This window comes from Bactrocera neohumeralis, chromosome 3 (assembly GCF_024586455.1).
Source record: "Bactrocera neohumeralis isolate Rockhampton chromosome 3, APGP_CSIRO_Bneo_wtdbg2-racon-allhic-juicebox.fasta_v2, whole genome shotgun sequence".
Taxonomy (NCBI): Eukaryota; Metazoa; Arthropoda; class Insecta; order Diptera; family Tephritidae; genus Bactrocera; species Bactrocera neohumeralis.
This window is the reverse complement of record NC_065920.1, coordinates 30746478-30818566: the sequence shown is the minus strand read 5'-3', so window position 1 is coordinate 30818566 and position 72089 is coordinate 30746478. Positions and strand designations below refer to the sequence as shown.

Here is a 72089-nt window from a genome sequence, read left to right as displayed (position 1 = left end):
CTACGTCTGAGATGGTCCATCCATTGAGTTAAGTCTTTGATGACTCGTTCGAGCATTTCGACTGCCGAATGACACGCGTGATGTTTGATCCAAAGCCTATGTCGAAGCGAAATTGTCTACGTGGACTTTAGACTTTACATATTCTCTCGTGAAAAAGTCGAACGGTGTGATATCACACGATCTGGTGTCTAATCGACCGGTCCAAAACGTGAAATTATCTTTCTCACCGAAGTGTTCTTTCAATAAATCCATTGATTGATGCGATGTGTGGGAAGTGGCGCTGTTTTGTTGAAACCAAATGTCGCCGAAATCATGAGCTTGAATTCCAGACCGGTAATCCCACCGGCCTACAAACTACACCAAACCGGTGTTTTTCTGTATGAAATGGCACCACTTTAATCTTTACAGGTTGTTTTTCCGATCGAGCCAGAACGGGCCTCAACGCTGAACAAAATTTGGCTCAAAATCGTCGCATTTTCATGGCACTTTTCAAGAGGCCATATAGAAAAGCGATATCGCTTGAGCTGCTTCAGTTCTTGCACAAGCTGTATTTTGCATGCTTTCAATTTAAGATTTCGAAGTAAAATGCGCCAAGCCGTTCCATACGTCCTTCCGAATTGATGCAAACGGCGCCGAATCAACTCTCCACGGTCTTCGTGTACACTCTCAGCTACGGCTGCTATATTTTCTTCACTGCGTGCTGGACGTGATCTATTCGGTGGAATACTATCCAATAATGAATACTGTGTCTCAAGTTTTAGCGAATAGCACGCTCAGTAGGCCGATTATGTTGCATAACTATTTTTATGATGAAATGCCAAACAATAGTGAACAAGAATAACATGACAGCTCGACACGACTACATCTATTTGGATCCGATAGCGGCGGTTCTGACAACTGATTACCTTCTTTGATAGTAAGGAACATGTGCAAAATTTTTGATCGCTATGTCAAATCTTAATATCTTTAAAACTGAGGAATTAGTTTGAGTATACAGATAGACGGAAAGATGAATATGGCCAAATCGACTCAGCTCATCATGCTGATTATTTAAATTTTATGTATTTAATAAGGCCATCAACACTTCCTTCTGGATATTACAAACTTTGTCGCAAACTTAATACAGGGTATATCAGCGTATAAATAGATATCAAAATTCAAATTTTCAAGTGCAGGAACAAGAACCCAAAGCGTGTCGCCCGATTCCGAGCGAGTCTTGTCGTATTCAAAAGTTGGGCGACAAAAGCGTCCTCATGTGAACCTTCACCCAATAAATGTATTCATACATTATAGATACATAAATGCAAACACGACTGTGTGCTTTTACTGGCATCTGTATATACGCTAAGGCAAGCTCGTCGAACATACATACCTAAGTATATTATGAATTCTAGTACATTGATTGCAATCTTCTATACATATAAAATACTTCTGAAGGTATGCATCCATGCATGTGCGAATGTGTGCCTGTGAAAGTCTGCATTGCACTGGCAGTGCACTTTATGCAAAGATCTTCTTTATGTGAGTAGATATTCAAACACACAATTGAAATATATAAAAGTATACATACATACTATCAGACATACATATATTCACATTTGGACCAGTTCTACCAAATTGATTCTTTATGCAAAATACGTATTCTATCTGGACTTATTTTAAATACAATACAATATCGATGTTTTAAACCTATTATGTAGCATGTTAATAATTTTCCAATTTTTTTGAGGCTATTAAAAATATAGTGATGCAATTCCTTAATTCGAATCATGAATAAGTTATTTTCATAATACTGTAAAACAATTGTGCGCGCTAAAACTCCAAACCTGTCATAAAGCTAGACTTCACAAAAAAATAGTATCCCATTTTTGAAAGTGTCTGAGAACTCAACCGGTACCAGCCTTAAGAAGGAAGTCGAAGGAACTTTGAAGCAAAACATTTGCATGTTTTCTTGTTGTTGTATATTTTCAATATCCGTAATTTTAAAAATAACTCGCTGAATTTAAACGCATATTTCGAATATTTTTTAAGTTCTTCTCAGGTTTCCGACTTCTTCAATCAACTCAATTAGTTTAAAATGCGTTTTTCGAATCCCGACCGATCTCTTCGAATTTGGTGTGTGTCTTTCGTCTGACATTCTTATGTAACAGTGCGAAAATGCGCAAAATTGGACTACAACCACCACAATTAAAAACTTCATTTGCTTATGTCGCCTTCCAGTATAAGAAGAAGTATATTGAGTTAATGTGGAAAGCGTCAACCAGAGGAGCGAAATTCATTATTCATTTTAGGAATATGAGGCTTAGACCAAGATCGAAACCAATTCCACTCTAATTCTGCTATTTTAAGAAAACTTATCCATTTAGTTTCAGTAAAATATTACGTATGTTGACCAACCTGAACTGTTTAAATAGAGGTGAAAAGACGGACTTCGCTATATAGGGTATATTGGGGAAGAGAAATGTACGAACTGATTGCATTACTTTTAAAATTCTACGAGTATATTCGAGAATATATGTTGAACCAGGTTTATGTATAAATAATACTCATTGACTGACATATTCGCTATAGAACACGTTAGAAAAAGTAAAATCATTATAAGTAGAAAAGGGGAGTTGGGTAGTATTGACTCGATTTTATCTATTTTTGCCTATACTATATATAATAACCATGCCAAAGACTAATAAAATGTCCCTGTATTTCATCAAGGTACATCACATAAACATAACACACAACATATAAAGTAAATGGTCAAGTTTTTGCCCACTTTTATCCAGTTTAGGTACAAAGATACACTGTTATGAGTTAAGCACGCTCCTTCAATTTTATTAAGATAACTATTAAATTGTTATAAACTCACTCGGAAGTTCGAAAATCTTTATAAAATATATATGGGGCTAAAGGAAGTATGGAATCGATTCAACTAATGGCACTGGTGCTCGACTATTCGGTAACACTTTTGATACGATGGGATAATTTTTGGTCATAAGGTGGGATACTTTATTAAGGCATTGTTCCCTCACAGTTTTATCTCGCTATAGTAATTTTTCTGGATTTGTAAAATGGAAAGCGCTTGTTTTTTAATCGTCTTATATGCGAAGTAGGCTTGGTTGTAGTAAAATTTTGCCCATTTTCGCACTTTAATATAAGAATGTCATGTATCGCATTTGGTTGAAATCGGACAAGCAGATCCCGAGATATGTGATTTTAGCATTGTTCAATTTTTACCTCTTCTCTTATAAAGCCCTCTCATACTATCTCTGGGGCAAAATTGAACAAAGTAGTTTATAACAAAACTATTATATGGGGAGTCGACGGGGTTATCATCCGTTTTCATCCATTTTTATAGAGTGGATAGGAGTGCCCCATTACCCGGTTATGTTTTCAGACTTAGTTATAAATGGTGGTTTTCGAAATGAAATAAAAGGCATATATTTTAATGTAATGATCAAAAACTTAATGACAAAGTTATAGGTTTACCAATATGTTTCAATAATTACCTCGGGCAGGTGACCGCCGATCCAATTTTCGATCACTTTTTGTAATAATCGGAGTCATGCGTCGGCAACAATGCGCCGAATGCTATCTTCCAAGGCGTCAATCGTCTCGGGCTTATTTGCCACGCTCCACGACGCGAGCTTATCGCATACCAAAAGTTTTCTTCAATAACTGATCATAAAGGTCCCAACACTGAATGTGCCTTTCACTTCAATTCTTCGATGAGTTGGATTTTGTAAGCCCGCAAGTCATAAACTTTCCATAAAGTGGACAGCTCTAATGTTTGCGCGCGATGGCGGAGAGACGTCTTCAACCTTCTCACGATCGATCCATGGTTGGTCGAACAAATTAATAATAAATTTGCACGATTAACAAAGGTTCGGAGAAAGTCTGCTCATTATTGAATGACAAACCAAATTGAGTCCGGAAAAAGTATTGCCTCATAGAAACCCACCGTCTAAAAAAAAGACACCCGTTACATAAATATATGTGCATAGTTCTTATGAGAAATACATATGTGAAGGCTGTTATATATACATGGATGTGTATATGTTAATTTGAGTTCATAAGTAACTGTAATATATATTTCTTATATAGATATGTACATATATGCAACCTGTTGTAATTAATGCCGATAAGTCCTATTAATTACATGTTGTTTTTTTTCGAGATAACAGGTTTAAAATAACAGTAAAATATAACAAAATGTGCGAAAAAATGCTTTTACTGTTGACATACTCGACACTATCGCAAATCGTTCGGCGTTGTGAAAATAGCATCAAAACACAATAAACACATTTCTCTTCCACGCAAAGTGACTTAATCAATGCGTTCAGATGTCATGGACACGAAGCACTATCGAAATGACAAATGCGCCTGACATTTTTCCACCCGCGCGGATGTGCAATCAATTGATTTGATAACGGATTTGATATGTGTTCCGTTGCAGCATTTGTTTCAATACAATTGTGGCGTCGCTGTTGATGAAAGTTGATTTTGTCTATGAATCCCGTTATATATACATATATATGTCAAGGTAGATAAACTCATGTGCAAATATATAAATAGCATAAGCGGTGCATTTGTAACGGCTGTTGTTGTATGCGGTTAGGGTGACACATTGCGCTGACAGAGTGATTGCTCCATGTGACAGTTGCACAACGCAAACCGACCGACCTGCATGCCAAATCAAATGCAATTGTGTTTAGTGGGGTTAAAAAACTAAAGTTTTTGCGACTAAAATTTCAAATTTTAATTCGCGTTTAATAGCGCCTGTGATGCTTTAATATAGTGATCCTAATCTGAATGTTCACCATCATTATAAAGAAGCAGCACTAGTTGTCGAGGGTTGTTTTGAACCAAATTTCAGGGCTAGGATAAGCTATCAAGAGCACCTCTAGGATGCCAAGTTTTATCTCGACGACTGTAGTAACACTAATTGCTTGGAACATTTCAACAATTTTCGATTAAAGTCAACTAGTTTATAATTTATGTCTGAACCTCATACTGGCTGGAGCACCTTTTCTTCCAGTAGGTTGTACAACAGCATATTAAAGTATACCACATGCTATTTTTCAAGCTTCTGCCATTTAAAAAAATCTTCTAAAGAATATGCATCTTCTATTTACCTGCGTAGAAATAACATACGCGGTTATAGCCGAGTTAACAACAGCACGCCAGTTGTTTCTTCTTTTTGTAATGTAGCACCAATTGGAGATTCCAAGCAGGTCTTTCCAACGGAGTAGTCTTTCCTCTTCATCTTTTTTTTCCGGGTACTGCGGATACTGCGTCGAATACTTTCGGAGTTGGAGTGTTTTCATCCATTGGGACGATATGACCAAGCCAGCGTAGCCGCTGTCTTTCAATTCGCTCAACTATGTCAATGTCGTCGGATATCTCATACAGCTCATTTTTCCATCAAATGCCTCTGCACCAAATAGCAGGACGGGAATAATGAGAGACTTTTAGAGTTTTGGTTCGTTGAGAGAGAACTTTACTTCTCATTTGCCTACTCAGTCAGAATAACCATCCTTTCTGCATAGGATTTCGAGGGTGACGTTGTACTGCTAATGCTGGTTCCAAGATAAAAAAAATTATCTTTGACTCCGAAGTTATGACAGGAAATATTTCGTCTTGCCCTCGTTTACCACCAGACCTATTTGCTTCGCTTTCTTATCCAGTCTGGAGAAAGCAGAACTAAAGATGTGGTTGTTAAGGCCAATAATGTACATTTTTATAGCAGATGGTACCTTCTCTGTTTAGTTCTGCAACTGGAATTATTTTCTCCAATAGTAGATTGAGGAAGTCACACGATAGGGAGTCGCCTTGTCTGAAACCTGCTTTGGTATCGAACGGCTCGGAGAGTTCCTACCCGATTCTGACGGAGCTTTTGGTGTTGTTCAACGTCAGTTTACACAGCCGTATTAGTTTTGCGGCTATACCAAATTCAGACATCGCGGCATAAAGGCAGCTCCTTTTCGTGCTGTCAAAAGCAGCTTCGAAATCGGCGGAAAGGTGGTGTGCGTCGATTCTCTTTTCACGGGTCTTTTCAAAGATTTGGCGCATTGTGTATATCGGGTCAGTTGTTGATTTTCTAGGTCTAAAGCCACCCTGATAAGGTGCAATCAGTTTGTTGACGGTGGGCTTTAATCTTTCACACAATACGCTCGATAGAACCTTATATGCCATGTTGAGGAGACTTATCCCACGGTAGTTGGCACAGATCGTGGAGTCTCCCTTTTTGTGGATTGCGCAGAGCACAATTAAGTTCCAATCGTCGGGCGTGCTTTCGTCGTTTGAATAGCTCTGTCGGCAATCTATCAGCCCCCGCCGCTTTGTTGTTCTTTCGACGGGTAATTGTTATTCGGACTTCTTCATGGTCGGGCAATGAAACGTCTGCTCTATCGTCATCGATTGAGGAATCAGGTTCGCCATCTCCTGATTTTATACCTTCACTGCCATTTAGCGGGCAAGAGATATGTTCCCTTCATAATTTTAGTATGTTCCGCTCATCGGCTACTAGATCACCTCTGCGGGTTGTACAAGAGTATGCTCTGGTCTTGAAATCTTCTGTTAGTCGCCGCCTCTTATCCGAGGCTGTTGATAAGTTTTCATTGGGAGTGGTTTTTAAGTAGTATTCCCAAACACAGCGCACAAGGGTTTCGCCTTCTCCCTTTAGCTCGCCTTCAAACAGATGTTCTTTAGCTGCGCAAAGGGTACTTGATCTAATACCGAAAGTCGTGAACTGCTAGAGCCAAATATAAAAAAATCGTGAAGAAGCTGCTTATTGAATAAATAAAGAATGATAAAAATCAAAAAACTTTAATTGAGCAGAAATAATTTGAGCTTATTGTAATTCTCGTTTAAAATAAGAAGTACTCTTTAAAAATATCGGATATAAATATTCGCGTCACTTAGGTTGACCTGACAGTATCCATAATGGTCAATCTGTTTGTGAAAGGTGTGTGGTAGTGGCTATAGGTATCCAGCCACAGTTTAGCTATCATACTCAATCCCTTTAATGTTGACCTCCCCAAATATTGACAACTACAGCAAACTTACAAAGAAATACGATTTACGGATATATACCTGAACAGGACGACGATACCAGAGAACAATTCTACGAACGCTTGGAAGAAGTTCTCGGCGACTTCAACGCCAAGATGGGCAAAGAAGGCAAAAATTGAAAAAGTTAAGGGCTTTGTATATTTCGGAACGTGCAATAATCTAACCCTGGAGATCAAATGCAGAATAACTCTTGCTTACTCGGAACATTCGAGAGAATTATTCTTCGCAAGATCTTTGGCACGAACTGTATGAGCTATATGGCGACATGGATATATGTAGTTAAGCGCATAAAAATTCAACAAATGCGCTGGTTAGGCCATGCCGTTAGCAAGGAATATGATACACCAGCAATAGGAAAGGAAGCAAACCACGCACCCAATGGAAGGATCAAGTGCAAGCGACCTGTCTGCACTTGTCATGTAAAACTGGTCTGAACTCGCATAGAGACAGCTGGCGAAGTTTCGTGTTCTCGCCCAGATCGACCCTCGGTTGTAGTGTCAAAGAAGGTGAAGAAAAAATTTATTGAGGTAGGTTAAACAAAAGCAAATTATAACGAAGTTTCTGAAAAAAAAAATGTATATAAGATATATTTTTTCAAACCTAACTATAAAATAACAGTGGTTCTACAAATCATTTTCTAAAATGTATAAGAATATAAGTGTAAATGTTTATATACCTATTTCGGCAAGCAGAGCTATAATCGGGAAAATTTTTATTTAAATTTACAATTTAATATTAACGCTGTCTGCATTTACTTGCATTATTTCCGACTCATGAAACTGCATAAATATGCATGTGGAGATGCATAAAAACATATATTTATATGTACATATATAGTAAAACAACAACATACAAAAAGTAATAAGTGTGAAAAGCTTAAAGTGTAAAGGAGTAAACGAAACGAAGCGAAAGAAAAGTGGAAGAATTGCTGCCACACAATTTGCTTCCGGAAAAAATACATGAAACACAGGATACAAGCAGCAAATTCTAGTGTCATGCAGATGATATGGCACATACGGGCGCAATTTACGTTTTATGGTAAGTGCGACTTTCCACTTGCCACAGATCATACTCGTTCTTGGTGCAAGCTTCAACCCATTTATCTTTGCATTTGCATAAATGAGTTTTTATGAAAGTAAGCAAATAAATAGCAAAAGATGTCTTCAAAGGAAAATATTTGTTCAGGCATCCCTGTATATTTTCTTCCTCGTTCTTGTAATAGCTGAGAAAAGATTTAGCGATATAATTAAGGTGCTGATAATAACACTTTCATCTACTAATGGGTTGTATTTTATTTTTTCTACTTTTTCTTTTCGCTGACAAAATCCATACAAACTAATGTGTGGATTCATCAACTAAAGTATCACTTAGATATATATATTACGAATCTCCTACCCTTCCTAATGAGTGTTTCAAACTTTATTCTTCTTTTTCTTCCTTTTCGCTGTTTGGCGCCAAGTGTAGCCAGGTCCTTCTTCACCTGGTCGATCAAACTCTGCTTTCCCCGGCGGGCACTGCGTCGAATACTTTCAGAGTTGGAGGGTTTTCATCCATTGGGATGACATGACCTAGCCACCGTAGCCGCTGTCTCTCAGTTCGAAGTGGCACCTGCTGGCAAGAGTTATTCTGCGTTGGATTTGAATCTGACATTGTTTTTGATGTTACTGCAGCTTCCAAGATAGACGAAATCAATCTACAACTTCGAAGTTATGATTGTCAACAATGACGTCGGAGCCTAGTCGCGAGTCAACGACTCTTTGTGTGATGACACGTGATATTTCATCTTGCTCTCGTTAATTATCAGACGCTTTTGCTTCGCTTCCTTATTCAATCTGGAAATCAATGATATTAATATACACGGCGTACGCCAGCGGCAGTACACTCCTGCAGAATATTGCATTATTACAGCTTGAATTATTTTCTCCAGGAGTAGATTGAAGTAGTCGCACGATAGGGCGCCTTGTCTGAAACCACGTTTGGTATCGAATGGTTCGGAGAGGTCCTTCTCGATCCTGACGGAGCTTTTGGTATTGCTCAACGTCAGATTACATAACCCTATTAGTTTTTCGGGATACCAAATTCAGACATAGGGGCATAAAGGCGGCTCCTTTTCGTGCTGTCAAAAGCAGTTTCAAAATGACGTAGAGGGGGTGTGCGTTGATCCTCTTTTCACGGATCTTTTCCAAGATTTGTTCACTGTCACTTGTTGATGTTGAGGGGGCCCACGGTAGTTGCCGCATATTGTGAAATCTCTCCATTTTTGTGGATTGGGTGGAGCACACTAAAATTGCAATCATCATGCGTGCTTTCGTCTAATCATGTTCTACAAAGAGCTCGGCCGACATTTTTATTATTTTTCAGAAGGGTAATTGATATTTTAACTTCTTCATGGTCGGACAATGGAACGTTCGCTTTATCGTCATCAATTGGGGAATCGAGTTCACCATCTCCTGATGTTATTCTTTCTGCCATTCAGCAGGCTGGAGATGTCTTCCCTCCAAAATTGAAGTAAGCTCTGGGCATTAGTCACTAGGTTGTATTGTGGACGATTGTAACTTTGCAAGGTAGGCTGTCTGAAATTAGCGACCGTTGTGACAAAGATATCTCATTTGCCTACCCTGGCGTTAAAGTTACGATTACGAGGGCATCAACCAGCTAGGCAGCGGAATCTTCCCAATTATGGGAACAGACATTCCAGGTGCATGCCCTTAAGTCTGAATGCTTAATACGTTTGTGACGTCGGCAAAAGGGGTGGTTTTCATCCGATGCTGTTTTGATCTTCATTGGGTGTGGTTTTTTACGTGTCGAGGCCTAAACCCAGCACGCAACCCTGCATGAACCAACAACTCAGAAAACAAATCATTGTAACTGGCGACTACTGAAAACAAAAAGCGGTTATTCAATAATTATTTCCACAATGCTATAAATTTGTAATAATATTATAATTGAGATTTGTGCAGTTTTTGTTTGCTCATGCAGCGTTCACCTAGAACTCAAAGCTTGCTGATTTAGATTTGAAGCCCAAAAGTCCAGTAGTAAATCATTAGAAGCAAACGGAGCTCCTAACTATACATTCCCGTTCCGCTAATCTTGAGACTGAAGTACATGCCCTAGCAAATTCATCAGCCTCTCTGCTTGGAAGATGCTGCATTGGTCAGGAAGCCAAAACCTGAAGTGGATAAAATGTTACCGACTTTCACCAACTTTCACCGCAAGTTTTGATTCATCCATAAAAAAGCTCACCCTCTCCCAGTTCTGCCTTGAAAGTATGTGAGCAGACATATAACAGTACATGTACTTACTAGACTCAGTGAACTGGTAATCCAAGTATTTTGGTATGAAAAGTGTTGGAGAATTCCAGAGTTCCCGGGCTCCCAGTCGACTAAATAACGAGATGCTCTGAGTCTGATGCGGCGGATATAAATTTTAATACAATTTGAATGACAAATCCGTTTAGGATTAAACTTAGACTATAGCACCTTAAATGTCACTTAACTTGCTTCTAGCCAAGGTTTCAGGATTTGTGCGATTCGAAATTCTGTAACGCTTATCGAAGGAAAATTTTTAATATTGCTTATTAAATATATTAGTTTAACTCTGGAAAATAGTGTCACCTCACATCTCCAGTTGAATATATAAATTTAAAATGTTTTCCCGGAAAATATTACAGAAATTGAAAATTTTTGCATTCTTACTAGTGGTCAATATACAATTTACTTGTCAAATAATTTTTGCTAAATGCAGTTTTCCGCAATTCTTTTAATTCACTCGCCTCTACTGTTACATTAGTTAATGGTAGTGTATTCGAGTTGTTTGGCGTGTTTGTTACACATCAATGCACTTCATTTATCTTATTCATTTCCCACTCCAATATGCTCAAAATACCCTGTGGTGGGTGCACCTTTAGTCTTCAATTCAATCGAATGCAATCCATTTCAATAACATTATTCACTCTGCTAAAAAGAGATTTTGATAGATTTCATTTTCGCACAATATATGCGAGTATTTTTTAGACCAGCTCTCCGCCTTGCTTCCATCAGTGCGTTCGACTACATAAATTGGATAGAATTTTCAGGTTCAACGCAAAAAATGTCCATTTTCAATAAGAGTGTTGCCAATGTTTATTTATTTAGTTTAGTTCAGTTTTGCCGAGGAATTGAATGTATTTATGCGAGTTGCCTCACCGATACACACAAACACTGCCATATAATCGGAGCAAATAGAAAAAATTCACAAGCGTTGTTGCCTGCCATCAGCGAATTTTCCACTGACAAAGAGCAAAGATAACTGTAATGTTTTGCCAAACTCTCGTATATACTATATGGAAGTACTACGATACCCTCGACTTTGTAGCGACAAGTATCTATGTATGTACATACTTATGTTGAAAGGGCGGCTGCAAAGTGAAGTATAGTAAATAAATATACATAAATAAATATTTGTTAAAAAACCAAATAGTACAGTCGGAGTGTAATATTTTTATTACATTCATCTGTAGCATTGAGCAGATGTGCTTTTGCGTGCATTTTCTATGAGGCATACAGTACGTTTGAATTTTGCCAACCATTTCCGAATACACCAATGTCTGTATATTTGCTTGTTCACAATCTTAACATATGATTTCGGCTACAAATTGATGAAAAACATAACGGTCGGAATTGTTGAGGGAAAAAGACAATTTGATATTATTTTATTATGGATGTTGAGTAGATTGTGATTCCTTGTGAGGCTAGTGTGTTTTGTAGCGCTTATAAAAGTTCAATCATATTTTGAATTTTTGATTTATTTCAGTACCAAATAACTCTGAAATGCCTTACTTCCCAATCACTGTTCGCTAAAGGTCTATAAAGGAAAATAAATTATACATGTAGCAGGAGGATTTGTTGACTTAATTTTGAATTAAAAGGCAAAGGTTCAAAGTTGAGATAACCCCCACTCTCTCTCCTGTGTAGATTACTACAGATATTTGCAATTATATAAAAATATGACAGCTATTCCAATAAGCAATAAATAGGTAACAGTGTAGAAAAGCTTGGATTTACAACCATTCGGAAATATTCGGTGGTTTTACAAATGGATATTCTTTGGTTAAAAAATACTTGGTGTAAGACTCGATAAAAAAATGATCAAAATGGCCCTCATAGGGCTTTCCACACGTTATACAATGTCCAAGCATTGAAATCAAACTTTTTGTTGTTTTCAGTCAAAAAACATTATTTGTCATATTGGTATATATTTCGTAATTTAAAATCTTGGTTTAATATGAAAATATTTATTAATTTATTTTGAATAACCAAATTTTTCTGAAAGCATGTGTTATAAGAAAAGAGCTGAAAGATCTGCTTTCGCAAGATTGCGAATTTAAGTTCGTTCATATTTTGAATTGGTAATAAAAATACTCACTCAGCCTCGGTCGTACTTTTTTGTTGTAGGTCTACAAATGTTGTATCTTTTCGTAATATGAATGTTTAAATTGACTTGGTTACTATTTCTTTTGATACAAACAGTTTTCGCATTGAAGTTACCAAACCTTTTACCCTTTTCGTTCCTAAATTAACGGAAAAAGAAACATCCAACATCGTATCTATAATAGCCAACAAATGTGGTTGGAAATTCAGGCAAAAATTGACACAAAATTATGCACAAATATTATATTATATAATATAAGGCATCACTACAATCTCCGAACATATTTTTCAGATCAGACCATTATATCTTACAGTTGCCATTCAAACCAAAAATCATAATAAAGACTTTTTTTTAAGAATAAAGGGCAAATGCTACACAAAGCGCACTTGCTTCGATGCAGTTATATATCCGAACTTAGTGCTTATCAATAGTTATGCCATTTTATAGGTTTTCGAATAAATATCTTTGTGGGCGAGGCAGAGTGGTCCTAAAATTTTTTTACCAAGGAACACGTGTACCAAGTTTCATTAACACTATACACCCTGTCAAGGAAGTATCGGGAATTCTTTATAATAAATGGTGCAGAAATTATATACCATGTTGCTCTTCCGATAGTTCTCGATTACATAAATAAAGATCTTCGGAAATTTCGGTTAAGCTATTTGCATTACGATTTATGAAAAATCATGTTTAAATACTTGACTCATGCACTACTTATTTCATCGGATTATTCCTTAACGGGTATAAACAGAAAAATGTGAGATTCAAAAGTATACACCAAAAATAGATCTTGTATCCGATGTTTATCAACCCTCTAGACAAGTTAGATTACATCGCTGGATGTTATTCAGACATGGAAACCAGAACCTCGTAAGCGTTTTGAGCTAACCACAAAATTATTAAGGAAGTTAATGTCAATCCCACCCATTTCATTGGGTTCACCAACCGTTTTACCGCGATATTTCAATATCGGCCTGTGAAAAGCCGAGTAATATAGAAAGAAGTCAGAAAATGTTTTCACCTCGTCTTCTTGCCGACAAAATATTAAATTACATCGCCTGTGAACCCATTGGACAGTCTTCAGTTAGAACACTTACAATTGTGGCGAGATTGAATTTGCTAATTCAAAAATAGCTCAGTTTTATTTGGATTTATAGCTAATATATTTCTATCTGCTCATAGCCTTGGGTGATCTCCCCTTTACTATAGCAAATACATCTACTTGGGCTGCGGCAATCACCCAGAAGCCTCACCCTGCCAATTCCATCCAAAGGCCTTTCAACACTATGATCTATTGTGAAGGGGAAAGGACGCAACCTTTAGGGGTGCCTCTATTTACTTTCCGAAGTGCCCGTGCACTTCACCACTCCGCCACAACCGCTCTATACCAAAGAATTGCTTAGGATTAGTTCCAACTTCAAACTTAACGAGTTCCAATATCACCCTCCGTCGTTATTAAAAATCCTCTCGATACGAGGATGTAATCCACAATATATCCTATACTATATAAGTGTTTCCTCCGGCCATGAGACTACTAAATGAAAAGAAGTGTCGACCGACCTGACTTTGCTGTAGACTTGCTGAGCACTTAACAGTCACTTCCTTGGAATTCAACCCTTAATATACAGGTTGATGAGTCTCGGTTTCTTCAAATATGTACTTCAAAAATAGCATCAGTCTATTTATTATAAAATGTGAAATAATCAATCAGTTGCTCGAATAATTAGTGTCTACGTGTTCATATACACTAATGATTATATACATATGCATACTGTATGTACTGCTAAATCAGTTATTCAGCTTTAAACTCAAGCAACTGCACAATTGACCATGTAATTGACTTCTGACAAGAATTACAACAATAAGACATCTTTCGTATTTGCAAATTACTAATCATCTAACCTAAAATATGGGAATAAATGCATAAAATTAACAAAAGCAAAATGTAACTGCAAATCCACTCCGCATAACTAACGCTTAGATAATTAAGTCAACTCAATTAGACTCTACACAATAACTCCAACATCAATTTGCCATATTTAACAACTTACATACGAAAACTTCAGATTTATTATCTGCTTTTTTTAAGTAAATACGCAAAAACGGCTGGTAGTAAGTGCTTTGCATAAACCTACTTTAAATAGGAAGCTAATTTTTGGTAAAAATCTTTAAGTGAAACCTCATTTGGCACTTTCTTTCTAAAATAAATTCAGGCCAATATACACACCCTTACTAAGAAAGAATTAAATTAATCATAAGAAACATTACTCACTGTGACAGATTCACATTTTATAATATTTGTGTCAACATTCAAGGTCATAATATTCTTAATTTAATATTCTATGGTTATGAGATTTAATGTGAAATGAAATAAAAATGTCTCTCATTATTTAAATTGTCACAATTGACGGAGCGTGACATGAGAAATACTTAGTGATGTTTTGTGATCTCGCGCAATTTAGTATTTGCTTTATGTATGTATACACAACTACATATTAACAAAAAGTAGAAATTTTTACACATTCTTTACGGATTTCCTTTTAGTTAACAGACAGGAGAAATTTATTGTATTTAATTCGCTGAACTGTGTCAATGTCATCGTATAACTCGTACAGCTCATCGTTCCATCGAATGCAATATTCACCGTAGCCATTGCGCGAAATACCATAAATTTTCTGCAGGACCTTTCTCTCGAAAACTCGTAACGTCGATTCATCAGAGTTTGTTATCGTCCATGCCTCTGCACCGTATAGCAGGACGGGTATGATGAGTGACTTGTAGAGTTTGGTCTATGTTCGACGAGAGAGAGTTATTCTGCATTGGATTTGACGTTGTTAGTGTTAATGCTGGTTTCAAGATAGACGAAATTATCTACGACTTCAAAGGTATGACTGTCATCAGTGACGTGGAAGCCAAGCCGCGAGTGCGATGACTGTTTGTTTGATGACAGGAGATATTTCGCCTTGCCCTCGTTCATTACCAGTCCCATTTGCTTCGCTTCTTTGTCCAACCTGGAGAAAGCTGAACTGTGATGTCATCTGCGTACGCCAGCATCTGTACACTCTTACACAATATTGTACCTGCTCGATTAAGCTTTGGGATAGGAGTCGCCTTGTCCGAAACCTCCTTTGGTATCGAACGGCTCGGAGAGGTCCTTCCCGATCGTGACAGAGCTTTTGATAATACTCAACGTTTGTTTTCCCAGCCGTATTAGTTTTGCGGGGATACCAAATTCCGGCATCCCCGCATAAAGGCAGCACCTTTTCGTGCTGTCAAAAGCAGCTTTGAAATCGACGAACAGGTGGTGTCTGTCGTTCCTCTTTCACGGGTCTTTTCCAAGATTTGGTGGTGAATATTTTTCCGGCCTCAAGCCACAGTAATAGGATCCAAGCAGTGTGTTGACGGTGGACTTTAATCTTTCACACAATACGCTCGATGGAACCTTATATGCGGTATTGAGGAAGCTTAACCCGTGGTAGTTGACGCAGATTGTGGGGTCTCTCTTTTTGTGGATTGGGCAGAGCACACTTAAATTCCAATCGTCGGACATGCTTTCGTCCGACCACATTCTGAAACTGATGCGTCCTCATTATCAGTTCTTCGTCGCCATATTTGAATAGCTTGGCCGGCAATCCATTGACCACCGCCGCTTTTTTGTTCTTCAGAGAATTGCCACCATCTGCGATTCAGCAGGTTGGATAAGTGTTCTCTACATAATTTTATTATGCTCTGAGCATCAGTCACTAGATCACCTCTGGGAGTTTAACAAGAGTATGCTCATGCCTGGAAACCTTGTGATAGTTGCCGCATCTTTTCGTAGAATTTTCGAGCATTACTCCTGTCGGCCAGGCTGTCAAGCTCTTCGTACTCACGCGAAGAACTAATTCTACTAATAATAGGAGTCATAGTTATGTAAGTAGAAAGTAATATTAATGCCATTTCGTCAATATGAAATTGAAAGTGTTTGTCCTTGGAAAAGTGTTAAAGTTAGCAAAAGCGTGTAGTGTAATATAAACATATAATCTGAACTATTTATAATTTATTCTGTATTTAGACAGTAAATATTTTACGGATTCTTTCTCCTCTCTAAATTGTATCTGCAATCTATTGAATATTGTTTGAAAAATATATACTATATTATAACTTGCTCTTATGTATGATAACTGCTATTAACCGGGTATAATCTAATATAGATCTTCAGGTTTGCCTACAAATTAAAATAAATACATAAACTTCTTCGAAAGGAAGGCGGTGGTATTGAAAACCCATTTTAGACAATAAAATTTAAAATCTCATAATTTACAATAAAGATTGAATAAATGTTGAAAAATAATTCCACAGACTCCTTTCTGCCAATTACTCCTCAATATTAACGAGATAAAAGTCTCCCAGCGTGGCTCAGTGTACTAGATCACACAAAACTGTCGTTTAGCAGCACGCCAGCCATAAACCGACCCCAAAATCTACACAATTCAGACACTCCCTGCAACATAAATTTCCATTTGAAGGCCAAAGCTCGTAAAATTGACCACCCATGGTGATACACAAAAAGAATTTAGCCAGCGGCTGCAAGAATTCAAAAGACAAAACAAACATAAAATAACTTCAAATATGTTGCACGCTCATTGCAAGCAAGTTGAAGGTGAATGTGTGTGTATGAAATGCGTCATTGAGGAAGGCAGGTCAATTTTATTGCATTTCGAGTTAATAAAAGCAAATAATACGATGGTAATAAGTAATCGAGAAATAACTAAGGCAAATGTGAGCATCGCCCAGAAACGCATACACAGGCAAATGCAAGACAGAGCCTCTCTCTGCCCCTAAATGTGGTATTGGTCTATGGGCTTACTTTGCTTAGCCTTTAGTAGTATTGTTGGCAATATTTTTTCGCCATTCAAAGCGCTTAAAGTGATGTGAATTATGTGTTGAAAGTTGTCAACCGCCTAAATGTATGCCACACCACATAGGCACAAACGCAAGTCAACTCAAACAGATACTTTTATGCCCTTTAGGTTAAGCGATTTATTTATTTTCGCCACATTCATTGCGCGTTTTTACTAATGGTCGTAAATATGCATAGACCTTGGGGTGAATGGGGTGAAAGTGAAAGCGATATCAAATGGGTTGCCAAAGCTTCTACGAAAAAATCAATAAATAAATCCCGTTGAAATCCCTTGCAGTTAAAATTAGATGTGTACCAGATATTAATTATGCAAATGTCTGAGTCGCACTCAAGTTAAGGTAGAGAGCTTGAATAAGGATCTCCTTTGAGGCGCTAAATACCGAACCAGACTTCAAATAATTAATGTTGGTAAATACCACATATAAATGGTAATCGATTTCGACGTTCTCTAGTATTTTAAAGAAAAAACAGGAAAACTTCAAAGTTAACGGGAGCTGTTGAATCCAATTTTCGATGACTCGTTCGAGCATTTCGACTGATAACTGGCGGATGACACGCGTTATGTTTTGCTCAAAGGTCTGAATCCTAGGTGGATTGTCTGCGTAGCCTAACGGTGATATTGTTGGCCAATCGATCGGCCCAAAAAAGTGAAATTATCTGTTCATCGAAGTGTTCTCTCAAAAAACCCATTGATTGTTGCGATGTGTAAGAAGGGGAATCGTCTTGTTGAAATCAAATGTCGCCGAGATCACGAGCTTCAATTTCAGGCATCAAATGGTCGGTTATAATGGCGGGATAATGGTCGCCATTGACGATTACGTATGATTCCACCGATTCCACAAACTACAGCAAACCGCTGTTTTTTCCGAATGAAATGGCAGCTCTTGTATCTCTTCACATGGCTTTTTGTCCCAAATGCAGCAATTTTGCTTGTTTACATACCCATTGAGCCAGAAATAGGAATCATCGCTGAACAAAATTTTCTTGAAAACGTCGGATCTTCTTGGAACTTTTCAAGAGTCCATAAAGCAAAATGTTTTGTACTCTTTTAATTTTATATCTTTACGTAAAATGCGCCAAGTCGTTCCATATGTTAGTCCCACTTGCTGGAAATGGCGCCGAATCGACTATCCACGGTCTTCGTGTACACTCTCAGCTACGGCTGCTACATTTTTGTGGACATCTTGGCACGACTCAGGCGTGATCTTTCAAAAAGGGCTATTGAAAAAAGTGTCTCTACTTGGATCAGCCGTTATAACACCAAACATAACATTTTCATCCTTAGTGCAGCTTTTTCATAATTTGAAAATTAAAGTATGGATATGGCGATCAATAAGCATGAGAAATACAATGTGCTATTATCCAATAAACAGTCATGTGGCGATTCTTTTGTTCATATTAACATCAGCTCTCTCCATAACCAAATTAAGCTTCTAAAATGTTCAACTGATAGTAGAGGAAGCTTCTCTTTCCTATTATTGATAGGTTAAGTGAGGAAAGAATTAGACTACTGTTGTACTGCTGTAGACTTGGCTTACGTCGATTTGGTGATTGTAAAAGCGCCAGCAAAAGTTAACACCACAATGTGGCAGTATCTTAAACTAAAGAATGTTTTTGAACTGTGAATCCATAATCCATATTTTGTCAAATAAAAGGGAAATATTTCTCATTGCTGTGAATTTAAGCCGATGATAGTATTTTCATAAATCCCATGAGAAGATTTTTCTAGAGTAAGCGTACGAATACTAGGTAAAACATCATCATTTGCAGTCAACACACATGTCCTGTAAGCAACTAGACACGAAGACAGCTATTACACTGAGCGCTCCTATTAGTCGCACCCAAAATAAGCGGCATTCCAAAATACTTAATAAGCTCCCGTTTCTTCCTAATACCTGTTTCTTAATCCTATAGATTTGCACTTAAATGTTGACCCTGTTGCCTTTCCTTCCAGAGACGAGTGGTAAGGCCGCGAGGTGTCCACGCACGCAGGGATAAGCAACTATACGCATAGGTCCAAACTAGATAATCGAGTGGGAGATAGCGACTTTTCGCTGAACTTGATACTAAAAACGCAATCTAACAACCAGACCATTGTAATGTCTTCCAGCGGAGATCATAACAATTAAAGAAAACCTTTTTGTTCGGACAAGGAGTGTGCTCAAAACAAGCAATATATACAGACAGCGAAGCGGCCTTGAAAGCATTAAAGTTTGTTATGGTTTCTTCAAAAATAGTGAAATCCAGCATTTTCTTTCACGACTAAATAACCTGTAATAGGTTCCAGGACTTTGTGGTATTCCTAGTAACTGTGAAGCAGATAGCCAGAAAAAGCACATCTTTATAATTAGACCGCAGAAATGTTTCTGGCTACTTGCGATTTTATCCGAGAGGTTTCAGAAAGGCGCGTTGTCAGACAACCACTCTACCTAAGAGGTCAATATCCACGCACTAAGCCTTAATAAAATGCTTTTTCTTCGTCAAAATAAATTCTCATGACGTCGTATATTTCTTTTCTTCTGCCTATTCATTCTTCATTAAATTGACGTCTTTTGTTTTAGTTGGCAACTTTGTTTCAGATTTATTTATTTTTCTATTTCTTTATCTGCATATAGATATATATAACTATCATTATCGATATGTACAAGTGAGTACATTGGCCTTCGATTGGATTTTTATTGTCAACGATTACAAGCAAATGAATGACAAAAACAAAAGTTATGGATTATCGCCGTTGGCCTTTCTTTTATACTTGCCCATGCTCGACCGCCATTAAATACATATTTACTGCTAGTACCATTGTTGTTGTGCGCTGCTTAGGCTTTGTTGTTTGGTGACGATTTTCATGCGTTAAAATATTTATGAATACACATTAATATTTCCGGAAACATTTATGGTATATCTTTCAATGTGAGTGAGTGTGACTTCGCTTTGGTGGCAAAGACTTTCTCACAATTTACTGATATGATATGACCCATCTAGAGAATTGATTTTTAGAAGAATACATACATATATAGCCTCATTTATCAATTTAAGCTTATTCCTACGTTTATTCCACTTTTCGCCTTAACAAATAGCAGAGGAAGTGTCTCTTTGATACAAAATGGTTTTTCGTTTGGAAATTTTAAATTATGCATGACAAATAATAATGTTCAACAGAGGGGTGTCATCTTACTAGTTAAGAAATTTGCGGAAGGGAATTACCCCTTGGGTGGTGTAATTCAATATATCCGTTTTAAGTATTACAAATGCATTTTACTTGTTTTTGATACAAAACAGTTATTTGTTTATGTACTTCTTTTTTTATGAGGAAATTTGTAGCATAAACATTTATAAGCAGGCAAACGAAGAATTTATTAAGACTGCGCTCAGACGAGGACTCTTTTTGTCGCTCATTATCTGCAAATTCATACGAGAGACTCAAGTGAATTTTCGGCATTTTTATACTCTTGCAGCCTGTTACCACAGAGCATAAAAGTTTTGTTCATCTAACGGTTGTACGTATCACCTAAAACTAAGAAAGTTAGATATAGGGTTATTTATATGACTGTCTGTCTGTCCGTCCGTCCGCCTGTTCCTGAGTGAAAATTGAGATATCTTAATGAAACTTGGTATGCGGGTTTCTTAGTACAACAAAAACCTACGAGTTCATATATGGGAGTAATCGAACCACTTTCACGCCCACAAAATGCCATAAACCGAAAACGTATAAAGTGCCATAACTAAGCAGTTTATTAAAATATAAAACTGTAATTCCGCACAGGGGATCGCATATACGTAGAAAACTGCATTTAGGACAAAACTATTGTGTTTGCTAAGTTACATTTTATTTACATTAGTTAGATCGTAAATGTGCCACGAAAGTGTTTGAACAACCCGGACAATTTTTGTTATATGTGTGGAGAATTAACTTTTACATCTAAGCGTCGAAATTTCACATCACTAATTGAACAGTGCTATTTAGACTATTTTGGTTTTCCTGTGAGGAATCAAGACAAATACACATAAATGTTGTGTAACGTGTGTTGAGGCTACCTATTTATTGACCCAGTACACGTTGGGCCAAATATTCACAAGAACAACTTAGACATTTGTCATTAGAATATGCTGTAACAAAAATTGTCCAAATCGGAACAAAAACTGTTCAAGCTCCAAGGATCATCAAAGTATGATTGAAGAAATCTTTTCCTCTGTATCTGTATCTGTATAAAAATTAGTTGAATCAGGACAATATTTTTGTTTTATACTCAAACAATGAAAATGAGAGAGCCAATCTTTGTGCCAAACACAAAATAATGTCCTTTTTTTTTGTAACAGACCAAAAGTTTACTTTTTGCAATTAATTATCTTTAATGTATAAAGTGTTATTCCCTAGCTAATTCCCTTACATGTGGAAGTAATTACACTGGTAAACACTGTTTTTGGCACATGAACTTTGTTATGATTTTTATTTATGTTGGTGTACCCTCATTAAAAATATATAACAGTTTTGTTTCCATCCAGTTTTCTTTTGACAGCCACATATTCATTACTGACCTCATATACGTTTCTTTGTTTACATAACTGCATTTAGTCGACTGTGTAACTATTGTGTTTGCTAAGTTAAATATGCCACGAAAGTGTTTGAACAACCCGGACAATTTTTGTTATGTGTGTGGAGAATTAACTTTTAGCGTCGAAATTTCACATCACTAATTGAACAGTGCCAGGAAATAGTCAAATATATTTTGGTTTTCCTGTGAAAACAAATCTGGGTTCCACATAAATGTTGTGTAACTGGAAATGTTTTGTGAATGTTGTTCAAAAAAAGGTATTACTAGGTAAACACATATCCAGTATCCAAACTTGTCTTCGGAAGAACCCATCCTACAAAACTGATTTAATAAATGAACTTATGAGAAATCAAACTCAGCGAGGCGAAAATACATTTGTAGCCCACAAATGCTGAAGACTCGCATCAGGAAAAACTGAAATGTTTTGTGAATGTTGTTCAAAATTTTCTAGGTAACCATAAAGCGGAAAATTACAAAGATATCATTTAAATTTGGATGCTGTTAGTGACGAATAAGGTGAGAGGTTCCATCAAGACATTTCCTTAATGGAGAAGCGTTGTCAAGGGAAATGGAGTCCAGCAATGCTAGCAGACTATTGTTGGAGACTTAAAAGGGACCTACCGTAAGCCAAATATTCAAGAAAATCATAAGTATCTATTAGCTATTAGGAAATAATTCTGTAAGTGTGGCTAAATTTTGTACTTTTTACGAAAATATATGTTTTGATGTCACAAAAAAACATGATGTGAACATTTTTTTTCATTGATATATTATTATTTGGTGGCCCTAGTATATTCAAAATTTGATATAAATTTTCATGTGACAAAAAAAATTACAAATTTGTTGACCAGTGTTATTTTGATTGTAAAATTATTTTGACTATTACTTAATAGGACTAATAGATATTAAAAACATTTTAACCCCTTAAATATCTTAATTCACATGGGCATATGTTTTTTCGTGTTTTAATATCGCCCAGACTTGTTAATAACGCCAAGATCTGTTTATCTTCACTATAACTTAAAATACAAAAGGGTTGAATATACATATATTCATATAGTACAATTTTTATACATACTTGTACTATAAGTACCACTCCACAGGACTCTGTTATGCTCTCTCTTTGAATCTTCTTTGAAGCGGCAATAAAAGCGCAAGCATAATTTCAACACGTTTTTTCACAGATTCACACCGCTATATTTTATAAAAAAAAATAAATTCTTTTCATTTACATTACCTGCATTATTTAAAATATAGATTCCCACTCACAACCACTCGGGCATTAGCACTTCTGCTGCAATTGGTTGGCAAACACTCCCGACCACTAACAGCATGTTGGCCGTAACACTTAACCCACTTTGCTCTTCCAATGCATCGATCGATGGTTTTTGCATTTGCACCCATTCAATTAGCATGAGCTGGTTTTTTTATGATATTCAAACCTTTTTTCGCGTTGCTTCTTCATAAATGTTGCATACTAAACCGCAACATTGTCCTTTACTGGTCGCCAACAATAAAAACCATTTTATTATGTTCAATTCTCTTTTTTAGTTTATACAATGCTGCTCTGGTACTAGTAAAGTTCAATACCTCCTAGTTATCCGATTAACACATTTTTTTATAAAAACAATATGTATGATATATTATAATTGGATTTTACTTATATATTCAACTTGTTTTCACCATTATCACTATTAATCTGGTAATTGATACGACAAAAATTGAATGTTTCAACTCATTTATGAAATTGGATTTTATAAAATATTTTATGCACCATACAGCACCATGGGAATTATGAGTGACTTATAGAGTTTGGTTTTTGTTCGTAGAGAGAGGACTTTACTTTTCAACTGCCTACTCAGTCCGAAATAGCAGGATGACGAGAAAAGTTGAAATCCGGTTGACTGTCTGTCTGTCCATCCATTCGTAGTACAAGCTGTAACTTGAGTAAGAATTGAAATATTTTGATGAAACTTGGTATGTTGGTTCCTTAATACGAAAAAATTCGAGTTCGTAGATGAGCGTAATCGGATCACTGCCACGCCCACAAATCGCCATTAACCGATAACCTATAAAGTGCCATAACTAAGCACTAAATAAAGATATAAATAAATAAATTGGTACAGAGGATCGAAGTAGCAAGTGGCACCTACGGGCAAAAAAAAGAGGCGTGGCCCGCACTCTAACAAGTTTTATGCAAATATCTCCTAAACCACTTAAGCTACAACAACAAAATTTGTTGACTACAAATCCTATAAAAATGTCTACATACGGCGTGAAAAATAATGAAATCGGGGTATAACCACGCTCACTTCCCATATAACGGCACCGTTGAAAACAACTTAAAGCGTGATAAATCATTGACGAAATACTCCAGAGGCATTAAATTTTACCACCGAAATGGTGTTGGAGAGCTTTATAACAGCCGACATAAAATTTCGAACAGCCACGCCTACTTCCCATATAACTCAATTTAAAATTACACTTGATTCGTCCAGTTTGCAGTACACAAATCAGGAAGCAATTAATGTAACGGGATAAGACTTTGCACGAATAATGTCTTTAGTGTGTGCCACCTTATGACCAAAAATTGTTTAAGTCCAATAAAACTGGTACCGAATATTTAGACCCCGGTACCTATAGAGAGAGGACTTTTGATCGATAATGTCGGTCAATGTGTGATATCCAATATATAATTGAAATCCAGGTATAGTATTGCTCTTATAATGGTATGTCTGTCTGTCAAAAATGGGTTGAATCAGACCAATACTTCCCTTAGCCACCACTTACTCAATATAAAAATTTTCGAACTTCGGGGTGATTTATATTGCATATATCGGCAAATATGTGAGTTATCCCAATGAAAATAAGAAAGCGTGTTTTTTGCTCATAACATTGTATCTTTGTGCCTAAAATATATTAATTTGAGCGAAATTTTGACCTAGCCCCTATATGACTAATGTCAGGATTTTCGAACATCTGGCTGACTAGTATAAAATGTTCGATTGCACCCAAACTTAACCCTTCCTTACTTGTATTATGTATGCTATTGTGGGCAAAAAAGAGTAAGACTTTTTAATTTAAATTTCGCGCGAAACCCCATACGTCGAAATATTTTTTTGTAAGTTGGTATAAATGGCTGTGACACAGGGGCGGATCTACGGAGGGAACTGCAGAGAGTTTCACTCGGCATTTCATTTGGCATAGATGTCACATCAAAATAATCATTAATGTTTAGTATACGCTTGTCTTTCTGAAGTACATAAAGTGCATTCGGCGATTTTTACGCCGAGTGAAATTGTTCAACAAATAAGTTCCTTTAAATTTTGCGTGCGGAATCAAATTTCTGGTGTCGCAACGTGCAGAATTTTTTGTCGCGATCAAGTGTTTTTTATTGATACAAATAATTCAAAGAGGGTCGAGAACGCGTTGACGATGAATCCCGTCCAGGACGGCCATCAACATCAACTGATGACCAACACGTCAATAAACTAAAGGAATTGTTGCTTGAGAACCGACGATTAGCAGTCAGAGATCTTACTGGCATCGTTGGAATATCAGAAGGATCAGTGAAAACCATTTTGAAATGTAATTTGCGTTGAAATGTAAACAGCGTCGCGTTAACGCCAGTGAAACAATGCCTTTCGACTACAACAACATATTAGTACTGGCGATGAGTCTTGAATACATGCTTACACAGAAACAGGTGAGCCGAGGTCGAAAAACCACGTCAAAGAAGAACAAAAATCAAGGTTATGTTAACAGTTTTTTTCTAATATCGAGTTGTGGTGTACTCTGAATTCGTTTCCAACGACCAAGCTGTCAACAAGCAGTACTATTTGAGTGTTATGGGTCGCATGCGGGAATTTATTCGTAAAAAAATGCCGGAATTATGGGTCGAAAACTCTTGAGTTTGCACCACCATGCATACTGCATTGATTCTACTTGAGGTTTTCGCCAAATTTTTAGGAAGAATAAATTAAGAATTTTAAAATTATGAACAAAGTCTTACTATTTTCTGACCATAATAGTAAGTCGAAGTAAAATGTGTTGATTTTAGTTCTGATCATGTAGTTTACACGTGATTTTTTAGATTCCAGGTAACTGTTTGGTTTTCAGGACTTTTTGGCCACCTTTTTACTTTTGAAAAGCATAAAGAGACTTCCATCGCATAGCGTAACTAAGGAAATTATTTCCGAACTAAAGACTTGAATTGCTCTGCGAACGACAAAGCATGATCACGAGTTATATACAAGTATGTTGGGTTTTGTGTTTGCACGACGAGAAGATTTAGGAATTCCATGGGGTTTTTTTTTTGATATTTTCTCTTTTTTGGACTTTCACTTAACAAAGATAGCCCTAACATAAGAAGTAAGTTTTACCTGAAAAATTTCATATTTATTATATAACCCTATATTGATTAGCTTAGATTACAAACAACTGTTAGGAGAACAAAAAAATTTTCAAATTGAAGCGCGTACTCAAAATTCATATAAGTCGCCATACAGTTTGTCCTTCAAATTGGTTAAAAAATTTTAAAAAGAAATTCTTTAAAAAGCCTTTTCACTTTTATTATCCAAAATTGGCGAAAGACATATATTCCTTCCTTTAAGGTTATTGTTACACAATTTTTCTCACTCATATATTCAGTTGTTATTTTGTTCTACTTCTAAGTCCTCTTAAAAGTAAACTTTTGTTATTTAACTACCTGCCCAATAAAAGTTGACTAAAACTCAAGTCTTCTCTGACACACTTCCGGTTGAGGCCAAAAATTAAATAAAAATGCTAAATGTGTGCAGGCGCTCATCTATGCACAATATCAAATCTCGTTAAGCCAACAAATCCCATAAATAAGCACAAATCAGATTAGAACGCAGAATATCTTCATAAATGTCAAACAACAATAATAACAACGCAATGGCAAGTTTTTGTTTGGAAAATAGACCTGTTGAAAAAAAGAGCACAGAGAATAGAGGCAGTTGCCGAATAAAAGTGTGCATGCGTTGGGAAAATAATACAAAAGCGAGTAAAAGCGTGAGTGAAAAAAGAAAGTTGCCTGCTGTTAGGCGCTGTGGCCGTTCGCAATCGCCCACGCACGGCGCCTTAAGCAACGACATGCATCAGATCTTTGTGTCGATGGAAAGTGCAAAAGAGTCACGTAGCACTTAGCACTCGACACTTTTTTGCGGCGGTTGGTGTCAGCGCCGCTTTCGGATTTTTTTGGTTGTTCGCTCTGCTTTCCTGTTGATTGTCGCTGTCACCTTGAAAGTTCTACGCAAGCTGACTTAAAAGTCATATTTCTTTAGGGAAATGAAAACGGGAAACGACAATTGCAGAAAATCAGGAAAAATGCTTGATGAAGCTAACATTTTTTCTTCGGTTAACAGCATTGGTCAACGGGTTTTTCCTAGTTATGCCGGATCTTAGGTTTTTTTGGAAATTTTACTGTTTAATAACGCATGTGACCTTCTCGTTTATATTGGATTCATTAGTATTATAGTCTAAAAACAGATAATGTCAGTTATAATATTCCAACATGGAGCACCAGTGTGAAACGCGAAAACATTTCGGATAAGACGACAATTGAATCTTTCAAATTGTTTTGCCTCACCCGAACCCTTAAGAAAGAGAGAGCTCAGCTATAGAACTGTAATAAATGTTAAGTGTCCACATTTTCAGCCTCCAAAAGGACACTTATGGTATCAATCTGAGGCTGAGTTGCTTTGCAAGATCCAAAAGACGTTTGCTGAAAATCGGCTGTTTAATAAAAAGTTTTGCCAGAAATCGGAGGAGCGCACAACACAAGTCATTAAAGACGTTATACAAGGCCATGGATAGAGAATGGAACCATGTGTAGAAGTTCACGCAAGTGAGAAAAGTTCTCTGAGCGCCATTCACTTAGGAGTAGCAAGAAACGATTTTATTGCATATAAGGGGAGCTAAAGTGAGAAAGCGAAATATTCCTCTCAAGGACTGTGCGCTGGGTTTGGAACCAGCTGCGAAAAACAAACATTTAATCACAAGAGAAAGACAGCAGCTACGTTGGCTAGGTCATGTCGTCCGTATGGATGAAAACACTCCAGCTCTGAAAGTATTCAACGTAGTACCCGCCGTGAAGCAGAGAAAGACCTCCAATCCTTTGGAAAAACCAGATAGAGAATGACCTGGCCACACTTGTAATCTCCAACCTGTTGTAAACTTGGCTATAATCACGTAAGCGGTGTCTACGCCAATAAAAAATAAGAAGAATTGTATTCTGTCACGCTGCTTGCGTCCTCATAAGCTGAAAAGTTAGCCTTAATTTGAAATTCTATCTGATAGAAAATTCTATAGCTTGAAAGAGAGAATGAAATTCTCAACTCACTAACTCTGACCAACTGACAGTATTATACGAGTATGAGGAGGGAAGCAAAAAGTGAATAGTAAGAAAAGACTTCCCAATGTGATTCATATTAAGCGCCAGTTTAGAGGATATGAAACGATTAATTTTATAATATAACCGTGTTAAAAACTATAAATTAAAATATTGAAAAAATCGTTTCAGAAAGAAGCGTGTTTCTCAATTATCTGAAGCTGGTGAAGCATTTAAATGGCTTAGAACAACGTTTTATGCAATTTATATCAGCATGTGTCAGCTATTCGTCACTCAAATTTTAGGAATTGTTGTAAAACTTTTCCCTGCCCTGAATTCTTCTTTCCTATTTTCATATAAAAACCACCCTTACTGACACAGACATATTTCGCCTTAATTGTATCCGGAATTTATCTATTTGTTCTGCTAAACTTTTAATACACAAACACGCCTCCGGCCATTCAACTAAACTTTACTTTATTTGGTATATTCGAATGTGCATTATGTATTCATACAAATGCACAAAGCGAAACGATAGCTCATAGTCAACTTTTTTTGGCCAAAGGTAATGAAGCTAATTTGATTAAATTCGTGCCTGGGAACAGGTTTGCTCTTCTGCATGCTTAGTTATTGCGCTTTCCATTGCAGCAATCGAATACAAAAGTATTGTATTGTAGGTTTAATGAAAAACGTGTAGCGTTTGTGTGATGAACTTACTATTCTCTTATATATATGTATATGTACATATATAAATATCTCCCACACAATATTTAATATAGTACTATTTAGTTTTTGCGGCGGTTTGATTTACTATTTGCCTTCAAGGAACGAAAGGTATATTTCAGTGCTTATTCATTTTAGAAGCCAGGTGTTGTTGATTACCCCTGAGTTCTAGAGTAGGTTTTGAAGACCTTATTTCAAGACAGTGTACGGTAAATTTATAGAATATTCTAGATAAATATAAGCACAGTTACAAAAATGTCCTAATATACTCCATGATAAGCAGAAACTGCTGTATTGATTACTACTTCTATACACTAAATACAGGAATTTTTGCCTAATACTTGTATGTAAGATATCTAACAGGGTACAAGAACAAACTGCAATAACTTTTTTTCAGTGTGAGTACAGTGAGTATCGACTTAGAAGTGCTTCTTTCCTTTTGATCAAAGTGACGCTTTCTTCTTCCTTTTTAGCCGAATTAACAACAGTACCAATAGTTTCTTCAATGTCAATTACAGCTAGGTCCTTCTCCACGCGATTCTTCTTCCTCTGCTTCCACCGGCGGCTAGAATTACTACTCCAACCTCATCATAGTCGCTCTGAACATCACTTACTACATGATTTTTGGGTCCTGCTTCGATCTTGAAACATTTCCATTAGTCACCGCATGTTTTCGTTGAATTTTCGAGCATTACCCCTGTCGGCCGGCTTCTCAAGCTCTTCATATTCACGCATTTCTAGATCTTTTTTCTTTGTCTGCAAGTGCGTCTGGCTTAACTCTTCAACTCTTGGTATCTATCGTAACCCCCTCGTGTTGTAGTCGACCGCAACATTGCGAGGTGGGCTTTCTCTCCACTGCGACATGGCAATCCTCATTGTGCCAACTGTTTTTTCGACCTTTACGAAAACCAATGGTTTCGATTGCAAGCTCTACGTAAAGAGTTTGAAATGGCGTCCCACCGTCTTCTTTAAGTGCAAGTGCAAGTCGAGCAGAAAACTATTTCGCTGTGGGTTGTGATAGTAACTTCTCGACGTCGTATCTTCCCAGTGCTTGTTGACGGGCGTGCTTTGCTGCGCAATATAGTAGTCAGTGTCGCACTGGAGACGTGTATTCCGTCTATCAGAACAAGATCGAGCTGGTTTTGAACTTTTCAATCCGAGACAGCTGGAATTTACTACTACAGACAACCATATTTCGGGATCTGCGATGTGAATCAGTCTCTACCCATTTGGAGAGGTTTAGCTATGGGGACTGAATTTTTACATGTTTTATCAAATATACCTTCTTTACCACCATGTCGTTAAAATCTCTAAGCACAATTTTTACGTTGTGGCGGGCATATTGTCTTTCTCTTCCATCAGGGATATGGGACTGTATTAAATGTGACAATAACCTACTCGTCTTCGTCCTGGCCCGTCCATTGCATTGTCTTTCTCTTCTGTCTTGAACGGCGCAGATGTCTGCCTTTACTTTTACAAGGACATCAACTAGTTAAGTATCGGCGCATTCACAATTTATGGACCGAACATTCTAGGTATGTGCCCTTTAATCATAGTCCTTATTACGTTTGGTGTGCTAGTTATCAAAAGTGGAATTTTTCAGCCGAGGCTATTGTTTCTTTTTCATTGGGAGTGGTTTCTAAGTGGCAAGTCCCAAACCCAGCGCACAACCTCGTTAGGCGAGTAGTATAAAGTCTTACACATATTTATAAAGCTAGCCGCGTGTTCCTCTGATTTTGATCTAATATGATATCGGTTAATAATGAAGACATCTAAGATACCGAAATTAACTTTAGTTATTATATTGGAAGCAAATGCCGAAAATATATTAAATTGTTCCACAAATTCCCTAAACTGTCACATCAATGGTTTTCGTTATTCTATCAAACCGAATATGTCGATCCGTGTATGTGTTATATATTTAGAAAATTGCTTAAAAATCTGTTCTTGAATATATCTTAGCATTTTCAAAAGTGCAATCAGCCCTCACCTGTTTCTACCCCAAATATTCCTTATAAAGGATTATTCATTTCGAGATTCCCTATTTTAAAAAAAGGGAAGGCCCAAAACGTAAAGTTATCTGTTCACCGAAGTGTGATTTGATTGATGCGATATTTGGGAAGTGGCGACGTCTTGTTGAAACCAAAAGTCGCCGAAATCACGAGTCGGTTATCATGGCGCGATAACGGTCGCCATTGACGGTTACGCCACCAAACTGTTGTTTTTTCTATATGAAATGGCAGCTCTTGAATCTCTTCAGGTTGCTCTTTGTCACAAGTGCGGCAAGTTTGCTTGTTTACATACCCTTTGAACCAGGAATGGGCCTCATCGCTAAACAGAATTTGATTCGGAAACGTCGGATCTCCTTTCTTTCAACTTTTCAAGAGCTCATAGAGGGAAGCGATGTCGCTGGGGAAGGTGCTTTAATTCTTGCACAAGGTGCATTTTATACGCTTTCACTTTTAAATCACGACATAAAATGCGTAAATCTTTCCATACGTCTTTCCGAGTTGCTGCGACCTGCGCCGAATCAACTCTGCACGGTCTTCGTGTACACTCTCAGCTACGGCCGTTATATTTTCTTTACAGCGAGCTGGACATGGTCTATTCGATCGAATTTTATCCAATAATAAATGCTAGGTTTCAAAATGGGTGATGTTACGCTAAACGTAAGTCTACATGACAGTTTGTAATTGTAAAAGCCACCTCACTTGGATGACCCGTTATTGTGATTTTCGAATACAGTGATTGACTTTTTCTTTAGGTTGGTTACAATGGGTGATATTTTAGTGAAATTATGTGGAGAGGGTTTTTCAAAAATGATGTGCTTTAGTGTTTAATATGAATTGACAAGGTTCCGAGCATAGCTCAAGACCTCATATCCCTAATGTATTGAAGTACGATCCTCTGGTTGACGTTTTGCATCTCAACACAATCTACTCGTATTAAATTTAGCCTGTTCGGTTGAGTTTATGTTAGATAAATGTGGAATTTTTCGCAACATTTTTAAAATATTAATTTCGCCGACTTTGATCCAGGCAATTTACAAAAGTATGAAAAGTTGGGTTAGTCTTTCCTTACTGTTATTTTTAGTGTAATTATAAAGGTATATTCTATCAATTCTGAACTTTCCCTGCTCCAATATACGCAATATAGGAATTTTCGATTTTCTAGCTTCAATAAGTTAACTAGATTGATTAGTCCTTCTTACCTGTTTTTGGTTCAATCTGCGAAACTTATTATGAGAGTATAATTATTTTAAAAAAATTGTGAAAATCTTTCATAGTTTTCCAATGCCTTCTCTACTGATGTACAAAATTTAAATTAGCAATGCTTAAGATTAGGTCTATTAAATTACGTTGCTGTAGAGAAGAGGAGAACATTTAATAATTATTAGTTGCGTAACTCGGGAAGCATCGCAGGTTTGGAATTGTTGAAAAACGATTTCAAATTTTAAACAAAGGTAGTTAATATAAACAGATCGAAAATTGAGTTTGGAATTTAACACTAAACGAAAGTTTAAGTATACATTCCAATATTGGTTCCACATAAGAAAATTGAATTTATGATTGCCAGTCAAATGACTTTTCGAGTAAAAACAGATTTTTGTAATTTGACTAAATAGATCAAAATACTCTTTTAAGGAAATTTGACGAGATATATTCACAAAATTTGCCATGGATTATTGATCAAAGCAAAGATTCAATCTCCGAAGAAATGGTTCAAATTGGACGAGTATTGTATACATAGCTGCCGTACAAACTGACCAATAAAAATCAAGATGAAGACATTTTTAAAACCTTCTAGATTAAAAGAAACGCACCTGTGAAGGGTATTATGGCTTTGATACCAGTTCAGGATTTAGTGCATTCAAGCACACATACGGACAAAGTAGAAGCAAAACTTTCACGCAGGTGCGTTACACAACCTTCACTAATTTATATTTCAAGCTCAAAATACCCGTATATGGTGGGTTTATAATATCGAAAAATTTAAGGTACATTTCATTATCAATAAATATGTATATAAAGTGTGCATTCCCTGCCCTCTTTGCCGTTATAACCTCAAAAGCTTTTACTACTTTTGTAGGTATGTAGCTAGAATAACGTTCATTCGCCATTTTACGGTTAGAAAATTTATATTGCATTACAGCACATATGAGTGAATTTATGTTGTTGTTTCTGGCTGAAATTGGTGCACTACCACAACCGAAACCAACGCAACCGAATTTCGCACTGCTTTTAAGGCTGAATATCGCTGGCTGCCTATGCCATGGAGGGTTTTGTGTACCGACATATCGACATATTTTGTTGAGCTGACACTGTATTTACTTTCACAAGCTTAGTTGGAAGTCCACGCCACAGGTGCGGCATTCGTTAATGCAGCAATTTACGATTATCTTCGAATTTTATTTATACGCCAATTTTACCACTTCAACTGGGGCAGCCACCATTCAAAGAGTGCATGCTCAGTGCATTATTATAAACCGTGAAAGAGCTAAAATTGAAATAAAATGTGTTAATAAATGTAACACGAATTTGTGAATTCTTTTTCAAGCTTTAGCAATAACCAAAGCACACTGATTTGGTGCATTATGACACTTTTAAGATCCTTGGTTTAATGAAGTTAAAACGAAAGTGTATACAAAATATTAATCAAACCATGAATCCCTCGAACGGGCTTTGAAACAGCGTAAACTTCATTCGATTTTTAGAAACTTTCTTTAGAAGTAGTGAAATCCTTTTCAAAAGATTAAGCGGAGTACAAAAGGATCTTGGAAAATCATAAATTGTTTGATGAAAAGATATTTCCTTTCTAGGTTCGCTATGACCAAGGATGGGTTATGTTATACTGGCCGGCTATCACGCCATACATAGACCTAAAGGTCCTTAATAATACTAGATGGAGGTTCAGTTTAATTTGAGGTGAGGAATTCGTCGCATAGGACGTCAACGATTTCTGCGAACTTTAAGAGCGACTTGATGTCTACGTTTGATACTCCGTCTCCGAAGCTCCTAGATACTTGAGTCGAGTTCTAGATAGCGCTGGACAAAGGTGTTCCAGCGTGTTAACTCCTCTGCACTTTCTGCATGTATCGTTATTACTTATACACACCCGGCTTGCATGTGATGCCAGTAGGTTGCGACCAGTCAAGGGGCTAACAGTCGTCCGACAGTTCTTTCGAGACCGTATGAGTAAGAAGTGAGCGAGTTTTCCTACGGTTATCTTGCACATGATCTTGGCGATCCTGCTTGTACTTAAGGCGTTCCATTTCGCTTTGATCTGGCTTTCGTATTTCATATACTTGTTTGGTATCCAGACGGATGGCATTTTTGGCAATCTCATCAGCAGTTTCGTTTCCAGGAACTTCTTTGTGGTCTGGAACCCAGTATATATGCAGATACTTTCCGGCAGCCGCTACATCTACTGTTTTTCTGCTCTAAGGACATTTTCTAACGTAATGCGATGTGAGATTGCTGTCTAGCTATCGACGAACATATTTATTCTTTTTATGTTATTTCCTGCGTAGTAAATTACTTCGGCCGTTTTCCCAACTGCAAATACTTCCTCCTGGGAGAAACTGCAGTAAACAGGGCCATTTTGGATCCATCTGCGTCTATGTTGCAAACTTCCCTGGTGTATCGCAGGCTTCTGCGCTATCCATCTTTCTTTAGTGTGACTTGGAGCCCTCTCTCCCAAATAAAGAGTATAGGTCTATTTGGTTTAATTTGACCAGCACCCCCGCTTATTGAGCTTAGCCCGAAGGTCTTTATAGAGAGCTCACCTAACGCCGCCAACCTTGTAGCTGATTTTGCCACAGAGATTTTTACTGCAATGTCGGTTGGCGGTAGGTTGAGTAATCTTTCTATTGCCGCCATTGGGGGGTTTTTAGCGTTCTTGTTATGCAGAAAATAGCGAATCGTTGTACCCGTTCTATCGGTTTCTTATATGAAATTTTGTTTACAGCGGTCTACCACCCCAGAGCACCATAAAGTAAGATTGGTTTGACTACCGCAGTGGAACACCAATGCATGAGGCCAAGGTAAATAAACACTAGCATTTTCATGCATGGATATAGGGCAACACTGATCTTTTTTACTCCCTCTTCCACTTTGAGTTTCCACATTAGTTTACTGTTCAAAAACCTGGGAGTAAGGTACTTGGTATGCTCCTTAAATGTAAATTCAACTCTATTGAGTCCCAGCAGATTCCATGGGGGAATTTGTTAGTCCTTGTAAAGAATACCATATCCGTCTTATCAGCATTTACCTCTAGGTTATCGCCAATCGGTGTATGACCCCTAGTGCGCTCTCCATCACTTTTCTTATATAGGAATTTCCCCATCATAAGTATTTGTAGCTATATCGTCTGCATAGGCTATTAGGCTATTAGTTTTGGTGCTTTCCTTTCTAATTTTTCCAAAATTTCATTAGCTACAAGTGATGAAGATATCTTGTCAAATAAAATAGTTTTCCATACAATAATTATATTATGAAAAGTCGGTTTGTATTACAGCTATATGCTATAGTCGTTCGATATCGGCGGTTCCAACAAATGAGCAGCTGTTTTGCGAAAAAAGGATATGTTCAGAATTTCAGAGTGATATCTCAAACACTGAGGGACTAGCCCATGTATATACTATAAGGATAGAATGACGGACGGATATGACTAAATCAACTCAGCTCGTCTCCCTGATCATTTATAAATACATTTTTTTTTGGGTCTCCGACGTTTCTTCCGGGGGATTACAAACATTGTGGCATACTTAATATACTTTATTCAGGACAGGGTCAGGGTGACACTCAATTTATGTATATTCAAACAAAACAAAAACAAAACGATTCGTTTATACATACATTCGAAATTCATATGCATTTACATATACTTGATTTGTATGAGTCTAAGGTACAGAAATTTTATTTTAAATTTTATTTTAAAGTCTATACACGAAACATCTACAAAAATTAGAAAATAAAGGCTTAAAAACAGTAAAGAGCAAAAGCAATGTTTTATTCAAGGCACGATATATAAATAGCCAACAATTGTCGGAGCTTATTGGTAGCCTAATTGCACTTCTTCTTCTGCCAGCCGCGCGTATGTGCACACAACCAGACGAAAGTGGAAAACCGTGTTGCTTGCCAAAAGTTATCGTGCCATCCAACTGACAGTCTATGTATGTACATATATAATAATTTTGTGATTAGTTTAAAAGTCGAAAGATTTTAGCTTGCCAATTAACACTGTTTTATTATTTAATGTCTGCACCAAATTGAAAAACTTGCTTATAAATATATGATATTTAATATATATTAAATTAATTAGTATCTATATGATTAGACTCCCACAAGTTTGAGGTAGGCTAAATTAGAAAATTATTTCTAGAAAAAAAAGCTACCATAAAGCAGCTTGAGTGAATACTACGAACTCTCCGGTGAAGTAATCTGGAAAATCGTTTCTTAGCACAAAATCTTATAGTTATGTTATACACTTAAGGGGGTATTCTGGTCTAGAAATTTAAAAAAATCGATTTTTTTTTATATATTCAAAGTTTAACTATTCAAGAATATGTGTACAAGAGGTTTTTTCAAAATTCAAATTATTTTCGGAGATATAGGCATTTTTCTGACCCGGCATCCAAACTGGTTCGGCCGGAACTAATCGAACAAAAGACTTTACGCGAAACATTAAACGCGTTTTTCTCAAAACTAACTTTTTCGGAACGATACCCATGATTTCTCAGGTTCTACTAGACCGATTTACTTAAAATTTTTATAGAGTCTTCTTTATAGGCTTGTCTATGGTTGGAACTAGCCCCATTCCCAAATTTTTATTTTTATTATTTGTAAAAAATTCGAAATAGTTCGAAAAAGTGATCCAAAAAAACTATTTTTTCAGGCCATTTTGTGAAAAATTTTTTTTTCCCACTTTTCCGTAGTTCCGGCCATTGCGACATTATTCTAGATTAATAATCTTTTTTTTTTTTGGTTTCAGATAACTAGGAGGGTTGAAATCATGGGTATGGTCACGTGGAAATTTTTAGAGACCCCCCAATTCGTCAGCTCATAATTTTTGAAATTTTTTACTTTTTTTACGACACTTTAAAAGTTACCTGAAATTCATGCTTCTAGACCAGAATACCCCCTTAAAGAAAAAGGAAATAAAGATAATTTCGGTTCCATCGAAGCTATAATACCCTTAACACATATAAAATATTCCATACAATAACTTAATTTGGATAAGACAGTTTGTAAGGCAGCTCTAAGTTATAATGATCCGATCTGAATAATTTCTTCGGACACTTTACCATTGATTTAGACAATAATCCTTGCCAAATTATGTAAAGATATCTCGTCAAATAAAACAAAATATCATTGAAGGGATTGATTCCGATCGTTCAGTTAGAATGTCAGATATATGTTATAGTCGTCCGATATTGGATGTTCTGACAAATGAGCTACTTCTTGGGAAGAAAAGGACGTGTGCTGATTTTCAGACTGATTTTTCAAAAACTGAGGGACTAGTTCGCGTATATGCAGGCTGACTTACAGACAGACGGATATAACCATAGAAAGAAGAGTTGGGTAGCATAGAATCCCACTAAAGCCGCTGAATGTCATTTGTAATATGCAAAACCCTTAGCCATGAATCACCAGACCCTTATAGACCCACAACAAAAATACTACGAACTCTACGATGAAGTTATCATTTAGTTATAAGTATGTAGTTTGGTAAATTCAGTTGAGCCAATGACGTGCAATGGAACCTATTACAATATACTTAAGCATATCATTTTCTTTAAAACTTCGGCCTTCTTAATCGATTCTGATCCCGCCCTAATAAACAAACCAGCCGAAATTCTCCAATGTTATCGTTACATTTCCTTTCATTTTTAGGTAATAGAAAAACTAAAAAATTAAACCTCAGGTACCATCCCTTATTCCCTATCTCTATTCACTGAATTGAATAGTCTATTAAATTATTATTGATTTTATATTCTCTATTGGTATTGGACTAATCGACTAACCAGATTAAACGGATAGGGCATTATTCAAATAATATCCGGATAGTCGTAAGTCATCAACTATTCAATTAACCGTTCATTGTCGACTATTGGAATAATAAAGCTTTCAACATCTACACTTTTTTCTACGTACATACATACATATATAGGGTTTTTCAATAGGGCACTATGAAAGTAGACCGAAGACAAAAACGGTTTGAGATATCAATGAAATTCTTCACTCCTGTGATAGTACATTCAAACGTACTCCATGAGTCACCATTGCATCCCGAAAAAATTACGATTTGGTGCCGTTTATGGGCCGGCGGCTTCATTGAGCCGTTCTTCTTCCGAGATGATCAAGATCGGCACGTTACTGTGAATGCGAATCGCTACCACTAAATGATAACCGAAATTTTTGGCCCGAATTGGCTGATATGGATTTGAACAATGTGTGGTCCCAACAGGACGGCGCCACAAACCACACAGCGAATGTCACAATCGATTTATTGCAAACCAAGTTTGGTGAACGTGTTATCTCACGAATGGCCAATCGTGCGATTTGATGTCCTTACACTATTTTCTGTGGGGCTACGTCAATTCTTCGGCCTATGTCAACAAGCCAGCGACGATTGATGAACTTCGTAGGACTATCGTATGTGAAATTGCAGCAGTATCTGCCGATTTATGTTTGAAAACTATCGAAAATTAGGTTCGCGTTTGGACTTCTTCAAGCGTGTCCATGATGGCCATGCAAAAGAAATCGATTTCCATACATAATGGCATCGAACGTACTTTCACAGGAATAAAGAATTTCATTGATATCCGCAACCGTTTTTGAGCGTGGTCGTGAAGACATAAATGACGATCAACATGTGGGCCAATCAAAATCCGTGATCACCGGAAATTCCATCGAAACTGTGCGTGAATTCATCAAAATCAGCCGAAATCATCATTGAAATTCATGGAAATGGAATTGAACATCTCCAAAACATCGATTTATCGCATTATGACCGAACATTTGGGCTTACGAAAGGGGTTTACGCACAAATTGACTGACAACAAAAATTGCTTAGAATCCAACATTCGAAGGACATCATTAAAGAGGTCAAAAAGGACAAAAACTTCCTTTACAATATTGTGACTGGTGACGAAGCGTGGTGTTTCCAATATGATCCCGAAACGAAACACTAGAGTGCTGAATGGAAGGCACCGGACGAGCCGAAACCCAAAATATCGCGCATGGAGAAGTCAAAAGTGCAGACAATGCTGATTTATTTTTATAAGTCGAAGGGTATTGTCCACAAAGAATTTGTTCCACCCGGCTAAAACGTTAATGCGGTATTCTACCTCTGAGTTTTGAAGCGTTTGGTGCGCCTTATTCAACGTGTTCGGCCCGAATATCGCGAAGATGAAAGTTGGCGTTTGTTGCACGATAATGCGCCGACTCATCGATCGACGTTTGTCACCGATTATTTGACCAAAAATGACATTTTAACCATTAACCACTCCCCGTATTTACCTGATATGGCACCGTGCGACTTCTTCCTTTTCGGAAAAATGTATTTGCCCATGAAAGGAAAGCGTTATGCAGACGTAAAGGCCATTCAAAAGGCTTGCACCGGCATACTGGCGGCCATACCTTTTGGACCGTGCAAAAAAGCTGTATTGAAGCAGAAGGAGACTATTTTGAATAAAATAAATTGATTTTGCCGAAAAAACCATTTGTTCATTTTTTTTTTTACTTTGGACAGTCCTGTTTACAATAATAACCAAATAATCTTTATATTCTCAAGTACTTTTTAAATAAAACCCGAAAGAAAGAAAATAGATTAAGTTAGCCTTACTTCCAGAAGAAATTGTCAAAGTTATATAATTATTTAAGAACGACTGACTTAACTCCTTAAAAACCAGAATAATCATATAAAAGCAGATGTATTTCTGTCATACTAATTTCTCGTACTGTTGTCTCGCTCAATCCGGACAGCATAAACAAACCACCACTAAAAGTGTCGACCAAAACAAACAAGCTAAGCAAACAACCTGTATACTTGTACTTTCAGCAAGGACTGCTTGCTTTTATTTTTGAAAGAGCTATCTCCCAAAACTGCCACTATTTGTTTACAGTGTCACGTTTTTTAGGTGGAAGCCAACAGGTGTTGTTTACTAACACTAAATTTCACCGGAAAGCGGTCGGTAATACTGTTTATTTCGCAAAACCATGCCAACAACGGTTGCTAGCCGATGCAACCAGAGCAACCGTTGACCATAACAAACATTTGATATTTGGTAGTTTCAATAAAATTTATGCAGTTACAACTAACGTGTAGTATTTCGCGCAAAAATTAGTAAAAGAACTTAAAGCTTCTCGGAGAAAACTAACTAAATTTCGCAATGAGCAGTAACATCCTCAACAGCAATAAGTCGAAGTTCATAATTAACACTTCTGGTGAGTGGTGCGCCAACAAAATATTCCAAATTAAAATTTCATTATAAAAGAGACGCACCGTACCGTGTGGTAATACGTGGAACACAGTGTGGTACAAATCTAAATGTATCGCACTCAAAGACTCTGGAGCTAAATTTGTGGCTACACCAAAGTAAACTGCAGAGCACGAACTGTAGCAGACCGTTCGCAACAGTCACGTGGAGTAACGGTTTACAGTACTTTTTTCGTAACTCCTTATTTATAATTAACCCTATTATCTGAACTGCTCACTGCGTTTCTTGCCTTGAATAACCCTACTAAATTTCTCATCCACTATTCACAGTTGAGTATTTTGCGGCTAGCGTAAGCGGTGGCCCGACTGCTGACGAGCATCTGTCTGCCGTACAGGAGTTCCTCGAGAACGATGAACTGACCGTCATTGCAGCGGTGCATAACAAATCGGATGGCAGCATAAAATTTCATCATCGCATACCTGGTGACGAGGTTTGCTTGCTATTTTACAAGATACCGCAAGCCGGCGGCGGCAAGAGTGGCGCAGCAAACATTTCAGCAGCGAGCAGTGGAGAGGCATACGACCAACCGCTTGGTATTTTGACGCTCGAGGGCGGATTGGTCAAGTCAATTTACAATTCCGTTTCGCGTGTATTCTCACCGCAAGCTGAAGCCAGGGTAAGTTAACGTTGCAATATGGTCACTTTTATGTGCTTTTACAGAGAATATGTAGAGTTTAGTTGATAGCGGCTAAGCTCGGCTTAGTAGTTCCTTCGTACATACATACATACATGCACAGTTAACTTTGTACATGGATAGCAAGTGGAGTTTTTCTCTTACGTATTTCACTTTACTGCTTGGCTTACCGCTTTCCATGCATTAAGCTAGTGCACTTTTATTTTAATTGACACATAACTAGTTTACGGTGCTGTGCGATTTCGCCCGGAGAGATGATATGGGCGTAGAGCAAAGTCGGACGGATGTGTGACTCTGTTTATAATGTTTTACGGTAGTATGCTCACCACACACACACGCACATTGAACATTAAAACTTTAGTTCACAACTTCAACTTCTCACAAAGCTTTAACATGTTCCCACTTTTCTCTTTTGCAAGAAAACTGAATACAGTTCCGAGTTGAGCGGTCTGCTTGAAAATTTACATGTTTCTTTGGGTTCAACTTTGGGTTTACCGCAAAGTGGTGAGTATAAATTAATGCCCATAATTCAGAAACCGCATATCTGCATTACTAATTTGAAGTACTATAAATTTAGTATATATGCCTCATATATAATGTAATACTTAAAATATGTATATGAATTTCTTCCACAGGCATTACTTCACTGAAGGATGAAATTAAACATTGGCGGCAAAAATTAAATCAAAAGTCCAGTTCGCGCATTGACCGTGAAATGTCTCAAACTTTTATTGGCTTACTTGAGAATATTGACAAGCAGATGAGGTAAGTTGCGACCCTTACAAAATAATATACTTCCGCATATGTCGGTTGGCATCGAAAATTGGTTAATAAGCTTCAGTTTAAGTTCAGTTCAGTTCTAAAGCCCAGCCCAAGCCTTTCAAGAAATAACAAAAAGCATTTTACTCGTAATTTGCAGTTGACAAGAATAGTTTCGTAAGCTTAGAATATATATATAATGAATATATGTACATCAGCCTTGGAGCTCACAATAATGAGTCTGTTTCTTAACTTCTAACTATCAATAGCAAATTTGCTGGAAAGTCTGATCTTAACACAAAAATTTGTAGAAACAATAAATACAAGTAAAGTTAACTTCGTTTGCACCGAAGCGACAAAACCCTCCACAAATACAAAATGTTCCATACAAAAACTTAATTTGGCAGTTATATTATAGTGATATGATCTCCAAAATTTCTTTGAAGATTACACCGTTGCCTTTGGCAATAATCCATGTCAAATTTCTTAAAGATACCTTGTAAAATTAAAAGGTTTTCCTTACAAGCACGTGATTCCGTTCGTCCAGTTTGTATGGCAGCTATGTGCCATTGTAGTCCGATATCGGCGGTTCTGATAAAGGCACCTTCTTGAGAAGAAAAGGACGTGTGCAGATTTTCAGACCGATATCTCAAAAACTGGGGGACTAGTTCGCGTATATACAGACTAAATCTACTCAGCTCGTCATGTTGATTATTTATAAATATATTTTATAGGGTCTCCGGGGCTTCCTTTAGGGTGTTACAAACTTCGTGGCAAACTTAATATACCCTTTGAGGGTATTAAAAGCGTAAGAAGAAGAGTTAGGTAACGTAGGATCCCACTTGAACACCAAGTGCAAAGCTCCTAGCCATGGATCACAAGACCTTTACAGACCGTCGAAGAGTTTTCATCCCACAGCAAATTTGTTAAGGTGGTTAGGTTCCCCGAAAGTATGGCTATCAAGGTGTTTCAATATTAATCTAACTGAAAAACGGAGAAGAAGGTTTCTAGATATTTTCACCTCGCCCTTTACATTCGGGATATAATGTGTTACGTAAGACGCAATTATATCCGACCTGTTAGTGTGAATATAAAATAGGACTTGGAATATAAAACCAAAAGGAAATACTTAAATTAAACTTTTTAATGTAGTATCTTAGCGTGCCCGCAGGGTGGACGCTTAAAGGCGGATAGAGCACGTTTCCCCATTTACGCACGCAAAATTACGCTCGGTTTAAGCTTTGAGCGTCCACTCTGCGATCACCCTTAAATATCAACTATAGTGTAGATTAATTATAAGCGTTCAAAATGCAATTTTAAATATTTCGATGATTTTAGTTCGATAGATTATACAAACACCGGCACGAGCATCGAAGAGTTCTTAGACAGCTCACACAATCTTCTAGATGAGCTGTGGCGTTTACCATACCAGTATCCACAGGCACGCATGGCTGACTTATTGGATATCATAGGTAATATATGTTAACGCAGTTTCAGAAAATATTCTTAAAGCCTTTCGTGTTTCTTAAAAAAGGAAATCGACTGATAGCAATATGTGTAGAACAACTGGTAATGGAGGATATATGGAGTTTGAACTCACATCACGTCAACGCGCAAATGAGTCAATGCATTGATACAGCCGAATCCTGGATGCAGCTTTGTGACTCACTTACACGCCTCTTCTGGCCTAATTATGTGCAGCATTCCTGGATTGGTGAGCCACACATGTCTAAGCGAGCACAACAGTTTAAAGAACGGATTTTAGAGATAAAGAATATCCGAAATCTCTACAAACAAATTGCCACCTTATTAGATGATGAAGAGATGCAGAGCATGCTATATGAGACTTCGCCATTTAAAGGTAAAGTATTTCTCTTTCCAGTTATTTAAAGTCAAATAATGCCACCAGTTTATTTGCGCTACAGAAGTCAATATTTTCGATACCACCCCTTTGGGTCAATCGAGGTGGAATAAAGCTTTACAAAATTTTGAACAAGTGCTGCAACCCATTGACGAACGCATTGCCTCTGCACTGAAAGCCCAACTTCATAACCACCTCAGCAATCCACGGCAAGTTATATTCATTTTCTCCAAATATGAAACACTCATACAGCGACCAGCTGTGCTAGAGCTATTGACTATCGAACGAGAACAGTTTCTACAGTCCTTGCAGTTTCTGTTGCAAGATTTGCGAAAAGCAATGTCCGATACAAATATGGAACCTGATACTGGTCATCTGTCGGTGATTTGCAATGAATGCCGTTGGTTGAAGGTCGTGCAATATCAGGTGATGACGTCGAACTCAGCGTTACATGCTAATAGATTTAAAATTTTACTACTAAAACATTATTGGTTTACAGATACAGGAAATTGAGACAGTTAGTCATCTGATCAGTGGACGTGAGGGTTTCGACAAGGTTAACAAGGCAGTGCAAGAGATCAAAGAGGAGACAGAGTCTTTGCTACGCACTAACTTTGAGATTTGGTGTGGACAGTGTTCCACAAACGTGAAGAGTGGAGAGTTAAGGTATTAGCATTCTCGAAAGTATTTCTCTCAAGAGTTTTGTAATAACATTCAACACATTCGTATTACAGATTGCGAGAAGATCAACCGGTGGTTAAGTTCGAGAAGGAAGGTCGACAGTTAATGCGCGTTACATTCAATCCGAAATTGGTTACTTTCTGTCAAGATGTGCGAGAATTCGAAAATCTCGGTTACAACGTGCCTTCAGAATTGCGTTCATCAGCTGCGCATGCCGCCAAATTTATGAGCTATGCACGACGTCTACAACAGATCGCGACATTCCACAATACAATTGGCGATCGCATGATACCATGTGAGAGACCGATCATGTTGAAGAATGCGGTAGAGTTGTCGAAAGTAGTGCAGAGTGAGACGGTGGCCTGGAATGATGAGGAGTCAGTGCAACGTTACATAGATGTGCTGCAAAGTGCTGTTTCGAAGCTATCTGCCGATAACACCCTTCTAGTGGGCTACCATGAGCAGGCCAAGCGATCGGTATGTTGTTACTGTTACTTTTCCGTAACTATTTGTAATAATCATTTATTCTCCACGTTAAATAATCAGGTAATTAAACTAATGAATACCGATTTATTCACACAAAACCAAGTGTGGAAGGATGAAATGCGGCATCTACGCGAGCTGGTGGCAACAATGGAGCGTCAAGGATATACCAACTTGGATGCTTTCAAATTACATTGGGACCATCAGCTCTATAAGGTTTTGGAATACCAGTACATCATCGGCCTTGTAGATATGAATAATAAACTGCCTGATATACACATCGATATTTTATTCAGGTATACTTACCATGTCTAGTCTGATATGAAAGAGCATCTCATGAACTCATTATACTTGTATGGATGTATTTATATGTGAATATCTAAGGGAGAACATTTCCGTTGCAAGAGCATTTGATTGTTTATTCCTTTCTCAGTCTGTCTAATCTAGTATTAAATAAAAAAAATGGTTAGCATGGACAAGCAAGTATACAGTCGTGCTGATCTCTCTAGGCAATACTATTTAATATCTAGTATTGGATGCCATTTGCAAACAATTTATATTTGTTCATTTATAATTTTTGTCTCAGACAACGTCAGCTTTGTTACCGTCCACCCGAAGAAGAGATACGCGAAAAATACTTCACTCAACTTCGACGCTTCATCGAACGACCCAGTAGTTTCCGTGGACTGTCAGATAACAGTACTGAGCTATTCAAAACAATGATTGAAATTAATCGCCGCTATTTCGGGCCACTCTTCGAACGCGCCGAGGAACTATTTCGGAAGCTTGAAGAATTCAAAAAGATCTGGTTGCCTTGGGTGGCATTAGGTTGTGTTGATATCGAGGAGTTATCTGATATACACTTAACAACATCGGAGGACTGGGATCGTGAGTTTAGAGCATGCAAAAATTTCGGTCAAAAGATTGCAAAAATTCAGAAGTAAGCACGGATGTTGAAAAAAATTCACAATTTTATTATAAATTCTACTTGCTCTTTAGCTCCGAAGAGTCTATTGACTGCATCATTATCAACACTTCTCCTTTGCGTTCGGAAATTGAATTGATTAGTCGACGATATTGGGAATCATTGACCAATAGCTTGAGAACAGCTATTGTCAATGACGTCACCGTAGTACAGGAGTTTTTGCAGAACTCACTACAGTTTCTGAATAATGTACCCATGGAAGAGACTTCGATAACTGAGTCTGGCATGAAATACGAGAAAATGATGTCTGAACTACCGAGGGTTAGAGAATATATTTTTACCTTTACCACCATAAGTAATACATATTACTCCTTACAGATATCAGAAACGCTCGATTCGGTAAAAAGTAAAGACGCCTGCCTCGCCGGTTGGTGCAAAGAGCGTGTCACCGCCTTAGCTAATATTCTATTGCAGTGGGAACGGCTACAGCCTCTTATTGAAAATCATGCGGTGGTACTTCAACGTCAAGTCGATATGCTTAAGGATCAAGCGCACTCGCAATTGCAGAATTTACAAAATGAAGCCGAGAAATTTCTGCTTCGCTGGGAATCGACCATCAATGAACTAGAGAGCAATGAAAACGCCACCCTAGAACTTTTTAAAGAACGTCGTGAGCATTGGCAGCAAATAAAGACGAAGAAAGCGCAATTGCTGGAGGAATGCAGTAAATTTAATATGCAATTTCCAACGGAGTTGCTTGCTCCATTCGAGGAAATTGATGAAAAAATGTTGGCACAGTCGAAACAGTGGGAAGTTTATGACAACTATCTTACTGAATTGAACAGCATTACCGATGAAGAGTGGGCCATCTACCGTAGACGGCCTTATGAGCTGAATGAGTTCATCAACAAGTGGGAGGGTTCGGTGCATGCGTCCATCGATCTGCCTTCCAAGCGTATACGTCAAAGTGTGGAGCGGCTGCAGGAGGTTATGCCTATATTACAACAATTACAATCTGATACTTTAACGGAGCGCCACTGGGCTCGCATTTTTATGTTATTGAATAAGCCAGATCCGAAACCTATGCACACCCTGCTTTTGCGTGATGTATTAGAAAATTGCGAAGCTCTCCAACAGGCCTCTGCAGAAATCACAAAACTCGTAAAACAAGCAGCTTCGGAGCAAATTGTTCGTCAAGCCTTAACCGAATTGGATCAGTGGTCTGTAACAGCTAACTTAAAGCTGATAAATCACAACGATTCTGACGGCAAAGCATTACCACTTATTAAGGACTACCAGGAGGTGTTAAATAAAATTGGCGATAATCAGTCCCTATTGCAGTCAGCTAAGAATTCAGCAGCCTTTGAGACATTCTCAGATCAGGCAGACTTATGGGAGAGTCGCTTAAATACATTGGATACGCTTTTAACGAGCTTAAGTCAATCGCAAAGGCGGTAAGAAGCTAAGTGCGCAAAGAAAAAATAATCTTGAAAATTAAATCGTGGTTTTCGGAATAGTTCTCGAAGTTTTTAGTTTCGATCTTAATTAGATGACTCAATCTTATCTATTATCTACTCATACACATTATTTAACTAACAAAATTTTTCTGATATTTTCCTAAATAGTTGGGTGTATCTGGAGCCTGTTTTCGGCGCAGGTACCTTACGCAATGAAGAGGCACTATTCCGCCGCATTGACAAGGATTTTCGCTATGTGATGCGTGAAATTCAAGCGGATCCTCGAGTAATATCACTCACCAAGATTAATAACATATCAAGTATTGTAAATTCACTAGAAACGCAGCTAGCGCGTTGTCAAAACAACCTCACGACCTATATTTTGGTAAGCTTGTATGGTAAGCCACTCACTATACTGCTTCTAATATGCAAAGTCTTCTCCTCGGCTTATATGTAGGACAAGCGAAATTCATTCCCACGCTTTTATTTTCTTGGTGATGATGACTTACTCGAGATATTGGGACAGGCCACAAAGGATGCTGAAATTATACAAAAACATATTAAAAAGCTCTTCCCCGGCTGCCATGGTCTGGGCATAATAAAGTCACTGAGCGATGAACCGACTGTATACACCATACAATCTGTGCAAAGTGCCGAAGGCGATGTGCTGCAATTGCAACAAGTCGTGCCTATGAAGGGCCCCATTGAGGTTGGTGTACAAACAAGACTTTGGCAAAGCAGACAAACACAAAGTTTCCACTTACGACTTTCCACTCACCAATCTTGTTTGACTTTATCCTTCTTCTACTTGCATGCTCCTTTCCGACAGGATTGGCTCAATCACTTAGTTAACTCCATACAGCATACACTCAAGGATGCAATATTTGAATGCTACACTGTCACAGGGGCCGACAAATTCTCCGAGTCGATGCTGCGAAAATACCCCATCCAAGTATTAAGTACCAGTCGCGCCATCCAATTCACCCACGAAGCCGAGAAAGCCATACAGTCTATGTCGTTGCGAAAACTGCATCAGGCGTTGAACACTGAAATAACACACTTCGCCAATATGAAAAACCAAACAAACGACACACTGCTGCAGATTAAACTGCGCGCACTGCTCTTCGATTTGGTGCACTACGCGTCGGTGGTGGAGGGCCTACAGCAGCACAATGTTATGCACAGCACCGATTGGCATTGGCTGAGCCAGTTGAAGTTCTATTTGGCCGGCACTGACGGACGCTTAGTCGTGATGCGTATGGTGTACGCTGAGTTCGAGTACTCGTACGAATTTCTCGGCAATTCCAATAAGCTGGTGAACACCAAGCTGACGCACAAATGTTATCTCATCCTCACACAAGCGATGCATATGGGGCTGGGTGGCAATCCGTTCGGACCGGCTGGCACTGGCAAAACAGAGTGTGTGAAGGCGTTGGGCGCCATGTTGGGTCGCTTAGTGCTGGTTTTCAACTGCGATGAGGTGAGTAAAGAGTGTTGCGTTGTTCACATGGTCTCGGATAAGCAAGATGCTAATACAAGCTTCCTTTTACTATCTTTTCCAACAACAAAACGGCAAAACGGCATACGAATGCAAATTCATACCGCACAATGTATGGTTGGTTGTGGGCTTTTAAATCAGAATGTGGACACTGAATCGATGAACCTAATTTTAACTGGACTGGCGCGATGCGGCGCTTGGGGCTGCTTTGATGAATTCAATCGTCTGCATGAAGCAACGCTCTCGGCAATTTCTATGCTAATACAACCCATACAGATGGCTTTAAAGGATAAGGCCGATGTGGTGCAAATTGGCGAGAGAAACGTAAGTATCTGTGGTCGGAAGCGCTTCATACACTTAAGCTCCATCAAATGCATTTTACTGGTCGTTTGAATGGCTTTGAATACTCATACGAACTAATAAGCTAAAATTCTGAAAAATTCTGCTTATCTGAATTATTAGGCAAAATACTCAATAAGACGTAGTATTGAGGATATGTGTTGCAAAATATAAGGAACCTCGACGAAGCTGTGTAAATCCTTATCTGTTGCATAGAGGTGATAGGTTTGTAACTTTGATTACTCCCAAAACGGATTTTATCTTTCTATATAGCGCCATTTTAAATCGGATAAGTGAAGCACCAACAAATAAAACTTGACTTAAACCGGTTCATATTTTCAAATAGACCTCGGCTCTGTTCCGTCTCTTGACGTTGTATAAAAATTACTACCCCTATTATGGTTTAAAACACCAATCGGTGGAATTGGGAGTGGCCAGAAACGATTCTTTTACATATGGCTCAAGCAGCTCACGACTTCCGGCCTTGGACCAAATATCTTCTGGGTAGCCAAAGAACATCCCTTTAAAAGCGAGCTAAAGAGTGAAGGTGAACCATCTCTCCCCAGAGTTGTGCGCGGTGGGACCCGCCACGTAAAAAACGAACTCAATGTACCTTCGGATGTATATCCGCGTAAGGGGTGTCTTCGCCATTAAAGAAGAAAATAAAGTTAGGTTAGTCACATTATGTAAGCTCAAAATCCCGGAGGTGCATCTACCACTAATGGGGGGAACGTGTCTTCGATCTGCTGTTAAGTACCTGGGAGCTATTGTCAAAAGGTGGGCATTGTCACAAAAGTTAGTTCCTTGGCTCAATGAAACCATATCTAAGCCCATAATTTTCTACGGAAATTTCGTATGATTTCCATACCTTCGAGGTAGGCATTGGACGAAAGGACTGGCTGAAGAGAAGGGGTGATGAGATTTTTTACAAATGGATCAAAGTTTCCGGGGAGGTTTATGGAATTGGGAACTTTCCATCAACTTCAGTTTTACGCAACCTGGCGACTGCATCGTGTTTCAAGCGAAGATAGCTGTCAGAGAGGTAGCAGTAGATCTATTGCTCCGGAGCGCAGACTCCTTCAGAGAGGTGGCCATACTCTCCGATGATAAAGCAGCGATATTAGCCTTAAATACGCTGACTGTGGCTTCAAAACTAGTGAAAGGGTGTCTCCTGCATTAAGTTACATTATGATTAGACTGGTTTGGGTGTTTGTCCACAGCGATATTTCAGGAAACTATATACATAGCTGATGATGTTGCTAGGACAGGCATTTCAACTACAAGAACTGCGGAATGGGAACGGGTAGGAGCTCCGTTGGTTTGGTACTTGACCGCAAGGCCTCAGACCAACACAGCAAGCGTTGGTCAACTCCCACCAGCTGTGCAGTCGCAAGATCCTTCTGGCCCGGTGTAAATCGTAAGAGGTCTAGGGTGCTCTTCTCACTCAGCAAGGTTCTCCTTTCAATGGTTATAAGAATGCCAACTAGATAATGTCCCATCGGTAAGTAGTAAGCAGTTAGTTTGAATATCTTAACAGATGCCAGACGCATCAGCTGTTGAGATAGAAACACTCACACACTCGCAGTACATACTTCTCATGTCGACCACTAATGTAGTAAAACATCATTGAAACCTATCGCTCTTTGAGACAACACAGTAATCAAATCACAAACTCTATTTTAGCTAGCCCTTAAAACTTCGTTTTATACGCTTACATTTGATTTCTTAACATCCTTTCTTTCTTCATTAGGTCAAGCTCAATCAGCATTGCGGCATTTTTGTCACGTTAAATCCAGCAGGCGCCGACTATGGAGGCCGCCAAAAGTTACCCGGGAACATACAAGCGCTCTTTAGGCCAATTGTGATGCAACAACCAGAGCCGTTGGAAATATCACGTGTCATGCTATTTGTGGAGGGATTTCAACACGCCAACGAAATTGCCGAACGCATTGTCGAACTTTTCGATTTGTGCACAAAAATGTTATCCGCCCAACGCCACTATGATTGGGGCTTACGCGAGTTGAAAACCATTTTACTAGCTTGCGGCACTGAACTACGTGCCCAGTTAAGCAACAACAAAAAGCTCAAGAGCATTGACATTACAACAGCAGACACGACGGTTAACAGTTTGAATATGGAAATGTCAACTGTAGTATACATGTTACGCATGTCCATTCTATCGAAACTCCATCTACACGATGTGGCGCGTTTCGATATGTTAGTGACAAACGTTTTTCCGGAAATTGAAAAAGTCACCTTTTGCAAATCTGAGCTGCAACAAGCGTTAGTTGAGGCCTTTGGGAAACTCGGACTCTGCGTCAACGACATGCAAATCGGAAAGGCGCTGCAGTTATATGAACAGCTCAACAAGCGTATGGGAGTGGTGGTAGTAGGACCTCCGGGGTGTGGAAAGTCGACTGTAATCACATTGCTAAGACAAGCTTTGATGTCGACTGCCATGCAATTGACAGCAACCGCTATGACGGCAATGAGCGCGACACAAATCCGACTACATACAATCAATCCAAAATCGATGAGTCGCGTTCAACTGCTCGGTCGCCTTGACCCAGACACGCGTCAATGGATGGACGGCGTGTTGACCAATACGGCTGTAACGGTGAATGCGGAGCCGTCAAATATACACTCGTGGATAGTGTGCGACGGCAGTATTGATCCAGAGTGGATTGAAGCTTTGAATTCCGTGTTAGATGATAATAGGTGAGTGAATGAGTATTAAGGTCATAAGAAGTGGTAAAGTGAGTCAATGAAATGTCAGCGAAAGTGGCTTGCCAAACCAAGTGAGTTAGATAGCACTTAGCGTCTATGTGGCTGATGGACGGTTATGGTGCGTACCAATACCAAAGCATCTGTAAACAAAGCGCGGAAGTATGAAGTTCTGAATCATTCAGATATTAAACACTGTTAACTTTATTAACAGTTCAGGACAGAAATTTAATGTAAAGCAAAATATTATCACACAATTTTATTAAGATATCCCACATACCTGGTGTTACATATATACATACATAGTATGTATGTACGTATGTCACAAAGTCAGTTAAAGAGACGGGAATCAACGAAAGCAAATCTTAGAACAACCAACGGAAATACGAAACGTCTTACATGTAGACTTAAAGGTGACATTAACTGAACACACTGTAGTCTATAGTTAACGGAAAACTGAGTTTTTCATAGGGGATTCCATAAAAGTTAGTATATGGTAGTAAAATACAAAGTGAGGCAATTAAAAACATTTTTGAAAAAGTCTGTCAAATCATCTCTTAAAAATGCCGGGCATGCCGATTAGAGGCGGGCCGTACCGTTTCGTCCAACTTGAGTTCAGTTTAACTGCACAACGCCGAGTTTTTCTACAAGCGTTGGTGTTCCCACAGACAATATACACTCAGTATGTACCATGAAATATGAAAACTTCTGAAATAAGCATCTGTCCTTCACAGGGCTGAACTTGAAACTTTTATGTACATAAGTGATAAAAACTTAGAGGTCGTCATCGACGGAAGGTTCAGAAAACGAAGCTGATTCAACGGGGTTCGGAAAAGCTAGGCAAATGTTAAATTTTTAGTTTTTTGGTTCCTGTCATAGATTTTGTTTATGGATAAGGTCTAAATAAAAGTCACACCTTAACTTGGCAAGCTTTGTCTGCTTTTAACATAGGTAGGTAGCTAGAAATTATGGCTGTCTAACGAGGCATCTAAGCGCATCGTGATACCACCGGGACTAAATCACCGCTCTATTGTCTCCTCTCTGAACCACTTCGTGCATCTGATGAAATTCATCAGTACGAAAAGTTTTATGTGTGCAACCGCCGAGACGTCGTCAAGAAACTCTCGACCAATAGCTGCGATATTTTTCTTATACAAAGCCTTGCATTTGCAAAGGTGTTTTATAGTGTCCTTCTCTTCTAACTTCTTACAGCTTCTACAATAGTCGTTATATGGCGTTTCTAGTAGTTAGATAGTAACATATTATTACTTCTTTAGAGATTTATGTATATAATTCCTTTAAAGTTTTAATTGTCGGCATGTGCGACCCATACTATATTCCATTCATGCCACGTTTGCCTGCTTGTTGAGCAAGACAGAGACAGATTCCACCGAAACTAAGCTATATTTATAACATGTTTTTGATGAAATACATATATATAGTACATTGCAAGTTTATCGGGCACTATGATTTTAGATCCACTAAATGATCAAGGCATTCTTTCACACTAAGAGACTTTAGTGATTTCAAAACCGCCTGGCTATGCTGTCAGAATAAGAAAGCTTTCTTTGATTGCTGTGATATGGGCTTTGAAGCCACTGCAGTGGTCTGGTAGACGGAGGGCGATTTTGGTATCTAGTTTGGTGAAAAAATTCCCACTTTATTATATATTTTGGACTTAAATTATATTCTACAGGATTGCGAAAATTATTAGGGAGAAAAGGAAACTTTCTAAGTAGGTTAATTCCCTTAATGAGAGATGATTTTCTCAGTCTAAGAGCTGATTTCGCCGCCAGTTGTTTACAAATCAAGTCTGTTGGCAGTAAGTGAAAAATGACATTTAGTGTTTGACTTGGCGTTGTTCTAAGAGTTCCACTTATGCAAACACTAACTGCTCTTTGTATTCTTTCCATACGTTTTTCCGCCTTTAAAGATGAGTTTATGAAAATTACATTCAGAAGTCAAGTAATTTCTAAATAATATATTTATACCCTGAACAGGGTATATTAAGTTTGCCACGATGTTTGTAACACCCAGAAAGAAGCGTCGGAGACCCTATAACGTATATATATATATATATGATCAGTATGTTGAGCTGAGTCGATTTAACCATGTCTGTCTGTCCGTCCGTCCGTCCGTCTGTATATATACGAACTAGTCCCTCAGTTCTCAATATATCCTTCTGAAATTTTGCAAACGTCATTTTCTCTTCAAGAAGCTGCTCATTTGTCGGAACGGTCGATATCGGACCACTATAACATATAGCTGCCATATAAACTGAACGATCGGAATCAAGTTCTTGTATGGAAAACTTTCACATTTCACAATGTATCTTCACCAAATTTGGTATAGATTATTTTCTAAGGCAACAATGTAATCTCCGAAAAAATTGTTCAGATCGGATTACTATAGCATATAGTTTCCATACAAACTGAACACATAGTTACTAAAAGAAATGCACCTGTGAAGGGTATATTAGCTTCGGTGCAGCCGAAGTTAACATTTTTTCTTGTTTTCTTTAAATTAGAGCAGATTTCTTTTAGTAATGATGACTCGCCCCTTGGCGAGTTTATATTTATTTTCGTCAAAATAATTCTTCGGATAATTTTAGAATATTTGTCCGATGGATAGATTTTTTCGGATTTTAGGATACAATATTATTATAATGAAACACTTAAAAACTAAGCTTTAACTTACAGTTTGAAGATTATAAAACAAAATTATATGTAAAATGATGCGTCGCATATTGCATTTAAATGTTTTAAGCACTAAAGCGTTTTCTCTTTAATACATAAAATATTAAAACTTTACCCTTAAATACGATTTCCGAAATCAACAATATCATTCTTAAACATATTCTCTCCCTCGTGAAAACGGTTAATGTGTATGCGAATCAGCGAATTCATTCATTAAATTCGCCGTAATGAAATGCGAGTGAATGTAGGAGGTGAGGTTGTGTGTTGAGGTTATGTGAATATGAAAATATCAATTTATCGGCAGCGCCTGCTGAACAACAATAAAGAATACTTAATCCTAAGGCTAATTGCAAGTAAAAAAGTTGTTTATAAAACGATTGCATTTGAAGGATTTTGCTTGCTTTTAGCTTAAATTCGCATCGCCACGCTTCTGCTGTTGTCGCCTACGGTACTAAGAGCCTTTGTTGGCTGCATAGTGTTGCATTTGCTGTTGCTGCTGATGATGCGCATGTGTGGCTGGCAGTGGCGGTGGTAGCGGGGCATGTGTGCGCATCTGTGACATGTGCGCCTGTGGCGCCATGTGCTGGAACATACTGCACTGTTGTTGATGCAAGTGATGTGCGTGCGCATGCGCATTCTGGAAGTGGTGTGGCGCAGCAATTATGTCGGTGGAAGTGTGTAAAATAATTTCTGGTTCAATTATTGCTAAATCACGATCTTCAGCCACGTTGGTCGGTCGCGGAGCGCGTGGCAACTGAGAGTTCGCAGTAACAGGCGTTGATCTGGCTGACGTTTCCGCATTATATTCCTGTTTGATCGGATGGTATTCCTGTTTAATGCCATTGGTGGGATACAATGAAGCGCCTAAGTTTTGATGTAAAATCGGATGGCATAATTGTGGCATTAGCGATACACCAGCAATGGGTAGAGGGTGGTGTGCGAAATTCGGTGGTGGATAGAGTAGACCTTTATTCAGTTGCGTCATGCGCGTAACCGGTGGCTGTTGGTGTATATTACCACTCACTGCTGAGGCACTTGACACCGCCGCTGCACTAAGCGCTGCGGTTGTTGCGTTAGCAAGCCCGTTAGTGGACGACGTATGGCTGGCATTATGGCTAGGTGTGCTCACCCCAACGCTGATACGTTGACGGCTGCTATTTTGGGAGGGAGCGCCAGCATCGGGGGGCAACGGATCCGAAATGATAATCTCCGGTTCAACAGGCACTGGTGGTACGTTCGCAAATTCGACTTGCAGCGACTCTTCGCTGATAATACCCTTTTTACGCTCTTTACGTATCTTATCACGTAATTTCTCCAACTGTCGAAAGGCTTCGTTGGCGCGTCGTGCTTTTTTCCTATCACGATCGCGTTCCTGTTCCATACGACGGTACTCGGGGTTGAGGCGCTTCATGCGCTTTCGTTCACGATCGCGTTCGCGCATCAACATCTTATTGCGTGCCTCCTCCTCAGGGGTGAGCTGGAAATAAAAATGAGTTGAGAAAATATTTAATTACTAAATTTTGACAAGCAACTGAAATCAGTCTTCGAAATCTAATTCATATTAACTTATTTGCAGATTGCTTACGCTGCCTTCAGGTTGGCGCATACAATTCGGCAACAATGTGAACTTTATTTTCGAGACCGATGACGTACGACACGCTTCGCCAGCGACCATATCGCGCATGGGCATTGTGAACATGAAGTAATAATTTTGAGAAATCTCTACTTTTATGTCAATTTATGTATGTTCGCTCTTATAATAGCGCGGCCGACTTTCCACGTACAGAAATACTGGACTCCATGCTAACCAAGATCGAGTTTGGCGATTTGCTGCGCAACTATATTGATGATCAGTTCAAGCCAGCCGCACAATGGGTCGAAAAGGAGTATCTCTAGTAAGTCTTTCAGAACAAAAATATTTTCAAGCCCATATTTATGTAACCTTACACATAAACCCTCAGCTCTTTACCCGCTCTAGACACATGGAATTTACTAAGCACTCTGCTGCTGATGCTGCGCGACGTACAGAGGCGTGATGAGTTCTGTGTAACATTATGCCGCGCTCTTTATGGATTTCTGCCCCCCGAACGCCACAACGAACTCGCAAATTATATATTCGAACGCGCCAATATTTACATCGGCAATCCGAATCATGCTGAACTGGCCTACTTTGAAAAAGAACGCGGTGTGATTGAGTTCTACGAGTCAGAGAACTTACCGTTAGTAGGCGTTAGCGGCGCGGTACAGCTCATACAAACTGCCGCTGTCAAATCTTATTTGAGTACTTTACGCAGCTACTTAAGCGCACCCGCCAACACACCGTTTCTCATTGTGGGCCCCACAGGAGCGGCCAAGACGCTGTTGATGCAGCAGGCTGTACAGGAATATGCCGGCTATGATTTAATTGTCATTAACTGTTCGATGCAACTAACCCCCGCCTACGTTTTGCATTGCTTGAAGCAGGTAGCTTTACTAAATTTTCGACAATTTATACCCTTTTAACGGTTAATATTTCTTACCAGAACTGTGTCATTGTGAGCGGCCTGCGTGGCCGCGAATTCAAAGCAAGACAAACACGTGTGGTTTTGTTTCTGAAAAATCTGGATCTTTGTAATTTTGACACTTGGGGCACAAGTGATGTCATGGAACTACTACTGCAGTTGGTGCAACGTGCCGGTTTCTACGCAGACAATTTGGAATGGGTACATGTTAGTGGTGTGCAAATTTGTGGTTCGGTTTCACAGGCCACGACGTTAGTAATGAGTGGGGGACTGCATAAGCTACCGCCACGTTTTCTGGCGATAAACAAATTTCTGCGCGTCAGTTACCCGACCGATGCAGATATGTTGACAATCGTGCAGAGCCAGTTGGAACCCATAATGGCAAGCGGACACTTTAAAATGGCGGGAGTGAACGTGCAGTATGTGGTTGAGGGACTCTTGGAATTATTCAAGAAAGTAAGCTTGCTTATTAGAATATATTAATAGATATATAATATATCATTTCTTAACACGCAGGTGCGTGCTACTTTCTCTGCATCGTCCCACGTGTGGGAGCATTATAATTTCAATCCAAAGTTTATAATGCAGTTACTGCACAATCTTAAATATTATCCCGCTGACGCTTTCAACGAGGTAACTAAGTTAACATGGAATCCAAAAAACCGCTTTATAACTGTATAATTTTAACTAATTCAGGCTTTATGTGCGGAAGTGATATCTATATTTGAAGATCGCTTGGCCAGTGCGTCAGATGTGCATGAATTTCAGAGCATCTTCAGACAGACAATGCGTAAATTCTATGGCAGAGAGGTAACCACACACAACTAAAGATTTCTATAACGGTGCAATTTCAATTTATAAACACGCTACTCTATTTTAAACACACAGAAGGTATTCTTCGTGCCCAGGTCGACGAAGCACAACGCTGAGCTCCGCGCGCTCGCACACGACGAGTGGTTAGAAGAGTTGCAGAAGCAGACAACAATTTGCAGTAAATTTTAATAAACATTCGCTCATTAATACGACCGTATATACATATACTAAGTTTTGGCTATTTAGATGCCGAGTCCTTCGTGATAGACCAACCGATTACCAGAGAGCTACTTGATTTGACAGCAAAAGTGGCACGAGTGCTGGCGCGTGATGAGACACATCTGCTGATGCTGTCGCGCCCTGGTGGCAGGCATGTGGATGCGCTCTACGCGGCAGCCAATTTGCAGCAAGCCAAAATTTATATCACACAAGGAGGACCTGGATATGGCATACAAGATTTCTACAACGACTTAAAATTGGTAAAATTAGCAACTAATGCTTGGTAATTTCTCACTTATGTAAAACAAAAATCGTACACAGGCCATGCAAACTGCAGCGCTTGAGAATCAGTGCACTATACTACTCATAGAACACTGCTGGATCACGTTTGCGCCGGATATCTTAAAACCAATTGAAGCGCTGCTTGAAGGCAGCGAAATACTGAACTTATTCGGCGAAGATCTGGAATCTATAGCAAGTTCACTTAAGCATGCTGCACAGTTGGAGGATTTTCAGGAATCTATAAGCGCCTACTTTTTGAAAAGTGCAGTTATTGTGCGAAGTATTTACTGTTTTTGATTAAAAATAATTTATAATTACAGAGGCTACGAAAAATTTGCACCTCATTATCGCACTGGATCCAGCTAATACCGCACTTAACGGGTTGTTTAGCAAGTTTCCGGCGCTTTACCGTAACATGGAGTTGTATTTCATACGTGCTCCCTCCACCGAAACGCAGAATCAATTGCCGAAGAAATGTATTGAAATGCTTGGTGAGGCCACGGGCAGCAGAGGCGCTGTGCCTGTATTTTCCTACTTCACCGATGCTGTGGAAAGCTTGGTAATGCAGCAGGCACCGAAGCGTTATTATCAACTGATATGCTCCTACTATTATATTTACACCAATTTTGCAAAGGACATAAAAAAGAGGCTGGTCAAATTACAGGTAAATCCATCTCCACTAACTTATGCGCTCTAAAGAAACTCAAACTGTGCTCCAACTTCACTTTAACACAGCATGGCGTTGACAAACTGGCCGAGGCGCACAACGTTGTAGACACGCTCAAGTCGAACGCCAGTCAACAAGAGGAGGCGCTCGCTGATAAACGTAAACTGGCCAACGATGCGCTCGAAATGATTTCGGCAACTATGCGTAGTGCCAACGATCAGAAAACCAACATGCTGGAACTGAAGAAAAAGACACAGGAAAGCAGCGAACAACTGAAAGAGCGCCAGAAGGAGATACAAAAGGAACTGGCCGAAGTAGAACCCATACTCGCAGAGGCCAGCACGGCAGTGGGTCAAATAAAATCGGAAGCGCTCTCCGAGATACGCTCACTACGTGCACCACCCGATACTATACGTGACATACTTGAGGGCGTCTTGCGGCTGATGGGTATACGTGATACTTCGTGGAATAGTATGAAGACTTTCCTGGCGAAACGTGGTGTGAAAGAAGATATACGTTCATTGGATCCGGCACATATAAATCCGGATAATTGTGCCGCTGTAGAAAAGTTATTGGATGCGAAAGCAGAATCCTTTGAGATGAAGAATGCCAAACGCGCTTCTGCCGCTGCGGCACCACTTGCCGCCTGGGTGAAGGCGAGCGTGCGCTACTCGAAGGTCATACAAAGCATACGTCCACTTGAGCGCGAACAAAACGAACTACAGCGCAACTTAGACGTAGCCGAAGGTGAAATGCAAAGCTTAATGAGCGGCTTAGATGATGTGGACAATCGCGTAAAGCAGTTGTCAGCTAAGCTGAATGCTTACACACAGGAAGCAGCAGTGCTGGAGATTAAGCTAGACGATGCGCGTAAAACCCTGCATGCAGCCGAGGTGCTAATTGAGAAACTTAACTCTGAGTTCCATACATGGAGCATCCAGCTGGAGGAATATAAGACATCACATAAAACACTGGACACCAAATCGCTGTTGATTGCGCTAGCTATCAACTACTTTTCACATCTGACTTTGGAGCGCAGAAGGTAACATTTTATGCATATTTCAGTTGGCAACCACTTTTTTACTACTTCAACAAATTTCAGCTTCAGTATGGATCGTCTACTTGGCGAACTGCAGTTGCGGCCATTTGATCTACGTAAGAGCTTACTCACTGAGCAGGAACAAATTATATGGGAGAGTATGGGTCTCGCATCTGATGCGCAGATAATCGAAAACGCTGCGTTACTACGTCAAATGGTTGACCTGCCTTATGGCAGCTGTCCCATACCTTTGGTGCTGGACCCCACACAGACAGCCATCAAATGGTTGGAGGAATATTTGCGCTCCAAAGCCAGACCTTACGACATTACTACGCAAAACAATGAACGTTTGAGCTACATGCTTGAACTGGCCGTCCGTTTTGGCAAAGTTCTCGTGGTGCAGGATTGTCAACAGATGCGTCCGCCACTGCTACAATTATTGCTTGGACGCTTTTTCGTCAAGTTCGGCAAGAAACAGGTAGAAGTGGGATCAAAAATGATAGATCTACATGAACAATTTCAGCTTGTACTCTTTACGAAGACTAATAAGTTGAACATTCAACCTGAAACTTTGAGCTATTTGACTTGTATACCTTTTACCGTTACCGCGATTGGCCTAGCGGATCAACTCATGTCAAAAGCAATAGTTTTGAAGAATCCAGAACTGGAACGTAAACGTATAGAACTGTTGAAAAATGAAGGTGTGCTCTTGAAGCAACGCATCGAATTGGAGGACAAACTGCTGGAAGAGCTCTCAACGGCGCAAGGTGACATTTTGAAGAATGACATGCTATTGAGCACACTCAATGAAGTCAAAGAGAGTAGCAATGTCATTGATAAGTCACTTAAGGAAAGTGCGCGCGTGAAAGAGTCACTACTTTCAGACTTTACGAATCTACGAGGGCTTTGCACTCAATCAGCGAAATTTTACATGGAACTCACCGTAACGTACGAATTGCCAGCCTTAGCGTACATTCAACTATTTCTGAACTCACTGCACACATTTGAAACTAACAACGCCGTTTCTTCAAGCGAAAAACGAATCTATGAGCAGTTGGTCACAGCGACCTTTCAATACTTGGCCCGCGCAATATCGCGTTCCAGCCATTTAACGTTGGCGTTATATGTGTGTAAATGCGCCTATCCAGAGCGCATACCTGCTGCTGAATGGGAAATGTTCGTTACGAACTTTATGGTCGCAGCTGACGCCAGCATGGGCAGCGCAGATTTGGGCTCAGCACAAATGCCCGATTATATGTCCCAAGAAGCAGTACTTAAACTGAGGATTTTGCTGACGCAAGTGCCACAACTACAAGAGCAGTTGCAATTACAGAAGGATTACGCCTGGCGGAGTTTTATAGTAGATCAGCTGCAGGACATTCCAGGTAGTTATTGTGAATTTCGCGAATCAAGTTTTGCTTTTATTTTAATGCACAAAAAAACTGCTTCTAAATTTTCTAGGAGACATCCAATCCGTCTTTCATCGGGTGCTTATAGTGCAGATATTTCGAGCAGACCTTTTGTTCTTGCAGTTACGACGCACAGCTGTTGATATATTAGGAATTTCCCCAGATGCTGTGCCACAGCCAACTGTAGATCAACTTGCCGATGAAAACACTGAAAACAAACCCATTCTTGTAATTACACAAACAGAAAATGATCCAGGCACTGAAATTAGGAATGCTGCGATCAAAAAAATCGGATTGGAAAAATATACAGAACTTTCCGTTGGGCGTGGTATGGAACGTCGAGGACTAGAAGCTGTGCGACAAGCAGCTGAGGTCGGCAAGTGGATTTGCATAAAAAATGTGCATCTAGTGCCAGATTGGTTGTCAGAGCTAGATCGTGAACTTGAGCTTTTGAAAAAACGTGATGGCTTTCGCTTATGGCTTACTTGTGAATCAACAAGTGGCTTCAATGAGACGATTATGTACAAGTTTGTAAAAATATTGTATGAGTTTCCAAACGGCATTAAGCAAAAGGTTCGTCGCATGTTACAAAACTTTATGATAAGTGAATATCGTAGCATTTCGAAGGACCCTAAGCTAGTTAAAATACGAATTGTGATTTTCATCGTTGCTGCCGTACTGCAGGAGCGGCGCAAGTTCATACCACAGGGTTGGTCCAAATACTACGAGTTTGGTGAGGCCGATTTGAAAGCTGCAATGGAAGTACTGTTATGGTTGGATAAAACTATGAGCAGTGGGCGTTGCGATTGGACGATTTTGCAACGTTTGTGTGAGAATGTAGCTTTTGGAGGGCGCATAAGCAACTCACGCGATATAAAAGTGTTGCAACGGTATTTAGAAGAGTTTTGTTCAGCTGAAGTTTTAAGCAATCGTTGGAGCCCATTAAATGCGAAAGTTATTGTACCCACAAGTTCACAAGTGCTCGATTATATCAGCGCAATTTCGAAATTTCCCGATTCGGATGAACCAGAAGTATTTCACTTGTCAAACTATACAAACATCAATCGTGAAATTGAACATTCTAAGAATATTATTAACGAGTTACGAGCTTCTTACTACAAGAAAGCCGATAGTGCAGAAGAATCAGCTGAACGTGAACAGGAAAGCACTGACTTGAAGAAATTAGAAAAGCAAATTAAACCGATATTGGCACTTTGGAAAAAACTAGCTGTTGTAAGTTTAGACCGAAATTATATTTAATTGTATACACTATTATCTTTATGCCACAGAAATGTACAATTCAAAAAACTCTCGAGGATATGAATGCTTCTTCGCAACTTGCATCACCATGGCAATTATTCATTGCTACAGAATTAAGAACAGCAGCCAAGTGTTTCCAAGAGGTGCACCATACGCTGTCACTCGTACATAATTGGCTCAAGGCTGGTTCTAAAAATACCAAAACCGCTGTAGACTTTAATTTATTACAAACCCTGGCGGAAAATCAAGTAATTATAAATATTTTTATTTTTCCACTTGTTATACAATTGAAATTTTCAGATACCGGCCTCTTGGCTACGCTGCTGGTGTGGCCCAACAACAGCAATTGATTACATACGCGGCCTAGTGTTACGTGCACAAGCCGCAGAAGTGCGTTATCGTTCAGACATTCACTTGGAATTTGGCCAGAAAATAGACCTGTCCACTGTTTTCAATAGCGGCACTTTATTCTCTAGCCTCAAGCTGACAAACTCAGTACAAATGAAAACGTCTTGTAAGGATCTTCAGCTAGTCGCCAACGTAGTAAACAACAGTTTGGAACACGGTGGACAAGCAGTCGGTTCTATTATTACCGTAGCACCGCTGAAGGTAATTAAAATTATTCAACTGTCTGCACACTTGTTTATTTTGTTTTGGGGTAAACAATTAGACGATGGCGTTTTCCTGTTGTAGCGGTTTTACTTTTGTTCTCTTTTTCCACTCACCTTTCCCATTTTGGCCATAAAATGATACTCCACTTTTAAACAGATTATATATTCCTTCTATAAAAGAAAATATACAGTTTTTAGGCTTTTTGCCTTGAAAATCAAGGAATTTGCAGATATTTTAACTGGCTGGTCGTCTAGGTTTTGCTTTTGATTGACAGTTCGGCAAATTGGCTGACAAATATTGTAATAGATTACATTTTTTTACTTATGTTGCCACACTTGTAAAAATTAAAAATTTTATAAAACCTATTTTCTTTACATAAATATATTCAAATATTCCTTTAATAATTTTTTAGGTGGATGGTGCAGTTTTCACTTATGGAAAACTTACAATAAAAGCAAATGCAGATAGTCGATCACTGGATTATAAGTCTCCTGAAATTTCATTTACCTTTACACTCAACACCAATGCTGAGGACAAAACGACTATACAAAAACCCGCTGCTGGTTTTCTGAAATTACCCCTATACTCAAATGTTAGTCGTGAAAAATTGCTTTGCTTGGTAGACATTCCAACTACTGAAGCTGCGGATTTGGTGCTATTATCTGGAGCAGCACTCATTGTTCCTGATTTCTAGGTAATCAGGAATCAGCGAAAATATTTTTACTTAATTACTTGCAAATATTTAAATTGTTGTTAGTGGGCGTATTACAATTAATATAATAAATTAACATTGAGAACTAGTATAAAAATATTTCTCATTTTAATAAATTGGTACCGAATGTATTTTTGTCATGAAATCAGATTCTCCTGTCGTAAGATGTTTCCAGAGAACGTGTATCATATAATATATTACGAATGGATATCTGGACATCTGCATCAATGTAAAAGATTAAAAGGATGGTAAATGGCTAAGTATTTACAATTTTTTTTTTAATATTTTAGCTACTTCCAAAACCATATAAATGTATAGCAAAGCTTTCCACCTTGGTAGAATTACAGAACCTTACCATTTTTATTGTAAATTACGAGAAATTCTTGCAATGTAGATACGTGAAAATAAAAATACGTTCTTAGGTTTAAATACGATCACTTGAAAACACGTTTACAGACAACAGACATTTAATACAGGGAAATACTTAACATTCGATAAGTTCTCGATAACCGAGAACGTACGTAATCGCCAGAGAACGTTTATATGTAATCGCTATATTTACATGTATTTGAATATTTGTGGTGAATTGCTCAATTTACATACATACGGTGGGTTCATGTCTTGCATATCAGAATCTATCAATTCACAATAGTATTCTATTACTTCAAATGCAATAACAGCAAACGTATTCGTTTGATTTTAAACTAGCAGCGGCTCCGCACGGGTACATACTAAATAATCACTTAAAAAGTTATAATTTTGAACACTCTTCCCCATACATACTTTCTCGTTTTTGCTTGAGGTCATTAAAAATTAGTAAAATGAAGGAAATTCGAACATGAAAGCACATTTTTATACCCTGAACAGGGTATACTAAGTTTGTCACGAAGTTTGTAACACCCAGAAGGAAGCGTCGGGGACCCTAATAAGTATATATATAAATGATCAGTATGTTGAGCTGAGTCGATTTAGCCATGTCCGTCTGTCTGTCTGTCCGTCTGTCCGTCCGTCTGTCTGTATATATACGAACTAGTCCCTCAGTTTTTAAGATATCCTTTTGAAATTTTGCAAACGTCATTTTCTCTTCAAGAAGCTGCTCATTTGTCGGAACTGCCGATATCGGACCACTATAACATATAGCTGCCATATAAACTGAACGATCGGAATCAAGTGCTTGTATGGAAAACTTTCACATTTGACAATGTATCTTCACCAAATTTGGTACACATTATTTTCTAAGGCAACAATGTAATCTCCGAAGAAATTGATCAGATCGATTTAACTATAGCATATAGCTACCATACAAACTGAACGATCGGAATCAAGTTCTTGTATGGAAAACTTTTGCATTTGACAAGATATATTTACGAAATTTGGTTTAAATTATTTTCTAAGGCACCAATGTAATCTGTGAAGGGTATATTAGCTTCGGTGCAGCCGAAGTTAACGTTTTTTCTTGTTTTATTATTATTATTATTTTTTAGTTTTTTGTAAAAAGGGCTTTGCTATATATTCTACTTTCTCTGCTCCTGAAAAATAATTTATTGAGTCAGAGCTTCCCTGTAAACGATTGCTTTTGTTAACTTTAAATTATCTGGAGATCTAAAATTTGTTTAAAACATCTTATGTATATAGTGTTTCTATTCAGTTCGGTTTGTAGTTCGTGAATGAAAACAAATTTTCGCATGATCTGCGACTAAAATGAAGTAGATTTGCAAGAATTGTGGACTTTGGCCTGATGATGGTAAAAGGCTACCTATTAGATGATGCACTTGTTCCTCTATTTTAAAAGTAGGCATAAAATTATCTTCGCTTATTTTTTTCGCGCCAAACGATGTCATTTGAAAAAGGTTATTGTACTGACGTATGTTGTTTAAAAAATGTACAGAATGTGTGTGATTACATATGTATATCTCAATAAATTTTTGATTGGCTGCGGCGGCTCCTGCATATTGGGGATATTGACTTTTTCAGAAGCGCAGCACATAACATTTGGTTCATCGACCCATTTTTTGGCAAAGCACATAAAGCAGATAATGGCTTCAAGACTGTTGAGCATAATCAATCCGTGGATCGTATCTGAATGCCAATCTGTTACTATTAAACAGATTAATTGTGTTAAACCTTGATTCCGACCTCTAGTCGTTAATGTCCGTTGTCTTTCTCTCTGATCATGAAGGCGTTGGGAATGCTCAGAGCTCGACTCCCTACTGAGAGCTTGTATATTTCTAACATATTTTTCTTCAAGTCGCTGCACACGCCCTGTAGACGACTCTCCAGCGCGTACTTGAGAAGTCCTTAAATTTTGTTGAGCAAGCCTCTCCGGCGCGCGATTGAGATGCGTATTTTCTTCGACTTACAAGACAATTTTCAGTTTCTGATGAAGCTTTTCCATAACGGCATGTTTTTGATACTCTCGCCTTAGTACTATTTCTAGAAAGTTGAATGGAATGTCCAAATTGAATAATTCAAAAAGTTATATAATGGTATTGAAACACACTTAAATATGGAGTCATTTGTCATAAGGATTAACTCCAAAGTATAAATAAAAAAGCTTTATAGCGGTGGCCTTTACAAATATTTTTTAAAATGATAAAAACACTTATTGTGACAAAACTTAAATAGTTAGACATATGCTGTCACGACATTTTTTGTAGATAATTACATGATCTGCAAATGTGTAGTACATTATATTGTTCTATAATCAATAGTTTTTGCAGCGCACGTGATTTAAGAAAGTTTTTTGATGATTTTTTCACACCTTGGGTTACATTATTGGAGTTTTAGTATGGATCCCTAACTTTTTTGAAAACTTAATTAGCCTATGTTCACCACAGATAGTGTAGCTTCCCAAAAGTGAAAGAATTTTTCAAATCGTTTAAGTAGTTTCGAAGCCTATTCAATGCAAACAAACTAATCTTTCCTCTTCACTATATATATAATATTAGTATATACATACATATACATATATACATACAAGTATATATAGATATCAACAAGGATGTAACAGAAAGGGAAAACAAAAGTGAAAATTTTAAAAACTTTATATCAATTAGATTTGAAAATTATTGTTGGATAGTTGTTTAAGGAAAATACCTATCAGAAATAGTCACATGAGAAAATTCTAGAAAATAAAATTGTTTAATTCAACACTTCAGGCTTGTCGAGTTCCGAGTTAATGTCAGGAACCTGTAGTAATCATTAAGGATAAAGGAAAACATCTAGGGTATTAGACCTTGCTGTTCTGCTTATCTTTTCAGACGAATTTTTCTTCATTTGTCACCTCCGACGCAGAGGTTAATCGTAGCTCTAAAGCCAGAATAGTTTTTAATAGTTCCCACAATATACCTTTTAGAACCTTGTCTGTGTAAGACACACTCATCAATACAAATTATACGGTTTCTCTTTTACTCTTTTATGTTTTCAACTCACGGAATATGTTGTACATACATTGTATAATAGTTTTTTTTCAACCAACGATTGATTGTACCATCTAAATGTAAATTGAAAAGGTGAGCGCGGCCCGGCCTCTAATAGAATTAATGTACATATCTTACAAAGCACTAGCGCTATATTAATGGATAAAATCGGGCTAACAGAAGCATTAATTTCACAGTCAAGGCGCTACGGTATAGGAGCCGGTGTTACAATCGGACAATGGGCGCAGCACTGTCTGCCTTTAAACCAAATCTCAAGAACGGCTCGACCCATTTCAACCAATTTAAGTACATAACATTATCCTGACATTCTTATATTCTTCTTCTTTTTAATTGACGTAGGCACCGCTTACGCGATTATATCCGAGTTAACAACAGCGCGCCAGTCGTTTCTTTTTTTCGTTACGTGGCGCCAATTGGATATTCCAAACGAAACCAGGTTTTTCTCCACTTGGTCCTTCCAACGGAGTGGATGTCTTCCTCTTCCTCTGCTTCCCCCGGCGGGTACTGCGTCGAATACTTTCAGAGCTGGAGTGTTTTCGTCCATCCGGACAACATGACCTAGCCAGCGTATTCGCTGAACTATGTCAATGTCGTCGTATATCTCGTACAGCTCAACGTTCCATCGAATGCGATATTCGCCTTTCCAATGCGCAAAGGACCATAAATCTTTCGCAGAACTTTTCTTCCGAAAACTCGTAATGTCGACTAATCGGTTGCTGTCATCGTCCAAGCCTCTGCACCATATAGCAGGACGGGAATTATGAGCGACTTATAGAGTTTGGCTTTTGTTCGTCTAGAGAGGACTTTAATTTTCAATTGCCTACTCAGTCCGAAGTAGCACCTGTTGGCAAGAGCAATCCTGCGTTAGATTTCCAGGCTGGCATTGTTGGTGGTGTTAATACTGGTTCCTAAATAGACGAAATTATCTACAACTTTCGTCTTGCCTTCGTTCACTGCCAGACCCATTTTCTGTGCTTCCTTGTCCAGCCTGGAGAAAGCAGAACTAACGGCGCGGGTGTTGACCACACTGATAAGGTCCAATCAGTTTGTTGACGGTGGGCTTTAATCTTTCACACAATACGCTCGATAGAACCTTATATGCGATGTTGAGGAGGCTAATCCCACGGTAGTTTGCGCAGATCGTGGCGTCTCCTTTTTTATGGATTGGGCATAGAACACTTAAATTCCAATCGTTGGGCATGCTTTCGTCCGACCATATTTTACAAAGAAACTGTTGCATGCTCCTTATCAGTTCTTCGCCGCCGTGTTTGAATAGCTCGGCCGGAAATCCGTCGGCCCCTGCCGCTTTGTTGTTCTTCAGGCGGGCAATTGCTATTCGAACTTCTTCATGGTCGGGCAATGGAATGTCTGCTCCAACGTCATCGTTTGGGGAATCGGGTTCGTCTTCTCCTGGCGCCTCGCTTCCCTTTTCAACTCTCGGTATCTATCCCATCCCGCACGTGTTGTGGTCGATCGTAACATTGCGAGGTAGGCAGTCTGTTTTCTCTCCGCTGCGACACGGCACTCCTTGTCGTACCAGTTGTTCTTTTGCACTTTCCGAAAACCAATGGTTTCGGTTGCAGCTGTACGTGAGGAGTTTGAAATGCCGTCCCACAGTTCCCTTATACCAAGTTGTTGACGAATGCTCTCAGAGAGCAGGAGTGCAAGCCGAGTAGTAAATCGTTCGGCTGTCTGTTGTGATTGCAGCTCTCGACGTCGAACCTTCCTTGCGTTTGTTCACGTGCGTTTTTTGCTGCACAGAGGCGGGTGCGAATCTTGGCTGCAACAAGATAGTAGTCAGAGTCGATGTTAGGACCTCGGATCGTACGCACGTCTAGAACACTGGAGACGTGTCTTCCGTCTATCACAACATGATCGATCTGGTTGGTGGCTTTTCGATCCGGACACAGCCAGGTAGCTTGATGTATATTCTTGTGCTGGAATCTAGTACTACAGATAACCATATTTCGGGCCCCGGCGAAGTCAATCAGCCTCAACCCATTTGGGGATGTATCGTCGTGGAGGCTGAATTTACCTACCGTAGTGCCAAAGATACCTTCTTTGCCCACCCTGGCGTTAAAGTCGCCAAGCACGATTTTGGCATCGTGGCGGGGGCAGCTCTCATAAGCGCGTTCCAAGCGCTCATAGAAGGCATTTTTGGTCACATCGTCCTTCTCTTCCGTCGGGGCGTGGGCGCAAATCAGCGATATGTTGAAGAACCTCGCTTTGATGCGGATTGTCGCTAGACGTTCATTCGCCGGAGTGAATGATAGTACTCGGCGACGGAGTCTCTCTCCCACCACGAATCCAACACCAAACTTGCGCTCCTATATATGGCCACTGTAGTAAATGTCACAAGGACCTACTTGTCTCTGTCCTTGTCCCGTCCATCGTATTTCTTGGACGGCGGTGATGTCAGCCTTTATTTTCGCGAGTACATCAGCCAGCTGGGCAGCGGCACTTTCCCAATTAAGGGTCCGGACATTTCAGGTGCATGCCGTCAAATCGTAGTCCTTATTTCGTTTGCCATGGTCGTCGTCAAAAGGGGGGTCTCTCATCCGAGGCAGTTGGTAATCTTTATTGGGGAGGCTTTTTACGTGGCGGGTCCCAAACCCAGCATACAACCCTATGTAGGGGATATTTCGCCTTCTCACTTTAGCTCGCCTTCGAACGGATGTTCTTAGGTTACCCAGAGGATACTTGGTCAAAGAGCGGAAGTTGTGAACTGCTTGAGCCATGTGTAAAAGAATCGTTTCTGGCCACTCCCAAGTGAATGGCGATCAGAGAACTTTCCTCACTTGAGTGAACTTCTACACATGACTCCAGGAGTCTTTTGACTGTACGAAAAGAAGCTGCCTTTTGCCACTATCGCTCAAAAACAAACGCTCATCATCCCCGTCCTTGCTGTATGGTTCACATCTGATGAGTCGCCGTTACGAGTTTTCGAGAGAAAGGTCGATGGAACGATGAGCTGTAGGAGATACACGACGTCATTAACATAGTTCAGTGGATTAACAGGTTAAGCGGTTTCTACGACAATAAAGAGGAAATCTGAAAGACGGATACCAAGTCAGAAACTTCGATCAAGGAAGATGAAGTAACACTAGAAAACCGAGCTGGTTTTTGGGCTTATTGTTGTAAGGGTTAAGTTTTGGTGATCTAACACCGAATGTTGTGAAATGGGTTAGTAACAGGCTCTTAGAGTTAAATTTAAAGTCGTATTTTTTGTATCTAGTAATCCTTTGTAAAGCTCAATATCAAATGAAAATAAATGCAACTTTTACAGGAGCTACGAGAAATACTGAATACTCGTATATATGTATATTTAATAGTTATGTATTTGTTTGAAGCTTTAAATATTTTTAACCCAGAAACAACCCAAATGCCATTTAATTCTTAATCGATATTTAAATGAATAAACTCACCACAATTATTTTTGATTTCGCTCAAACTTCAATGCCAAATACAATTAGGGCCACTTTGACACGGTCAACGGTTTTCTGCGTAGATTAATTTAAATTAGTGCCATTAAACTCAGACAGTTGCGTGAAAATCTTCCCACACACAAGCTTAGACACTCATAACTGTAAATTACAAATATGTATACATATGTATGTAAATATAACACCATCTCTGTGTGCTTGCCTAAAGCCGCGTATGATGTTGAATGAGAATGACAGGTGGTCTTACTCAACCTCTCAGAATTACAAACTAATGCTTGCACGAAGGAATGTTTTGTTGCAAAGCACATATCACCTCTGAGTTGTGGATTAATCGTTTCGCCTATGCCATCATTGAATTTTAAACGAAAACACTAATTATTAGCGGGTCGGCAATTAAGTCGTAATGTCAGCATTAAGTTAGCACACCGTAACGGCATATTGTGGACATTGAAGATGTAAGGATTCTGTAAAGAATGTGTTTCGTGAGCTTCGCAGGATAATCGGCCTACTCAGCGTAGTTTTCGCAACACCTTCATCCATCTTGAGATCCAGCATTCATTATTGGATAATAATCGACAGAATAGACTACGTACAGCACGCCATGAATAAAATATAGCAACCATAGGTGAAAGTGTACACGAAGACCGTGAAGAGTTGATTCGACTCCGTTCGTAGCAACTTGGACTAACGTAGGGAACGACTTGGCGCATTTTACGTCGAGATCTTAGATTGAAAGCGTACAAAATAGAGCTTGTGCAAGAACTGAAGCCAATTGACCTTCTCAAGCGACATCGCTTCATTCTATGGGCTCATGAAAACTTTCAAGAAGATCCAACGTTCTCAAGTCAAATTTTGTTCAGCGATGAGGCCCACTTCCGACTCAATGTGTATGTAAAAAAGCAAAATTGAGACTAAGAGCTACCTGAAGAGATTCAACAGCTGACATTTCATCAAGAAAAAAACACTGTTGGGTGTGGTTTGTGGGCCGTTGGACTAATCGGTCTATATTTCTTCAAAAATGATGACGTTGAGAACGTATCCGTCAATGGCGACCGTTATCGCGCCATGACAATCGACTATTTGAAGCCTGAAATAGAAGAACGTGATCTTGGCGACAATTGATTTCC

At 38.7% G+C, this 72089-nt stretch overlaps 2 protein-coding genes across 2 annotated transcripts; one reads left to right on the top strand and one right to left on the bottom strand.

Moving 5' to 3' along the window:
• Positions 1-40360: 40360 nt before the first annotated feature.
• On the top strand, positions 40361-64170 carry LOC126753111 (cytoplasmic dynein 2 heavy chain 1). The gene is made up of 34 exons (XM_050464285.1): positions 40361-40455; positions 40778-41124; positions 41562-41646; positions 41778-41907; positions 43240-43373; positions 43436-43762; positions 43827-44188; positions 44262-44428; positions 44497-44920; positions 44990-45222; positions 45513-45866; positions 45926-46172; positions 46230-47305; positions 47477-47693; positions 47766-48017; positions 48138-48788; positions 48948-49130; positions 50896-51863; positions 56142-56267; positions 56329-56460; positions 56527-57028; positions 57088-57522; positions 57583-57699; positions 57763-57876; positions 57955-58057; positions 58126-58358; positions 58420-58642; positions 58701-59044; positions 59116-60089; positions 60150-61471; positions 61548-62728; positions 62785-63003; positions 63056-63364; positions 63780-64170. The coding sequence occupies exons 1-34, from the start codon at positions 40401-40403 to the stop codon at positions 64059-64061; spliced, it is 12828 nt and encodes a 4275-aa protein (XP_050320242.1). The 5' UTR covers positions 40361-40400; the 3' UTR covers positions 64062-64170.
• LOC126753117 (uncharacterized) lies at positions 54403-63651 on the bottom strand. Its single transcript, XM_050464300.1, has 2 exons — positions 63481-63651; positions 54403-56042 (listed from the first exon to the last, which is right to left on the bottom strand). The coding sequence occupies exons 1-2, from the start codon at positions 63496-63498 to the stop codon at positions 55017-55019; spliced, it is 1044 nt and encodes a 347-aa protein (XP_050320257.1). The 5' UTR covers positions 63499-63651; the 3' UTR covers positions 54403-55016.
• Positions 64171-72089: the final 7919 nt, after the last annotated feature.

What these genes read in the sequence shown, in the direction of transcription:
- LOC126753111 (XM_050464285.1), top strand. Translation starts at nt 40,401, where the DNA reads ATGAGCAGTAACATCCTCAACAGCAATAAGTCGAAGTTCATAATTAAC. An exon ending in TGAGACTTCGCCATTTAAAG is followed by an intron (nt 43,763 to 43,826) that starts GTAAAGTATTTC and finishes TTTGCGCTACAG; the next exon opens with AAGTCAATATTTTCGATACC. An exon ending in CCGCTGACGCTTTCAACGAG is followed by an intron (nt 57,700 to 57,762) that starts GTAACTAAGTTA and finishes TAACTAATTCAG; the next exon opens with GCTTTATGTGCGGAAGTGAT.